General features: G+C 42.3%; 1 long non-coding RNA gene across 1 annotated transcript; it reads left to right on the forward strand.

Moving 5' to 3' along the window:
- The first annotated feature begins 36,984 nt into the window (after window positions 1-36,984).
- Window positions 36,985-46,572, forward strand: LOC146359464 (uncharacterized). Its single transcript, XR_014787269.1, has 3 exons — window positions 36,985-37,273; window positions 42,701-42,774; window positions 44,771-46,572. It is a non-coding gene; the product is annotated as an uncharacterized LOC146359464 (long non-coding RNA).
- The last annotated feature ends 22,451 nt before the right edge of the window (window positions 46,573-69,023 follow it).

Here is a 69,023-nt window from a genome sequence, read left to right on the forward strand (position 1 = left end):
ATAACTCCCTAGCCCCTGCACCCATCCTTCTGAAACTTCGCAGCTCTCTTGCCTAGGAATGTCTCTATGATTTCTGCTATTTTCATACCAAAAAAACATGGGGAAAGAAATAGGAAGAGAACCACCCTCACTGCATCTATCCTTCTGAAACTTTTTTTCAGAACATTGGTCCACAAGGAACAAAGGGGGATAAGCACATCCTCTTTAGGATACTGGTCCACAAGGAACATTAAAAAAAAAATCACAATTCAATAGGGTGAAAGAATAACTAAGGGTACAATCCTAAGCATGCTTAGACAGAGAAATAGTCCTCCAAGTCCCAGCATTCCCCAGTCAGTTGCAGAACTTTTTTTTGTCTAAACATGCATAGGATTGCACCCAAAGAGACAGACATAAAAGTAGATGGATAATTTCTCCCCCTCCCCCCTCCCCTCTCTCTCTAACATGCACACACGCATGCACACACACACACACATGCACGCACACACTTGCAGGGCAAAAGGAACTAAATCCAAATCATTTGATTTCTTTTTCTTAACTAGTAGAGGGTGAAATTGATTCACTACCCAATTCTGCACAAAGACAAACAGAGTAAAAAATACAGAATGACTGAGAAATAGAAGAGTATCTCAAAGAGAAAGATTTTGCAGGAAAAAGTATGAGAGAAAGATTGAGTTGACGTAGAAAGAATGAAATCATGAACAAATAAAACCTGAAACCAAGTGAACCCCCAACACACAAGAACCTGTCACTTCATTTCATACTCCCAAACTACTACACTGTACAATAGAGAAAGAAGAAGACAGCAACAATTTTATTGAAAGTCTCAATAGAAATGTATTCCTAGCCCAAAGCGCCGTGATTGGAGCTCCTGGCAAAATGTGCCCTAAGAGTAGAAGGTAGACCTGTCAGTGACTCAGCTGCACTCCCTCCCCCCCGCTCAGCATTTTACAGAAATGAAACGAAAAGACGCTGTTTGCATGAGACATAAAGTCTCCACATCTCTGAAACATGAGTCAGTAACAAAGCCTCGTTTGGCTCTGACTTCAGTTCTGGTGGCTTTAGAGGGAAGCCTGCTTCGCCTCAAGAAACACCAGAGCTGGAAAAAAGTGGTCTCAAGCCTGCTCGGACTTCAGGCTTCATTCAAATCTGATCGTTGTTGTTCAGTCGTTAAGTCGTGTCCGACTCTTCCTGACCCCATGGACCACAGCACGCCAGGCTTTCCTGTCCTCCGCTCTCTCCCGGAGTGTGCTCAGGTTCATATTCATTGCATCAGTGATGCTATCTAGCCATCTCATCCTCTGCTGTCCCCTTCTCCTTTTGCCTTCAATCTTTCCTAGCATCAGGGTCTTTTCCAGGGAGTTTTCTCTTCGCATTAGGTGGCCAAAATATTTGAGCTTCAGCTTCAGTATCTGACCTTCCAATGAACAGTCAGGGTTGATTTCCTTTAGGATTGACTCAAATCTGATACACAGCTCTAATATAAAGCATGGTACAGTCGATATTTACAGTTATTACTGTTACACAGAGGTATTTCCCAAGGGAAAAGAAAGCAAATCTAAAACAGATGATGGGCTTAGACAGTATCACTTGCCAAGGTCAGAGTGTGGCTACAGGTTTAGTTTTCATTCTATGACATGTCCAGCTGTGGTTCAACTAAACACTCTTTTGCTGTTAGAAGCCTTAAGTCACTTTCTTGGCTGGTCTGGAGTTCTTGTCCTCACAATATGATCCCATTTACAAGAATTCCTCAGAAATGCAGCAGATGATCAGTGTAGCAAAACTCCAGCCAGCTTCTGGGTCTCATTTAATCCTTGGCTGAATCCAACATTTAAATAGAGGAAATACACCATAATCAACATTTCCTGACTGAACAGTTAGATATTTTTATCTGCAGCTACAAAAGTCCAACCCATTCTGGACTTGAATTTCTTCTTAACTGCAATGGAGAAAAAAAAATAGGGCTATGCACCCAATGTGAGAAGATAAAGAGACTGTCTCATTTAAAAACAACAACAACAGTTTTTCACACACACGCACACGCGCGCACACACACACGTAATGCCTCAATGCTAGATCCAATGTTTATTAAGTGAAGTCAATAGAACTGGAAGCCTGAATGTCAAGGTTACTTCTTACGATACTTTCCCCCCTGCCAGCTAATGTATGGTTGCCAAGTTGCAACCTGGACAATTTTTATACTAGTGTAAAATTGGTGTGTTTTCAGTGTGGATTGTCCTTGAGAGGTACGAAGGATGATTGTCTGTGGCAATTATTTCTACTAATGCCTTTAATACTACGGTAGTTTTCATTAGGTCATGATCTTTTCAGTACAGATAATGGGTTGCATTCAATTATGGCTTTGCTCTAACAGAAAGCAGTTCTGCTCGTGCAAGGTGAAACACCTTATTTTTTCCAGTCACCTACTCCACTGCAGCCCTTGCACCCCTCTGAAAAGCTGCTCCTGAGAGCTGGGGAACCTACTGTATGGGACAGTATGGAACATGGTGCAGAGAGCTGCAATAGATAGGGGGGATTGATGAAAATTGGGAGCCCCACCTGTTGTGGGTGGAAGCATTTCCCACTAGCAGAAAGCTACCATTGAACAGAACCCAATATTTCTAATATATCATCTGTTATTTCCTGGTCACCAACATTCAGCCAATGAGGCAGTGGAATACCACTCTGCTGATGCCACCACCTAAATGCATGTGGTTGTATTTCTAATTTATAAAAACATTGCCCATTGTAAAAAATAATAATAATAAATTCGGCCATCTGTTCTTCTTTGTTCCCAGAGTCAAGGTCACATTCCCAAGGTGTGGTCTGATGACACGTGATGCAGCTACCTTGCTGAAGCTAAGCAGGTCTGGGTCTAATCAGTTCTTGGATGGGAGATTGCCTGAGAACCTCATATATGCTATCTTGAGCTCCATGGAAGAAAGGAGGGCTGTATATAAATAACCAAAAAAAATGATGTCTGAAATAAGTAGGGATGTCAGAGAATTCCGCGACGGATCTCGGTGAGGCCGAATGCCAGTGCATTCGGCCCCCCAAAATCCGTTGCGGAACGAAGCCCCCCCAACCAACGAAAGGCACGCGGGACGAAGTCCCCGCCACCCCAACCCCACGAAAGGCGCACGAAATGGAGCACTTACCTGCTCCCGTCCATGCTGCTTTGCAAATGGCGGCCGTCCTGCGGCCGCCATTCGCTTCCTCCTCTTCATAGCCGTGATGGTCTACGTAAATACTTACATAGCCTATCATGGCTAACACAGGGACGCCATTTGCGTCCCTGCGGAGGCCGTGATAGGCTACATATGTATTTACGTAGCCTATCACGGTGTGTGGGGGGGAACCCAGCATACACAAATGGCGGCAGCTACCGCCATTTGCGTACGCTGGGGTTTTTCCCCTCAATACAGGGATGCAAATGGCGGTGGCTACAACAGCCGCCATTTACGTCCCTGCAGGGCTGCCCAGCGGCCAGATGTCTGGCTGTGGGCAGCCAGAGCCAGCCAGCGGCTCCACGGCTTGGCTGCGGAGTGGAGCCGGCCAGACAGGATTCTGGGGGGGAGGACTGGATTGCCTCCCCCCCATTGAGGATTCCGGGGGGAGTGACAGAGCGCCTCCCCCCACCGTAGATTGCCCGGCACGGAGCCAGGTAGGTGTTTTGTACATCCCTAGAAATAAGTTAACTATGAAGCAGGTCATTCAGATCTTTACTGTACTGTTTTATTTCGTTTTTTTATATTATATTGCATTGTATGCATTGTTATGTAAACTGCTTGGAAATCCTGTGACACAGCTTAAATAAATAATAAATAGTTGATCCCCAATTTTTGTTAGCATGACCTCATATGAATGATCAACCAGTGGTTATATGTGCATCATTAGACATATACCAATAATTGCAGGGTGAGGGAGTTTAAAACACAAAGACCTGGTTCACACGTAACAACCCCCCATCTGTTAAACAACCCATGGGCAGGGGTGTCCGCAGGAATTTTTCTGAGGGGAAGGGCAAAGCTGCACACTGTTGTGTGATTGCAATTCACACACAAGCATGCACAGCTACAATACACCTGCACATTTTCCTTGTGTGTCTGCACATGCTTTGTTGCTTAGAGTCATATATTCCATGACATTTAGAAGCCTACACAAACTGGCAGAAAATCCTGGGAATTTGACAGCACTAATGCAGAAGGGTATTTTAGTCCAGTTTCACACAAAAGACATCATGAACTCCAAGTAAACTTTATTTGGAAAAAGGGATATAAAAAAACTAAGAACAAAAGAGGGGAAAATAGATGCAAAAATACAGAATGCAATTTCTTAAGAATGTCATATTTAATATTTTATGATATCACTGTCCTTATAATAGAATTCTAAGAGCTGGAACAGCTCTTGGAAATCATCTAGTCCAGTCCCTGTCTCAATGCAAGCTCTGCACTGCAGGGTGCAGCAACATTACATTTATTCCCTCTGGAACTGCACATTTTGGGTGTGGTTGCACATTTTGTATATGTAAAAAAAAAGTAGGTGTGCTAGTTCCTGAGATAAAAATCTAAAATCCACAGTTGGGCAATACCTTTATTAGGGCCTACCAAAATTCCACAAAATTGTGCAAGCTTTTGAGTTCTCCAGAACTCTTCATCAGGCTAGATGGTACAAAAAGCAGTGGATGGGGGAACTTAGTCCCAAAATTTGGCCAGGTGCTATAGCCATGAGGTCTGCAGTTTAGATAGGCCTAGTCTCAGAATAAAGTTTTTAAGTCTGAATGAATTTGTCAGTGGTAGAGATGGAGCCAGAGGAAGATATTCTACCACCTGAAGAGACACTTTGCACTGATGGTTCCATCCTCTTCAGCCACTAGGTAATACTCACTATTTGAATTGACTTTTTTTCCCTAAAGCACCATCTAAAATTAATCTCTGGTGTTAATATGAGGACTGTCATATTTTTCTGCACTTCAGTTTATATCATCTCAGGAACCTGTGTGTTTTATCAAAAACAAGAAGCAGATTAGTTATAGGCATCCTTTGTGTTCTCAGAAATGGAGATCAGACATTGGTTCTTCTTCCCAAGATGCAGGTGTAACCTGATACCTGCCACACCTACCACTGACTCATTCATTCAGACTGCAAATCTCCATTTTGAATGACACTGGGTCTATCTGAACTGCAGATCATGGCCATAACACCTGGCCAAATTTGTGGACTTTATTTTTTTGCCCCAGGAAGGATTTCTTGCAGAATCTACTTTATTTTTCAGTAGAACCCTGAGATCCACCAATTGGAGCCTGATGCAGAAGATATATAACCATAATTAAAGAATTCTGAGCCCAGGCACTTGGATTGAACTGAACTGAACAGAGCACACAAAAAATCCGCTCATGGTTACCCCGGGCTTTCATCATTTCAGTATAATTCAGGGTACGGAAAATTCACTTTGTTGTTGCTATTGCTAAACAATTCATTGTCAGAAATCCTTGCTAATCTACTACAAATTGCCCAAATGCCTACCGATCTACATCTACTTTCTGCTCACTCCTGTTCTGGAGAACTTCAAAGCTTGCCCGATTTTGCGGAATTAATACAAGTATTGCCCTACTGTGGATTTTGTATATGCTTGCACATTTAAAAAAAGGGGGAGGGCCTGAAAGCACCATAGAACAGGTTGCCCATTTCTGATAGATCTGGTGATTGAGCAAGCGACAAAGCCTGGGTGCCAGGTCTACTTTGAGAAATGTGTATACTGGCTCTACTTCAGTCATTTCTTAATAGGTAGACCTCATGTCCAGGCAATGTCTTTCCACCTACAGCTCAATCCCTCAATTCTTTTCTTTGCTCCCTTCAATCCTGTAATGGCCCTTGGGCCAAGGGCCATTACAAGCATGACGTGCATGTGTAATATGGGGGTGGGGGGACCTGTTCAACTTGTAGCCCGTTCCTAGGCTCTGCTCTGCAGGCAGCAAACATCAGGTCCCTTTACAGCAGGGTTGTTTATTACTACAGTACATGGGAAAACACTAACTTCTGAGGAGCTATATGGCATACTGTCTCAGCTCCAAGAAGCTCTGCACTAAAATAAGAGGGGGACAGGCCCCACTCAGGCTCTTGCAAGAACTAAAACTTGTTCATTCTCTTATATGCACACACACAGAGAGACATCCCAGTAACCCTTCGGAGACCTTAATAAATTGCACTGCTGCATCAATCAACTTCATAGCCCCCATGCCTGAATTTCTCTAAAATAACCAACACATCAGGAGAGAGGATAACAACACTGCATAGTCATACACTATGCTACCTACCCACCCTGTCTCCAGTAAAACTGGAATAATGGGAATAACAGCACTGGGCTAATTCGCAGGACTGGCCTATCCCACACTCTCTCAGCCAAAGCCCTGACTCCTGTAATGTAGATATAATAATGGTGAACTTATCTGCATGCATCGTAAGGTATCTACATACTCAGAAAAAAAATTAATAAAACCTCAGAAAGATGCTTGCTCCTACCTTTTCTTTTGGGGTAGCCACACTATTGTCTAGTCTGAGCTATACTATAAGCCTGGATTTCTGAACTGCCTTTTGCCTCATTTCTCAGGTTCTATAAGGTCTAGACTAGCTTTTTTTAAATGAAAGCTGGGAATCTGGAGATTATGGCTCATCTGAGGGGTGCAAATTCCCCCCTGACCTCTTCCTGCGGATGCCCAGGCCCATGGGTTGTTGTGCACAAGCAGGGTTAACCACTGAGTTATTTAGCCCTTAAACAACCCAGCAATCCAGGTTTGGACATCATGCTAAGCAACCTACAAAGGAGCTGACTGTAGGTTGCTGAGTAAAAGTGGAAATGGGATGTGTGCTAGAGGCAGTGCGCCCACACTCTCTCGCATGTTCCCAAGTTAATTGACCCATGGGCTGTTCGACCCATGGGCTGTCTTTACATGTGAACTGCCCCAAGAAGAAAGTAGGAAGGGATTAAATGGGTGAGATTCCTGAATCCAGTTTTATGGCTGAAAAATACCCTTCACTTACTTACAGTCACCTAACTCAATCTAATGGAAACAATAGCAACAGGTACCTGCACCATATTCATTAATTTGATAATTTGAGATCATTGGAAGGCAAGTCTTTAAGATATGGGAAAGAATATTATGATCAGAGGGGCCACCAAGTTTGAGGGGACCATGGGCAAAATGCTTTTGGGGGAGAGGCTCCCCATGGCCAGCCTCTCCTTGCTGCCTGCCATATCCCCTCAAAGGCAGCATTGGGTTGGATCAGCTTGCTGCTACTCAATTACCAAAGGAAAAATACTTTAAAATGCCACACTTTCCTTTGGCAGTGGGTCAGTAGAAGGAGGAGCAGCTGCCACAGCCATCACCATAGTGGCCCACAGGGCCACTTATCTCAGGGGGTTGTTTGGGGACCCACCCAAATTGCAGGACCCAGACCTGTGCCCCATGATCCAGCCCTTGGGGCGCCACTGATTATGATGCTTCTGTCATTGGCTTGTTTTGATTAAAAACCTCTTTCGTTGAGCAGTTGTGCACACACATTGCTGGAATTAACATTCTCACTCAAATTTGATAGTCCCCTTTATACTGAATATGTATTCTCAGAAATATGTATGTAAGTGCTCATGCTGGCCACTCCATTTCCCAGTAACTGGCATAATTCACAGTCACTTTATTGTAGAAAATAATGTCTTGCTTCCACCTCCTTTTATCTGACTTCTTGCTGGCCTTCCATTAAAGTTGCTTGGAAACTGCCTAGAGAACAGTCAGCTGGTTCTCTTGATTGATATCTTCCTTTTGTGTCTTCTTTGCCATGCTCTCTTTTATTTTATTCCTTTGCAAAAGCTTTTTAAACGGAAAGAAGATGAAAAGCAGCCTCACAACAATGCCCCAACATTTGTTCTGCATTAAAAGGAATGACAAAATCAGCCTCTGCCGATCTCCACATTTGACAGGAATATAAAAGAGTCGAAAGAGATTCTCCGAATAACAAACTAAGTAGATTTTAGCATGTATGTTTTTATTAAGTGCACCAAAGGTTCTTCTCTCCTCTGCCTCCCACCACTTCCCAAGTAATTTAAATCTGTAATATAGATTATGTATTCTTATTTAGATATGCTGACGTTACTGTATAGACAGGAGATAACTATAGGTGGTTTGTGGGTCACATAGAGCTTCCCTAGTCTGGTGATAGAGCATCAGAGAACAAGGGTGGGCATGCAATCTACTTTACAGGGGACAGTCCTCTATTTGACGGCATCCTCTATTTGAAGGCCTGGCCAATTCAAGTCTGATACAATGATAAAGAACCATAAGAAGGGATAGCGACAGGGACCTGCACGATGCCCATCAACCGTTAGCACTTGGAGAGCAGACTGACACATGTCACCTGATCACACCTGATGGTGAGGTTTGTTGTATTTCTATTTAAATTATAGTAATTATTTTTAAATTTGCATCCATCTATATACTGTAAATTAGCTCAAGCAAATTTTATGCAATCTTTTATCTCTTTTGTCCTATTTTTGCGGGGGCGGGGGGGGGGAGCATAAGTGACCAACCTACAGAGCACTGCAATTTTTATAGGTATGACTACTATGGAAAATGAGAACTGCAAAGCAACATGGCAAGCATCATTGGCAGGCTTCATATAGCAGTTTTCTTGAGTTAGTCAGAGTCCCATGGGTTTTCTTTCTCATAGAGATCCATCCTAAATATATTGGCCCCATTTAGGGGAGCAGAAGGAGACTTCCCCATCCACTCCCATCTTTCAGCCCACATTGGATAAATATTTAGGAGCACTGGATTAACACAATGAGTGAGGAATTTTATGGAAAATTAAATGGCCAAATTACTTTGCTTAAAAACAAGGGGTGACTGTTTGACCTATGTTGATATCATTGCTGTCAGTGGTATAACAAGTAACTCCAAGAATTGCTCTTACAATTCAGGGGTTTCTTCTTCTTCTTCTTCTTCTTCTTCTTCTTCTTCTTCTTCTTCTTCTTCTTCTTCTTCTTCTTCTGCAATTTAGTTCAGATATACCGAAGAGTAGCCCTTGAAACCTTGCTGAGAATCTTGCTCTCCAATAGAATTCTCAGTGCCTACTTCCCCTCTTTAAATCTGAAATGACAGTTGTCTCAAGGGTTCAATGGAGATTTGGACTCAAGATTCATAAAAGGCAAACGAAGGAGGGCAGCCACGATGGTGAGGGGTCCGGAAACCAAGTCCTATGAGGAATGGTCGAAACAGCTGGGTATGCATCTTGTATTACAGATCCTGCACTGAATTGTATCGCAGATCCTGCAAACTAAGACTTGTTTGACTCAATAGTACAGATCTAAGAATCCACAGTTCATAATAGTTCTTATATTCTGATTTTGGGGGGATGGATGGATTCTGATCTTCAGTAAACCTTCAGACTTCAGAGGCTTGCTTAAGTTCTGTTGCACAATTATTCTGCTTATTCTCATTTGGGATCTGGACCTCTGCCTAGACCACATGCAGTGGCAACACCTCAAGGAATATTCTTAAATACAGGCCATAGCTGGTGATATAAGATAGTCCTTGAAATATAATTGCTTACAGTGTGTTCTTGGAATGACAAGTATTGTTCATTCATGGTATGTACACACGGCCAATATTGGCCATGGAACGAGTCCAGTTCAGGTTGATCATGAAAATTTTGCCCATAAATTACATGGTTTCCACAAACTCTGTTCCAAGGCTCCCTGGATTTTCTGCACTCCTGCTAATCCACAGCTCCTGCTTGTCTTGAGCTCCTAAATTCCATTGTTCCCATTCCCTGGACCTTCTTACCACACCTCCCCCTCCTAACTTTCAAATGGACTTTTGGAACTTTGATATTTATTTCCTGCCTCAACCTGGGCCCTCATAAGCTGATTCTTTGATACACAGTTTCTCAGTGCTATTTCACTCAGGGATTCATTTTATGGTGATATACAACTTACTTCAATTTAAGCCGAAATTTTGCAACAAGAAGCTCATGATCTGAGCCACAGTCAGCTCCAGGTCTTGTTTTTACTGACTGTATAGAGCTTCTCCATCTTTGGCTGCAAAGGACATAATCAATCTGATTTCGATATTGACCATCTGGTGATGTCCATGTGTAGAGTCGCCTCTTGTGCTGTTGGAAAAGAGTGTTTGCTATGATCAGCGTGTTCTCTTGGCAAAACTCTATTAGCTTTTGTCCTGCTTCATTTTGTACACCAAGGCCATGCCTGCCTGTTATCCTGGTGATTTCTTGACTTCCTACTTTAGCATTCCAATTAGGGATGTACGAAAATCACTTACCTTTCAGGGATTATGCTGATGGTGCAGGGGGAGGCATTCTGTCCCTCCCCCCGGAATCCTTGCTGGGGAGGGAGGCACTCCGTTCCTCCCCCCTCCCCCCCCCGGAATCCTGGCCGGCTGGCTGTGCTCCGCAGCAATTCTGCGGAGCCGCCGGCCGGCTCCGCCAGCAGCCGGACATCCGGCCGCTGGCTAGCAGGGACGCAAATGGCAGCGGCCGTAGCCGCCGCTGTTTGCATCCCTGCAGTCAGCCGTGATAGGCTACGTAAATCTTTACGTAGCCTATCACGGCTGATTAAAAAAAAACAAAAAACCCGCGCATATGCAAATGGCGGCACCCATGGGTGCCGCCATTTGCGTTCCTTAGTTTGGCACATCTTAGTCTACGTAAACATTTACGTAGACTAAGACGGCAAAAATAAGGGGAACGCAAATAGCGTAACGTCTACGCTATTTGCGTTCCCCTTATTTTCACCGTCTTAGTCTACATAAATGTTTACGTAGACTAAGACGTGCCAAAATAAGGAACGCAAATGGCGGCGCCCATGGGCGCCGCCATTTGCGTACACACGGGTTTTTGTGGTTTTTTTTAATTAGCCGTGATAGGCTACGTAAACATTTACGTAGCCTATCACGGTGTTTTTTTAAAATTTAGCCGTGATAGGCTTCATAAATCTTTACGTAGCCTATCACCTTTTTTTTCTTTTTTTTTAACTTGGAAATGGTGGCGGCGGCAGCTGGTCTGAAGACCGGCTGCTGCAGCTGCCGAACCGCCGCCACAGCCGCCGCTGGAGCTGCCGCCACCACCAGGAAGATCCACCCCAGGTAAGTCCCATCCCAGGGGGGTGGTGGGGGGGTGACAGGCCGTTCCGCCACCGATTTCAGGGGGCCGAATGCGCTGGCATTCGGCCTCCCCGAGATCCATGGCAAAACTTTCGTACATCCCTAATTCCAATCCCCTATGATGAAAAGGACATCTTTTTTTGGTGTTAGTTCTAGAAGGTGTTGTAGGTCTTCATAGAACCGATCAACTTCAGCTTCTTCGGCCTCAGTGGTTGGGGCATAGACTTGAATTACTGTGATGATGAATGGTTTGCCTTGGATTCGTACTGAGATCATTCTATCGTTTTTGAGATTGTACCCCAGTACTGCTTTTCCCACCCTTTTATTGACTATGAGTGCTACTCCATTTCTTCTAAGGGATTCTTGCCCACAGTAGTAGATATAATGGTCACCTGAATTAAATTCGCCCATGTCTGTCCATTTTAGTTCGCTGATTCCCAAGATGTCGATGTCATCTCATGTTTGACCACCTCCAGCTTACCTTGATTCATTGATCTGACATTCCAGGTTCCTAAATAATATTGTTCTTTACAGCATTGGATTTTCTTTTCACCACCAGACACATCCACAGCTGAGTGTCCTTTCGGCTTTGGCCCAGCCGCTTCACTCTTTCTGGTGCTACTTGGAAATTCCCTCTGCTCTTCCCCAGTAGTATATTGGACACCTTCCGACCTGAGAGGCTCATCTTCCAGCGTCATATCTTTTAGCCTTGTGATATGTTCCATGGGGTTTTCTTGGCAAGAATACTGGAGTGGGTTGCCATTTCCTTCTCCAGTGGACCACAGTGGACATGACTGGCTACGAAGGTGGTGCCGACGAGAGAGATTTGGATTCTGGGACCACGGGCTATACTTCCTGGAAGATGGGCTGTTGGCTAGGGATGGGTTGCACCTCACAAAGGCTGGGAAGAATGTGTTTGGCCACAGCATGAAGAACTTCATCAGGAGGGCTTTAAACTGAATCCTACGGGGAAGGGAGATGTAATGTTGGGGGTAACAATGGACGTAGGCGCATGCACTGCAATGGAGAGAACAGCGCTGATAGCGCCCAATAATAGTCTTCAGACACATGTAAGAAGAAAGCCAGACTATGAAGCACATGGTCTTCGATGTCTATATACTAATGCCCAGAGTATGGGAAACAAACAGAACGAACTTGAACTCTTAATACAGGAGGGAAATTATGACTTGATAGGTATAACTGAGACTTGGTGGGATGACTCTCATGACTGGAATACAGCAGTTGAAGGATATAACTTGTTCAAAAAGAACAGGAGGAACAGAAAGGGAGGCGGGGTTGCACTGTATGTGAAAAATACATATCTCTGCACAGAAATACAGGAGGAGGAGCTTGGTAGCCCCATCGAGAGCATCTGGGTTGAAATAAATGGAGCAAAGAATAAAAGGAACCTGGTGGTCGGAGTCTACTACCGGCCACCCAATCAAGGAGAAGCCAAGGATGAAACTTTTGAAAAGCAAATAGCCAATGTTTTAAGGAAGCATGATGTAGTAGTAATGGGGGACTTCAATTTCCCCGATATTTGTTGGGAGACAAATTCTGCAAAACATGGCCCCTCCAGGAAATTCCTGACTTGTGTGGCGGATAACTTCCTCCTACAGAAAGTAGAGGAAGGAACTAGAGGATCGGCTATCCTTGACTTGATCCTAACCAACAGAGATGACTTAGTGGATAAAGTAGCACTTACAGGAACTCTGGGGGAAAGCGACCATGTTGTACTTGAGTTCTTGGTTCTAAGGGAAGCAAAAGCCGAGTGTACTCAAACGCGTACCCTGGATTTTAGGAAAGCTGATTTTAATAAACTCAGAACAATGATCAGTAAGGTCCCATGGCAAACAATGCTAGCGAGAAAAGGAGTCCAAGATGGGTGGGAACTTTTAAAAAAGGAAATTCTCAAGGCACAATCACAAACAATTCCAACAAGAAGAAAAGGTGGAAGACAACAGAAGAAGCCAATGTGGCTTCACAAAAAGCTTAGGGATGACCTGAAAACAAAAAAGGACACATATAGGAAGTGGAAAGAAGTTCAAGTAACAAAGGAAGAGTACAGGCAGGTAGCACAGAATTGCAGGGATGGCGTCAGGAAGGCTAAAGCGGAGAACGAGGTGAGGTTAGCGAGGGATGCTAAAAACAACAAAAAGGCTTTCTTCAGCTACGTGCATAGTAAAAGGCAGAGGAAAGAAATGGTTGTTCAGCTATTAAATAAGGATGGCAAAATGATAACAGATGACAAAAAAAAGGCAGAGGTGCTCAATTCCTACTTTGGCTCAGTCTTCTCCCAAAAGAGGGTCTATGACCCCCCTGGCAAAGGCGAAGTACAGGCTGAAGGGGCAGGATTGCAGCTTGAGATCGACAGGCATATGGTCAAGGAACACCTCATTACTTTGAATGAGTTCAAATCTCCAGGGCCAGATGAACTGCATCCTAGAGTAATAAAGGAACTGGCAGAAGAACTCTCAGAACCGCTGTCTATTCTCTTTGAGAAATCATGGAGGACCAGGGAAGTGCCAGATGACTGGAGGAGGGCTAACGTTGTCCCTATCTTCAAAAAGGGTAAAAAGGAGGAACCTGGGAACTACAGACCAGTCAGTCTGACATCAATCCCTGGGAAAATTCTGGAGCAGATCATAAAGCAATCCATCTGGAAGCACCTTGACAACAATGCCGTGATTACTCGAAGCCAACATGGATTTGTCAAAAACAAGTCCTGCCAGACAAATCTGATCTCATTTTTTGATCAAGTCACCTCCCTTGTAGACCGTGGGAATGCTGTAGACATCATATACCTCGACTTCAGCAAAGCTTTCGACAAAGTGCCCCATGATATCCTGATGAGCAAACTTGCTCGAAGTGGGCTAGATGAAACAACGATCATGTGGATCCACAGTTGGCTACAGAATCGGACTCAAAGAGTGCTTATCAATGGGACCTTCTCAAGCTGGGAGAGGTAACGAGTGGGGTACCTCAGTCCTGGGCCCAGTGCTGTTCAACATTTTTATTAATGACTTGGAGGAGGAGGTGCAGGGAATGCTGATCACATTTGCAGATGACACAAAATTGGGAGGGATAGCTAATACTTTGGAAGACAGAAACAAAATTCAAAGTGATCTGGATAGACTGGAGTGCTGGGCAGAAAACAACAGAATGGCATTTAATAGGGACAAATGCCAAGTTCTGCACCTAGGAAAAAGAAACCAAATGCACAGTTACAAGATGGGGGATACGTGGCTCAACCATACTACGAGCGAGAAGGATCTTGGAATTGTCGTCGATCACAAGCTGAATATGAGCCAACAATGTGATGTGGCTGCAAAAAAGGCAAATGCTATTTTGGGCTGCATTAATAGAAGCATCGCTTCCAAATCCCGGGAAGTACTAGTTCCCCTCTACTCAGCACTGGTTAGGCCTCATCTGGACTACTGTGTCCAGTTCTGGGCACCACACTTTAAGAAGGATGCAGACAAGCTGGAGAGGGTTCAAAGGAGGGCAACAAAGATGATCAGGGGACTGGAAACAAAGCCCTATGAAGAGAGACTGAAAGAACTGGGCATGTTTAGCCTTGAGAAGAGAAGACTGAGGGGAGATATGATAGCACTCTTCAAGTACTTGAAAGGTTGTCACAGAGAAGAAGGCCAGGATCTCTTCTTGATCATCCCAGAGTGCAGGACACGGAATAATGGGCTCAAGTTACAGGAAGCCAGATTCCGGCTGAACATCAGGAAAAACTTCCTGAGTGTCAGAGCAATACGGCAATGGAACCAATTACCTGGGGAGGTGGTGGGCTCTCCCACACTGGAGGCCTTTAAGACGAGGCTGGACAGCCATTTGTCAGGGATGCTCTGACTTGGATTCCTGCATTGAGCAGGGGGTTGGACTCGATGGCCTTGTAGGCCCCTTCCAACCCTACTATTCTATGATTCTATGATTTTGTCAGAACTCTCCGCCATGACCTGTCCGTCTTGGATGGCCCTGCACGGCATAGCTTATGGCTTCACTGAGTTACGCAAGCCCCTTCGCCACAACAAGGCAGTGATCCATGGGGTCACAAAGAGTCGGACATGACTTAACAACTGAACAACAACAACAACTTACTTCTTCAAATCAAATCCGCTAATCAAGGCCCAGCCAGCAGTGACTTTTTCAAAGGTACCTTTTATAAGCTTCTATCATTTAAAAAACAAAATCTGATGGGTAATGTTTAAAGTCAGTCCATGTATTCATAGATAATTGCTACAGACATCTCTGCACCTGTGAGTATTGTCAAGTTCATTTCCAGGTCAGATGCATCTTCATTGTTTTTCTGAAGTAAATGGAGCTCAAAGGTCTGTACAGTCCATGTGTCTTTCATGCTCATTTATTTGCTTGCATGATGCCCTTTGAATTCCAAATTTAGGTATCCCTCCTAATTAATGGCTATTTCAGACTAGTTTCAAAGGCCACTGGATTTTGATTAACTAGCAAATGAAGAGGGACTCATTTTCCTGCTCTGGGCACATAGTTTTCAGTCTCCTTAGCAGTTAATTGAATGGGTGAATAATAGCATGCACACACTAACAGGCAGCTCAGAAGGAAGGGTGCTTGGTTGGCCACTAAGAGAACCTCACTGACATCAAATGTGTGTATTGTGATCCAGAAAGGACAGAAACCACATCACTGTTCTCTACCTCATCCAGACCTGCCATTTCCTGTGCAGCTGCTACCAGGAAAGCAATGTATGCCGGCTTTCTTTGTGATGAATACTGAATACTTCACCTTGCTCTTCCCCATACGCTCTCTTGATTACAGGAGGCACAATAGGAAATGGAGAGGGTAGCTCATTGTTTCCACCTAAAAACAAGTAAACCCATTTGTTGCCTTTCACTGAATCCAGTACAATTCTCTCCTGAGGGCAGTGGAATTGCTTCAATAGAATGATTGGCAAAAATTAGTAGAAGAATATGTCAACATTAATTTCCATGGATGAACACTTCTTTAAAAATCCCTTTTAGATTTAGCACCAGTAAACCTGTAATAATAAATAAATAAATTGGGAATAAAAATTCCAGAGACTTGAAATAAGTTCCCTTACACAGCACCATTTTATAAGTCATGGACATGCTAACTCTAACAGAACCATATTGGCAGAGTGAACTGGGTAATTCTTCGTTCAAGAACAAAATCTGGTATACGTTTACTTTTAAAACATTTTTTAAAACATTTAATTTTTAATGGCACATTTCTTGCTTTTTCATTTTTTGAAAGAAGCAGTAAAATGTACAAGTAGTTATTGTTACAGGTAGCATCACAAAGAGGTAGCCCAAGTCTTCTAGCAATGCGAGATCATGTAACATTCATGTATAAACAGCTGGTGAATATGTGCTATCAAGACTAGCATTGTAGTTGCCACATGGCGGCCATTTTAAATAGTTTGCATAACATGGCAAAAAGCACCCAGTTCATAGGCTGACTCCAACTCTCATGATTCCTGACCATTGGCCATGCTGGTTGGGACTGATGGGCGCTGAAGTCCAGAACATCTTGAGGGTACCTGGTTGGGGAAAGATGCTTTAATCATGTGAAGTATTTGTTCCCCCCTACTCAGCACTGGTTAGGCCTCATCTGGAGTACTGTGTCCAGTTCTGGGCATCACACTTTAAGAAGGATGCAGACAAACTGGAGAGGGTTCAGAGGAAGGCAAGAAGATGATCAGGGAACTGGAAACAAAGCCCTATGATGAGAGACTGGAAGAACGGGCAAGTTTACCCTTGAGAAGAGAAGACTGAGGGGAGATATGATAGCACTCTTCAAGTACTTGAATGGTTGTCACAAAGAGGAAGGCCAAGATCTCCTCTATCATCCTAGAGTGCAGGACATGGAATAATGGGCTCAAGTTACAGAAGCCAGATTCCGGATGAACATCAGGAAAAACTTCCCGACTGTTAGAGCAATATGACAATGGAACCAATTACCTAGGAAAGGTGGTGGGCTCTCCCACACTGGAGGCATTCAAGATGAAGCTGGACAGCCATCTGTCAGGGATGCTTTGACTTGGATTTCTGCACTGTGCAGTGGGTTGGACTTGATGGTCTTATAGGCCCCTTCCAACCTACTATTCTATGATTCTATGATATCTACCTTTCATAAAAGAGAAAATGTATATATTATCACTGTATCTAATATAAGACAAAACACATTGTACTGTGAAAACTAAAAAACAAATCCTGCTACCACATCTACTGGGACATCATTTGCTCAATGGTAAAAAAAAATGTGTTTTCAGGGCTAGATCTTTACTAGTGCTTTTTATCAGTATTGAAGTGCACTGATAAGTGTTGGGGCACATTAAGCATCCTGTACACCACTTTTCTAGCATTATTTCCAGCTTTTTATTCTGTATTATCCAAAATACCTCAACAGATGACAGTGTGTGTGCTACAAGGTATAAATGTGCAAGAGGGATATAGCATCACTATGGTGGGATTGTGTCGATATGGCATGAGGTGTAGATCTGGCCCTGGGTTGCAGAATTAGGAAGAAGGATTGTCTATACATTGCAGAATGTGGAGTGATGAGAAGAATTTGGAATTACAAATTCACACACATCGTTCAGTGTCTCAAAAATTCATTGATATTGAAAGATTGGTGATATGCAACCTCCCTCTCCAACAAACACCATGTTGTTGTTTTTATTTCTTAGGTGGTCAAGTGAAGCTGTTATAACAAGTGAGTGACAAGCTCCCTGTAACCGGCCCCACTCAACAGTCTGGCCACAGCATTTTGGACCAGCTGAAGTTTCTGAACACTTTTCAAAGGCAACCCCAAGTAACTTCACTATAGTAGTCCAAACAGGATGTAACTAAGCCTCCTGGGCAGACCATATTAATTGGCGCCCTTCCCCTACAGAGGCTGTGAGTCCTACTGAATCTAAACCCCACCAGACAGTGATCTGTCCATGACAACAGAACTATACGAAGTTCCTCCACCCCTAGGTAATCATCATCCCACTCAAGACAGAAAACTAGATCCAAAGTGTGCCCTGCTGAATGAGTGGGACCATATACCAGTTGGGACAGACCCAACTGCCATGGAGGCCATGAAATCCTGAGTCACTCCTGATAGGTCAGCCTCAGCATGCTATGTTGAAGTCCTCTAGCACAACAAGACATGGGGACTCCAGCAACACCCCTAAGACCACCCTGGCTACTTTAGGAAGATAGATTGTTGGGCAGTGGGCTGGGTGGTATACCAGCAGAATTGGTATCCTTTCTCAAACAGCCACCTTTAGACACACACAATCAGAACTGGAAGGCTGTGAGATGGAGCAATTGGTCAGCTCCCCATCCTCCAGGTCATCTGTGCTGCTACATGGTGAATGCAGGCAGGCAAAGCTAGGAGAGGTTCACACACATACACACATGCATGCATTTTGTCAGGTCTCCATAATACAAACCAACTTGGCACACTGTTGTTTTCCCATTCACCAACCTGGCATTCAGCAGCAGTGCTTCAAAAGAGGACTGTTACCAAGGCCATTCAGGCCCTCTGAACTGGGAGCCATTCCAGAAAGAACCAACACCCTGTTGGGCTTCCTTCCCTGATAATGACCCATCTGCCTTCCCCTGAAATGCCTCCCACTGCCCTCTGTTGTTACACTGGCTGCTTCCCTCCATATCTCTGCACCTTTTCAAAACACATCTCTCCCACTACCAGGCAAAGGCTGTGCAGCTCTGTCAACTGATAAACATGTACAATACAGACAGGTAGTCTTTTTAAAGCTGTGATATTTATTTATTTGCTGTAATAAATTTGCTAGGCACTTCAAGGAGAAAGTCGCTCGTATTCGCTCAGAACTTGACGCCACAGTTATCGCAGAGTCTGGGGCGGTGTCCAGTGCTCCATCTGGTTCTGTTTCCTGCGATCAGTTTCAGTTGTTGCAGCCTGATGATGTGGACAAGATGCTTGAATCAGTCCGGCCCACCACATGTAAGCTTGACCCTTGCCCATCTTGGCTTATACAATCCAGCAGGGGTGGATTGGCTGGGTGGGTCCAGGGAGTGGTAAATGCTTTGCTCTGTCAGGGGGTGGTTCCTGCTGCCTTGAAAGAGGCTGTAGTGTACCCTCTCCTGAGGACGCCCTCCCTGGACCCAGAGGTGTGTGAGAACTATCTCCCCATTGCCAGTTTCCCCTTTGGGGCCAAGGTGCTTGAGTGTGTGGTGGCTGGGCAGCTTCAGACATTATCGGAGGAAACTAATTATCTGGACCCATTTCAGTCTGGTTTCAGGCCAGAGCACTGAAATGGCCTTGGTTGTTCTGACTGACAACCTACTCCAGGTGAAAGACAGGAGGAGTGCTACCCTGTTGATCTTCCTGGATCTCTCAGCGGCTTTTGACACCATTGATCATATTGCCTTACTGGGTTGGCTCTGCAGGATGGGAGTTGGGGGCACTGTGCTACAGTGGTTCCACTCCTACTTGCAGGGCTGATAACACAGAGTGGTATTGGGGGAATCCTGTTCTACCCCATGGCTATTATTCTATCACCCATTCTGTTCAACATCTATATGAAGTCATTGGTAGAGGTCATTAGGAGTTTTGGGGTGGGGCGGGTGTCACCAGTATGCCGATGATACTCAGCTCTATTTCTCCTTGTCACTGGAGTTGGCTGAGGCAGTGAAGGTGCTGGACCAGTGCCTGGAGGCTATAATGGATGAGGGCCAATAAATTGAAGCTAAAACCTGACAAGACAGAAGCTCTGTGGATTGGTAGTTCCCGAGTCCAGGAATTGGGTAAGCGACCTGTCCTGGACAGGGTTGCACTCCCCCTGAAGGAGCAGGTGAATAGCTTGGGAGTACTCCTAGATCCATCCCTGTCACTGGGGCCCCAGGTGGACTCTGTGGCCCAGAGTACTTAGGGCCAGCTTCAACTGATCCGCCAGCTACACCCTTTCCTGGACAGGGATAACCTAGCCACAGTAGTACAAGTGCTGGTAACTTCCTGATTAGACTATTGCAATGCCCTTTATGTGGGGCTGCCCTTGAAGACAACTCGGAAGTTGCAGCTAGTGCAAAATGCAGCAGCTAGACTGCTGACCAGAACACCTCATAAAAACCATATAATACCAGTTTTAAAGGAATTGCACTGGCTGCCAATACACTTCCAGTTGGAACTCAAGGTTTTGGTGATGACATTTAAAACCATTTAAAGGTTTTGGTGATGACATTAAACCTCTAAGTGGTTTGAGACCTCGATATTTGAGGAAGTGCCTCTCCCTATATATGTCTGCCCAAGAACTGAGATCTGTTGGAGGGGCCTTCCTCTGTGTCCCACCAGTACGAGACATACACTATGGTGGGGCGTGGTAGAGGGCCATCTCTGTTGTGGCACCCCAGTTGTGGAATGCCCCCCCCCCCCCGGAGGCCTGATTGGTGCAGACATTGTTCTCATTTCAGGACCAAGTAAAAACATGGCTTTTTACCAAAGCCTTTGAGGGATAAATGTATTCCCTAGCACATTGTTTCAACTGTTTTATTGTTTTAGATTTTAACTGGTATTAGTCTGTGTAATAGTTTAATATGTTTTTAGGTGTTTAAATTATTTAGTGTTTTATACTTTTTAAATTGATTTTATCAGTATGCTGCCCTGAGATCTTAATGATATAAGGCGGGATAGAAATGTTTTAAATAAATAAATGCTATAAATAACCAGAATGCATTACTTCCATCCTCCCCTCTCTCTGACAAGCCAGGCAGACCTCACCCTTGTTCATCCTGAAAATAGCGACTCCCTTTGGTGTGCCACTTCAGTAGTGACCCTGCTGTTATTGAGCTTTTTACGCCTCAGCTCTAGGAAGCTGATGCAAGCTGGTGTAACTTGGCAAGAAGTTCCCGCTGGAAAGGGCTTGACAAGCTTGGGTCTCTATAGGACAGGGATGGAGAACCTTTGGCTCCCCTCCTGCCCCCAAGCTTCTACTATCAGTGATCAGAGATAAGAGGATATTTAAAGGGATTTGAGCTGTTCTTTCTTTGCAGCATGATAGCTGTTGCACTGGGCTTACTCTTGAGTAGACCTGCATAGAATTGAGTTGTGCTTTCCATGCCTGAAAGCTGTTGCAGTGATGCTTACTCCTGACTAGACTTGTATAGAATTGAGCTGTGTTTTGTATGCTTGGTGGAAAAATGTATAAATTGATAAGAATTACATCTGGTCCTGTCCGCTTTGCCTTCTCTGTCCTTAGCCCCATTTCACTGTTAGAATGCAGCCCCCAAATTGGAATTAGGCTTCCCAAGTTGGAATTAGGCTTCTGGACCAAAAAAGATTGATCTTTTTTGCTCTTGGAGATAAACCTGAATTGATGGGACACTTGAACTGCTGGGACTGAAAAGTAAGAACATATGTTTGTGGGGTGATTGTGAGGAGCTTTTTTTTTCCTGGTCTGTGTAATAAAAAGTGAAAACACACACATTGAAGATGGTCTTTCCTTCGAACAATAAGCAGCAATTTTGGTTCATTAAACTATCAGTTATCACATGCTTCCTTCACTGTCTCAAAAATGTACTGATATTTAGGGTCTGGCAACATGTACATTCATTTACATGTAATCAATGAGTTAGTCAATAAGAGGGCAGGTGATAAATAACTACAATTAACAACCCTACTGTTGAGTCAAGAAGTGGAAAAAGAATGCCTTTTAACTTCATGGAGAATTAAGCCTTTAGAGGTCACCTCCATGTTTCCTTTAGCAAGGAAAAGGTGGAGAGGAACAATGTACTAGGAAGTATAAGGTAGCAGCATTAGCATTAGGAAGAAGGATTGTCTATACATTGTGAACTGAACACCTTTGGGGTTTGGAATGTGCTAGGTCAGTATAAACAAGCCTTTCTACAGAATTGGCTGAGAACAGCCAAAATGACTTCAAAAGATACCAGGTTTGATCTCAGCATGCTTAAAGCAATTCAACAACCCTTGAAAAGGGATGAAAAGTGTGTGTGTTTTTTAATAAAAAATTTAAAAATGTAAAGCATTTTAAATGCTTTTGTGTCAACACTAGCTCCAGGGAAAGTGTTGACAAGAAACTAGCTGAATATGGTGGCTTAACTACTTTTAGGAAGATAGCACACAGGATTTGTGGTCATTCAGTTGCTTAAAAAAATAGAATCCTTTTATTCTCTTAGATATTTATATCTATTTGTTGATTAGGGATAATGTTTCTAAACTTAATCTAGGGACAGTAGTTTATAGGAGGTTATGAACATGGATCCCTTTTGCAATGATGGAGTTGTGTTTGGTTGATTATCGGCTAATTGTATTCAGACAATGAATCTGTACACTGTACAGTGTGTATCAGTGACACTGTACTGCAGAAATTTAAGAGTAAGCCCTCAAGTTTGAGTTACACACGATTTTTTTTAAGCCAATCAGGGGATTAGATTTTTGGTGGGTTTGTTGACCATTCTTGAAAGAAGATAGATTTGTGTTTTTAGTGAATCAGTAGTAGTTATTTGAGGACAGGAATTGTCTTCATGTCCTGCTTGTAGGCTTCCCACACACATCTGGTCTATATAGATAGTTAGTCCAATCATGCAGCAGTCTAGCATTTGAACTCTTTACCTCCAGCCACAACATAGCACACTGAAAACTGACAAGCTCCATAGCAAATTAAAAGCAACTAATGACTTTTAGGGGGGCTCCCAATTCTAACCAAAGCTATATTTCCAGGGTTTCAGGTAGGGTTTTTACCTGGAGATACCAAAGACTGAACCTGTGTCCGTCTGCATGCAAAGCATGTGCTCTACCATTGAGCTATGGCTATGAACATTTGTATTTTAGAGACCAGAATATTCTGTACAGCACAAAACCATAAATCTAAAAAAAAGGATCTTAAATTATATTGAAAGGTTTATTGAAGCCAATGGCATGATATTCTAACTTTTTGTTAAATAAGCAATATCTTCAATACTTTGTGTACAGCATTTGGTCACAGAAATGTCTTTCTGGACATGTCCTTTTCTACCAACATAGCCCTTTATTGTTACATTATTCTGATCTGACTAAAGTAGCTGTGGAGGCCATTAGTGTCGTGTGAAAGATGACGCCTCATTTTCCCTGAGGCAATGTCAGCTTGACCTTTCATTTAAGAGCACATCACTTTAGTCTACTCAAGGCTAGCACTAATCCTTGTTGAGCTGGTGTTGTGTTGAGAAATGGTCACTTGGACCAGACCTTATATTTTGGGAGTTTCCTTTCCTTGTGGATTGTAAACAAAGGCCATTACCCAACAGAAAGATAGTTTGTGGTAAATTATTTTCCTTGAGCCTTTTCTTTAAAAGTGCCACAGAGCTCTTAATAAACAGGAGGCAGCACATTTTTTAAAGAAGGAAAGATACAAAGTTTTCTATTACATAGACAAAGGAGAAATGGTTGCACTTGGTCTTTTGTATTTTGTAATTTCTATTAAGAATAAGGACTGTGGCACTTCAACGATTCTTTAGGTAATCACTACCATTTTTGAAGGTAAATCTAGATTCGATTTGATTTAAAAATTTTATACCATCCCTCAATTAAAAATGTTCAGGACCGTTTCCAATATATTATAAAACAATAAAAAAAACACTTGCCTACAGTCAAACACAGCATTTAAACAATCACACCAGCTCCAAAGAAGTTCTGAGAGTTTGGGTAGGCTGATGTGGAAGAAGACATTTCCTTAGGTAGCTGGGTCTTAAGCTATATAAGGCTTAAGAAAGTACCATCACTTTGAATTGTGCTCAAAAACAGAAAGCTAGTGGGGTTCTTCATGCACTAGAGAGATTGTTCCAAATGCCCAGTCCCAGTTAGTAGCCTAGTGGCTGTGTTAGGAAGTAATCACAATTCCCAGGCAGTCTTCATTTTATTGCACACAGAAATGGATTTACCCTTAGCCTCCCCAAGTTGGTGCCTTCCAGGGCGTTGAACCACATGTTGGCTGGGGAATGCTCAGAGTTGTAGTCCAACACATCTGGAGGGCACCAGGTGTCAAGATTCCTTTAGCACCCACTTTACTTCAAGCCCAAACGTACACACAGACAAGAGGCTGAGACTGAGAGGCTTCCGTCTATAGCTTTTAATCCATTACTTCACAGGGTCATACAGATGCAAATTCCCAGAGACTCCCCTGTTTACAAAGGAATGCCTTCAAGGGATTCAAATGGGATTTACAAGAGTTACCCCCTGTTTGAAGAGGGAGGCTGTCTGGCTAGCCTAACTTAAGGGGGGGAGGTCCCTCCCTTCTCATGAGGCTTCTAAGCGCACCTTTTCAAGCAAAGCCAGTCAGGTAGACCATCTAAGTTCTACCCCTGCCTTCTTTCTCTTTGCTCTGCGTCTGCGTCTAGCATCTATTAGGTCATCTTCCCCAAACCCCACCTCCTCCTGTTTGCTGCCTCTCACAGGGGGTGGGGGTGGGGAGGGACCCTCATGCTCAGCCATCTGGACGTTTGTAACCTGAGAAGCAGGCATACTCATATCTGGACTAGCCTGGGAAAACACCTCCTCCATATCTGACAGTTCTCCTTCAGAATCTGAACTGCTATCCAAATCCCTGTGCTCAGAAATACTCCTGACACTAGGTTGGGCAATGCTGCCTTACATATTTCTCAATCAGCACATATGGGATCCCTTTTGTACGTAGGGATGTTGGAGAATTCCGCCATGGACTTCCAGTGAGGCTGGATTCTTTAGATTTCCCCCTGGAATCCATGGTGAAAGGGCCTTGCCCCCCCCCCCCGCAATCACCCCCTGAAATGGACCTACCTGGTGGCGGATGCGGTGGCGGCTCCAGGTCGTCTTCCAGGCTGCTGTGGCCGCAAATGGCGGCCATCGTGGCAGCCGCCATTTGCATCCCTGCTGTAGCCGTGATAGGCTATGTAAATATTTACATAGCCCATTACGGCCTAGCGTAGGGACGCAAATGGCGTCCCCTACGCAGGACACCATTTGCGTCCGCAGCAGCCCAGCAGCAGATGGTGGCCCTGCTGTGGATCGGCCCGGCTGGCAGCTCTGTGGACTGGCCGGGGAGCGGAGCTGGCCAGGCAGGATTCCGGGGGGGAGGACCGGATCACCTCCCCCCCATTGAGGATTCCGGGGGGAGGACCGGATCGCCTCTCCCCCCCCACAGAACCCAGCGGAGCCAGGTAAGTGGGGTTTCCTACACCCCTATTTAGAATCATAGAATCATAGAATAGTAGGGTTGGAAGGGGCCTACAAGGCCATCGAGTCCAACCCCCTGCTCAATGCAGGAATCCAATACCATTTGTATGGCAGCACCCTGTTATCAAATGAGATTATATAATTTAAGGATGTATTTGAAATCTTTTAATCTTAACTATTTCTGGAAATGTTCTACATGTTCCAATATATTGACATAATTGAATGTCTCAGATCAGCAAGCACAGGCAGCTTGGGAGGCTGCAGAACAACAGAGAGATTTGTAATAGAAAGAAAACACACAGAGCACATCTCACAGCGATCAAGTAAGCTCAAAAGTAAGATATAAAATGCCCTGAGAATGAGCCAAAAAAAAGGAGAGAAGCCTCCTTCATGGGGAAAGAAAACTTTCAGGAAATTGGAGTAAATATTTTGGAACAGCACTAGCTCCACCTCTTCCCTGGAGTTGGACAAGGAAGCCTCTCACCTGCTACAGGGCTTCCAGGGAAGTAGCGATATTACAAGCATCTACAATAAACCCTCAGAAATGTAATATTTGGAAGCCCCTGGGGAAGGGGTTTTACCCTTAAAAGCAGTCTAAGAATCATTTTAAATAAATATAAAGGTGTGGAACCCTGAAGAATGACAACTAGAGCTGACCCAACATTCCTTGGAAGGCATTTCTGTCAGAAATTTTCTGAGATTTTTCTTTTCTTTCTCCCCTAGAAATAAAAGGCCACTCTGGAGAATTTTCTCCCAATATTATTCACCATTTTTTGGTGAGGAGACCCTTCCCTCCCCCCTCCCCTCCCCACTATGCCCCAGAATAACACTAGGTATGGGGTATTGTGGAGGATGCAAAATGCAAGCCAGGCTGCCACACAGTTGATGCTGTTGCCACTTGCACTGCAGTGCAAAAAAACCCCAAAACCCTTAGGAAAAAAGAAAGTAGCTGTGCTACAACCCCTGCCAAATGAGAGCCCCACCTGTGAGAAACTGTTGGAGAATTTCTCCTTCCCCTGGAGAAATTCACTGAAATACCCCCCTCCCCGTTTCTCTGCCCACAGATAGGGTGGAGAATTTTGAAAAAGTGTTTGCGCGCAGCTCTAAGTGTGCGTGTGTGTGTGTGGGAGGATGTCTAATGCTTTCTCATGAGTGCCTGTGCATATACAGATACCCCCATAGGACTCAACAGAATTCTGTTTTTCCATTTCTTCCCTTGGTGCATGCTGGTTGTACAAAGGTAGTCTGTAGAACATGAGATCTCTGCACACCTCCCATATCACCATTCAATCCTCCCCATCCCAGTTCTGAGCTCTGGAGCCATTGCGTTGCCTGCATTTATGCCTGTACACACGCACACGCGCGCACACGCATGCGCACACACGCGCACACACAGGGGGAAGGGGAAAGATAAGGCTGAAATGAAGTCTATGGACTATGAAGTCCATGTGCAGGCACTGCCCCCATGCAAGCAAGGTTTGTATCCACTGTGTGTGTGTGCAGATCAGTCCATCATAGTCCAATGTCAAGGTTTACAGATCACTAAAGCAAAAGAAAACCATACAATTTACAACAATCAGAATTACAATCCCAATAAAACTAATGACAATCTAATACAATTTGAAAAGTTCAGTAGCTTCAATAACTAATAAGGCTACTCCAGCAGCCTTGCCTCATCCCATAGGCTCTTTGAAATGACATGGGTTTATATGCATAACAAAAGGACATAAGGGAGGTACAATGCTGTGCTTTCTCAGGAAGATCATTCCATAACTTTGGGGCAAGTGTGGGGAAAACTCTGGTTTGCTTTAGTAATATTTCTTACCTTTAGTAATATTTCTCACTGTGGGACCTGGGACTTTTAGCAGCATGTTCCCTATGGGAAGGAAGAGGGTTGCATGAGATATGTGGTTCCAGTGCTCAGGCCACCTTTTAGTATGGAATACATCACTTGTGAATGTTCTTAATGCATAATAATAGAGACATTTTAAAACTTGAATGCATATTCTAACGAAAGGCTGGAGATAGATGTTTTTCAAAGTCCTGATGGTGATATGAGGGAGCCCTTATTGCCCATGGGGTGACCATTCATCCTCCCACTAACTGTTTTTGCAAAAAGGTTGTGCAGCATTTATAGTGTTTGGGTGGGACGACCATAAAACCTGTTTTCAAAGTCAACAGAAATAATGTGTGCATATATCGAGGGCAATGATGCTTCTGCTATACCATCAACTCCCTTAAAAATGATCAGCTGTCTCCAGCCTAGATTTTACATGCAAATTATACATGTGGGAAATGCATCTTGTGCAAATAACCAGCGCCTTGCAGAATGACCTAGTGCTTTATTTTTAAAGTCTGCTTATGTCAATGCTTTCTGTCCTGTGACCATGTTAGCCGCCATTATTCCACGGTGAGGTCAGTCTTTTTCTTTGCTCAGCCTGCCTGCCAGTTTCTTAACACCTGCCTTGAAAGTGACAGCTCTATGGGTGTCCTCATAAATTACGAATCATGTGCCCCTGTCCTGATGCCTTGGGACAGGCACAAAGTTAGAAACTGTCCTGTAACTTTAGAACTGTGGCTTCTGGATGGGACAGCTGAGAAGAAAACAGAGAGACAAATCAGCAGGGGGCTAGCTAAGTATGCCCCAGGCTGCCAGCTTGGGATGAGCGGACAGTTGGTAACACAAGTTGAGAACTAAGTGTGTTATGTATGTATATATAGACTGTTATTACATTGTAAAACATTATGGAAATATGGCCTCCTTCTCCACAATTCACACTGGAGCTACAAGAAGTCAGCCTCAGGATTCCAAGATAGGAAGAATATAAAGCATTCAAACTCAGAGGCCAGACTGCCCTTATTTTGGTATGGGGAGCATCAGCATGGCTGCCTCTAATTCTCAGAGTCATTCATCCAATGCTGTTCCACATACCTGAAATGGACCAGTGCAAGGCAGGCATAGGCAGTACTAGCTTTGGCACCAAGCACAGAGGTTAAGGGAGAAAGGAATGCTCAGTGAAGAAGAGTTCAGCCTTTTCAGACAGCGAACTGCCTCAAATCTTATCCTGCAACCTGGGATCCCATCCATTTTTATTTTTATCATGTGTGTCCTTCTTTTTCATGCTCTGTCCATCACAGGGTCAGATCACACGCACACTAGCCATATGATTCTCTTCCCATGGTTGAGACATGGGAGTGTAGGTTGCCCTCCACTATGGACATAGCATAATGTGTGCAGAGGCTCATGTGCAGGACCAGTTCCAGGTGTCTGTCGCTGCTGGTTTTGAAGGAGAAGAAGCAGGCACATTGGACTTCATCACATATGGGCCTCTTCATGGAGTGCCAGCATCACACATAGTATTGTGTCTGATGTAGAGGTGCTCAGTCCTCCATATTTCAAAGAAGACTGTTTGGATAAGCAGGTGGACCTATGCTGTATCTATGGGGGGGGGGGCTTTGCTCCATTTTTCTTCTATTTCTTCTATTGTCCTTTCTCTTCCCCCTCCCCATCTTTCCCATTTTCTTAAAAACATGTAAACAATGAAAAGAAAATGGCGCTGGTGTGACCAACTCTTGGTCAGGCAGTGACCAGTTGTGAGTCATGAGAAATTATTTGAAGATCAACAAACTATAGAATTCAGCCAGTAGCACAGGATGCTGACTTGTACCTGGACAAGTTTTTATTGAGGCTAAAGAGAGATTATCTTTGTTACATTTATACAATGTCACATTTTAAATGGGGCTAATAAAATGGCAGAAATATAGCTCACTATCCCTTTCCCAATGAGCTTCTTAAAGTTTCAACTTCTAAGCTTCTTCATTATGATGTTGACTTGTATCTGTCAACAGTTCATGAGCATAATGTCCCCATTTTGACACATAGATCATCTTTATGATACAACTATTTTTGGCATTCAATGTGAACCTGAAAGTTCCATCTCCTCACTGTGAGTTACTCTAAATTTTCATATCTCTAAAAGCTTAACTGCCATCAACATTCTATAAGTCTTGGAAGCTCACAGGTCCTTCTTAAGCCATTGTGTGTGTGTGTGTGTGTGTAGTTAATTTAAAAATGTATATACTTCTGCACACCTAGCAAGTCCCCTAATTACCACTACCTTATTTTTGGTGGCCGTATTTCGCTTCCACTTAACTACCCAAGTATGCCACTGGAGGGAATGTTGAATTGGCGTACTCCATATTTTCTCAGTCCAGATGGATTTTTGGCTTCTTCACACATGATGTTATCTATTTGTCTACTGACAGTAAAATAAAACATAATTTCAGGATTGTTTTCTCCACAAGATGTGGTCCTGTCAGGAATCACATATAATTCTGGAGTTTCTAGGCTATATTGTGGTGATACCATTTCTGTCTCTTAGCCCTCTGAATTGTCTTGCATTGTGTATAGCTCAATGGATGCCGAGTGCCACTGAAGCTCGAACCAGTAACCTTCATATCTGCACTTGCTGAGTCACCCAACGCTGAAGATTAGAAGCGTCCCTGGGTTATGATGTGCTCTCAAGCTCAGTGTTACTCCATTCCCCCTCAATCCCAGGCCGACCACTGGTTTCACTGGGTCTCACAGGGCTATAAAGGCTTCTAAGTAAGGTTGAAACTTTGCCTGAGCAAAAAAAGTCTTATTGGTTTGATTGATTTCAGGTCCTCAGGCTCTGGTCACAGGGAATAGTGCCTCCTGCTTTCCTCTCGAGGCTGCCTAAAGCTCAGCATTTGACAATGGAGAAAATGTCTCGAGGGTCAGTAACAAGAGCTCTTGTACCTGAGAAGTGCTGTCTGCCCCACCCCCCTGTGCCTCCCCGTTGTCAATCTTGAGGCCCATGAGGTGTGGAGAACGTGTCACGATAACAAAAACTTGTTGGTAGGCCATATGGTGGTAGGGACTGAGAAACTGTCTTACCATCCTTCACTTCCTCCTCAAAGTTGCTGTCCCATATGACTAACTGAGGACCAAACTTTACTAGGTCCATGCAGGGTGTAGCATGAGAAAAAGTCCACATGAGGAGAGGGAAAAGTAATAGAGGAGTACATTTTAAAGAACAAACTAGAAAAAAAGCATTAGCCACCCAAATTTTGGAAGAAAGTTAGCAGATAGTTTTCAGGATGAAGGATTTAGGGTTGTACAATCAATAGAGTTTGCAATTGTTTTTCCAGGTCTTGTTCGGGCCCTGGAGAAATAATCTACACTTTTGAGTTTTACTATAGGTGCTTCCATACAATGCATTTAGTTCATTCTCTTTTTACAGAGCATCCACACAATGTAGTAATCAAATAACTGTACTCCTATGTTTTCTTGGTAGATCTTCCATCTTTTCTCAGACTGTGGAAAATACAACTTTTGGCAGGAAAAGAACAGTAGTGCAAATCTCTGCAGGTGTGGATCACTCTTAGCAGTACTCATCTTTTCAAGAGGCGTGGTTTCAGCATGTATCAGGCTGCCATTCAGTGCACCTTCATTATAACCTTTCCTGTGGCCACCATTTTATCATCCTGATGTTTCTTAATCGATTTTTAAATTAGCACTAAAACACTTTTCTGGCTATATATATTTTTTAAACCATTGGTTACCCACAAACACAGTTCATGGAGAAAAATCAAATCTAACAAAAGGTTTAACTTAACTAACTGCAGTTATTGAAACATTCAAACTGTGGCATCTTTTATCTTTACAAAATTTCCCTAAATACAATGTTCTTGGTGTAAACTCCAGGGTGGCCACTGTAATGTCCTGCTTCAGGTCCATCGACAACCTGAATCTTGAGGTTTGCCAATGAGTGCACATGACTCATGGCAACGTAGATCCCTTCATGATTTGTTTACAGGCCGTATGCTACTGCCATATCATTGTACTTTGGCCTGCACCTCTGTTTATAAAGGTGTACAGAGACTTTTAAATGTTATTTTGTTAAATGTAACAGCTAGAGACTTAATTTCTGAGAAATAACTAAACTTCGACTGGCTTACTTTTAACTATAGATATCTCTTAATCCCTTCATGATTCTTTACAGGCCATACTGGCATATCATTGTACTTTGGCCCGCACCTCTGTTTATAAAGGTATAAAGAGACATTTTTGGTATTCATATTTCATTTTGCTCCAGTTTTCAATTAATTATGTTTGTTTAATTATACTTCACTTTTTATATTAAAAATAAAACTTTATAGTACATTTTTATAGAAGGTAGCCTAATTCTTAAAAAAAAGCTTTATGGACATAAACTCCCAGCTTTGAATTACAGTGAAAACTGTTATTATTCGTGGAATCTGCATGTCAAGAGCTTTCCAATGAAGCATGTTTCATGAGAATTGGTCAACAGGAAGGCAATCAAAAAGGGATGACCAACTAACTCATGACTTTGAATTATATATATAAGATATTGAAATATATGTGCAATAGCACTCAAATAAAATATCAGTATAGTGCTAATTAAATAATTGATTTAAAAATCTGCACTGCCTTCGGTCACCACCATTTACGAAATTAAGAAATGTGTGTGTGTGGGGGGTTCTAATTAAATACTTCCAATCCACACTTCTGATCCAAAAAAACATTAAGCGCTTTGTGTGGCCAATACTTGGCAATCCCACTTGAATGAATAAGCACTTTAGACACACCCACACATACACAGAAAGAGAGCTTGAGGAAAGACAAGTTTTTTAAATGGCCACTTGTCCATCCATGGCAGCTATAGCTAAAAGTAGTTAAGTGCAATACAGAAACCAGAAGAGAGCCATGCCAAGTAGCCCTGCTCCCTGACATCACATACACCATGCAGCTCTGCTCTCAGGCATCTGCACATACAGCACAGATATCTGCAGTGGGGAGGACTTAAACTTATGGTCTATTATACTACACAACTGGTGTCTGTCTCTTTCTTGTTATTGCATAGTTATGGATGAAGGATTCAGAGCAGCCCTAAATTATCCTTACTTTGCAAATGAAGAAAAAAGCCATTTTCACTGGCATTACATCACATTTCACTGTTATTTTATCTCTGTAAAATAGAGTAAAATACTTTATTTCATAAAATCAAAATTCAGCAAGTATTATTTTGTCATCACGCAGTATCTTAAAAACTATTATTACATCATGATTACCACTGAAGAAGCCATTTCCCACGTGTTCCCAACCTTCCTTCAGTTTTAGCACCAGTTGTTTGCTTTATGTTTTAGATTTGGGTATGGCCTTTCCCCCAAAACCTTTATGGTGGCGAATGTAACAATTTCACACAACTACACTCCTAGTTCTTCCCACTCCCCTCCCTCTCAGTTGGGGCTTGCCTTGCTTCAGTACTCTAAATCTTCCATCTGTCAAAGTTCATGAAAACAGCAGATATGGTTACAGCATAAATTTAAAAAGAGATAGTTTGTAAAGGAAAATCTAGCCTTTCCTAGTAGCCATTTCATTAGACAAGACAAGAATGACAAGACAAGAACAAGCAGGACAGCTGTGAGCAATTTACAGCATGTCATGCCCAGAGTAAGACTGTCCTTGTGAATGATGAGCCAATTAAGGTTGGGAAAAATCCCCAATAAACTTGCTTCTGTAATATTCTGTTAAAGAGGCCATTAATCCAATTAGATGTAATAGGCTTAGGTAGCTCTCCTCTTTCATACCTACCAATATGTCTTGTCCTAATGAATGACTTGTGTCCCAAACTGACCACATGTTAGTTCTGGCAAAGATCATATGAAAACATTGATCCAAAGCTTTTGGAGCTGTGCAGAACACTTCAGTGATTAGAAATCCTTACTTTAGATATTGATGCACATACTCATTGACATGAGGCTCCATGAGGAGAAGATGGAGGAAGATGGATAAAGCCTGTAAATTCAAGGGATTTGGCGGACTACCGTATCAAAGCTGTCAAGAGGTCCAAAAGAAATGAATTTTAGGGAGGGCAGGGAAAATCCAACCTCTTTTGTATCAGGACAAATAACAGCCCTGAAATGATCTTGCCAATTCTGCTGTTGTTGATTGGTTTTAACACCAATGGTTGATTAATCATATTGTAAGTTTTTAACTTTCTGTAAACCATGTGGAAGGAACATTTTTGGATTACAAAGTGGGATATTAATAGAACTAGGAATATGAATAAAATGGCTCTGCTTCACTGTTCTAAAGAAAGATCCTGTTTCGGTACCATAACCCTCACTAACGAGACTCTCTCCATAGTAAAGTGAAGAACTTTAACAGGAAACTGCAGAAAAGGCATTTTATCCTTATTAGGCCTGTATAAAACCACAGTACTATACACACTTAGCTGGAAATACTCTCAGTTGAACTTAATTCTGAGTAATCGTGCTGAGAGTTGTACTGCAACCCCTAAAGACTGTAGAAATGATGTATTTTGCACATATTTCTTTGGGAAACTATTTCCCACTACTGGACCAGCTCCTTTTCAGCCCTCTGGGTGGCCAAGAAAACAATAAATTTGATCCTTGCAGAGTGGCAGCTTTAGAATCTCATTACTGGGAGTAAAACACAGAATCAAATTGACCAAATCCTTTAGGAATTCCACAATGCAGCAGTTTTTCTTAATCTCCGCTCCATAACATTTTCATTATTGTGTAGTTACATTAATGTATTGCACTCCCCCACCTCCAAACATTTTCATTTCACTACATATGGGCACACAAGACCTTTTCCTTCTCATCAAATTCCTTCTTCTGGTAGAAAAAATGAAAAATGTCTCCCTTGGGTATGTTATAACATACTTCAGTAGGATTTTTACTCTGCCTCCAGTCCAACAGTCCTACTTAACAGGAATATGCAAGGAAACTTGAGTTAGAGAAAGATATTAACAGCAGTCTTGATCAAATGTAGCTTGGGTTTAACCGTTCAGACATATCAATATTCCAGAATAATATAGTAATATTGAAAGTCATGCAGAAACTTTTTGCACTCAGAATTGATCCATCCATAAGAACTCATTGGATGACTTGGGTTCCTAAAAAAACAGTGGGTTAACACTCAATTTGGGGCACAAAGTCAATTTTTATCACTGTAAAACATAGTCGTTGTACCGTGAAAGCTAGAAGGTCCAAAGTTCAAGCTGGATATCAAATTTTATGGCAGTTTTTGAAGTTTAAAGTGCATAGCCCATGATTTGCATTTACATTTTGAAAGTAAGTTTTTGTTATTATGTTAATGCCCATTTTCATGGCAAGTGACCCATAACTGGTGACTTCTATATAGGTCAGCCTAGCAACGACAAGGTGTATTCACAATGAGCCACTCATACGGGCCATTTCAGTACTGGATGATATATTCAGAACAGTTCCCTTTGCTTTATTGAACATGATTGCCTCTTCAGATCATTAGCAATAAAAATAAAAGATCCTGAATCTCATGGTGGGTTTCAGCAGCAGTTCTTGACCTCCATTTCTTTATCACTTCTTGTTACAGATATCATAATCAATGTGTGAACATACCCTGACTACTTTTTCACACATGGTATCTTATAGGGGAGCAGGTGCAGCATTAAGAGAGGGTGGTAGTGCTCTCTCGCTCTCGTTCTCACATGTACATATACATATACACAAAGAGTCTATGTAACTGCTGCAGATTTTGGTTTAGATACCTTTCTAGTTTGACCATTAGTACTATAATAATAAAAAAGTAAATGGCTGTGTATTAGATATGCATGCTAATGGCACAAATCTCTCTGACTAAAAAAAATAAGGATGAGGGTAGGCTGAGTGTTTGACTTACTTATATATTGCTGTAGGTATTATGAGGTAAAAAGAAAGACCCACAACAAATGTCTTTAAGATACAGTGAGAGAGAGAGAGAGAGAGAGAGAGAGAGATTTCTGATTTAATCCTGAATGTATCGAAAAGTGGGCTTTTAGGCCTTGTTATTCTAGACTGTGGCTCAGATTTCTATGTACTGAAGGTTGCTCTTCTCCGTGCTCTGAGAGGGTTTTTTTGGCAGCAGGGTGAGGGGGAGTGTTAACTTATTTTTTATTATAAAATTTCAACAAAAGAAAAATATGGCTACATAGATTTCAATATATCAATTTCAATGCATACATATGAAAATACAGGCTTCTAAGAGCTATACATAAACTTCAACAAAAGCAGATCAAATATCCAAAATAAATATCCATTCATAGATATACACCACCCATTCAAATATTGAAAGCATTTTAAGGTCTTCAGTCATTGCATTATAGGAGGTGAGCATTAATCCTTCCAATGTTGTAATATCACTCTTTTAGCTGTCAGAAGGACATGGAGAATCCATTTGCGCTGACCATGTGTTAACTTCCAGGAAGCAGGTAAATAATTTTAAAAAGCATGTATATCAGTAAATATTAAGGAGTGTTCCAATACAAAACTTATCCATATAATGACCTCCTCCTCAAAAGGGGCAACTACTGGCCATTGCCAAACATATGCTTGAAAAAAGCATTAGCTGCATTATACCTACAACACTTAGCCGACTTAGACAAACCCTTATTAAAGAGATGTTGCAGCATCCAATAGACACAAAACAAAAGTTTTTGCTGAATAAGACGCATCCTGAGATTCAGACACATCATATACAGATGCCAAGGCAGCAATCCATTGGTTAGGCAAAATGGAACAATCCAGTTCCCTATTCCATTCTTGCTTAAGACCCTGTATATCATATTTATTCACCAAGAATAAGAATTTATAGACATGAATTGTAGGCTGATTTGCCTGGCCAGCCTCAATAAGTGCTTCCAATAACGATGGAAACACTGAAGCTGTAAAAGCGGCAGATACTAACAAATGTTGCAATTGCAGTTATTGCCGTTCAGCCACAGCTGGCAAATCATATTTAGTCCACAAAATAGAGAATGCCAAAAACTTGCCATTAGCGCCCACCAGTTGATTCAAGGTAAAAATTGCCTGATCCATCCATGTCCACCACAAAGACATTTTCTTTCTTATTTTTAAATCTGGATTTCCCCATAGCATCAATTTAGCATGAGAAAATGGATCAAAATATAATTGATTTAAAAGCAAATAAAAAAGAGAGCAGCATATGTTTTCTACTCTGCTATTATAAGGAACTGTTCCGAATAAACCTCTTTCACTGCTACCCAATAGACAAGTATTTCTAGTAGACACACCAGTAGTAGCAAACTTTAGACTGCAATGCACAGCTCTCACTTTACTTGCACTTAAATAAGTTTTGTCCCATCAGGGTCAGTAAGTTAGAATGACATGAAGTACCATGTGGATAAAACCATTTAGCTTCTTTTCTCCCCTTAAATTGAGATTTCTGGAAAGTCAAGCCTGAGAGGACTGAATGGAACTGATACCTCTCCATGGAGACCTTATAGGCTCATATTTCTGAACCCTGTCTGCCTCCATTAGTTCCAGTTGCTAGAAGTTTTTAGTGAATTAAAAGTTACACTGGGCCTTCTCCCCACATTCCAGATCCAGAACTCCCACCTGTATGCAGCATTGGTCCTGCTGTATTAAGATGAAAAGCAATTTACTTTGAGGGAAAACCTATGTACAAATAGTGAACTCTTTAGCCCTATGCAGGCATTACTCGCATGAAAGGAAAACGTACCGATAAGGGGCTGTGAAGCCCTGCATTTAGCCCCGCCTCTGAGAGCATGCAGCTCCTCTCAGGCTCTGCACAATTTAGAACCCTGGAAAATCAAGGGCCTAAATCACATGGGGAACGTCCACAGATGGAAAAGGATGCACACTGCATAAATTATTCCTCAACGCAGGAAGGGCTGGGAGGGGCTGTGTGACCTCTGAGGCATGGCTAAATGCATGACCCTGCAGCTTGTGTTGCTTTTTCATATGAGTAATGCCTGCACAGAGCTATTTTCAGAGTGTGGATACTTACGTAGCCAATATGACACCATCCGCACACAAGGAGGAGGTATCAGGAGGTTCAGAAAACAGCCAAAGGTTTGCAGAAATACCAAAAGTAAACTTTGGGGGGTGGGAACCTAGGGGAAGGGTGGGGGAACCAAACCAGACTTGCCCAACCTGACATACTCCAGATGCATTGGACTACAACTTCCAGCATGATGGGAGTTATAGTCAAACACATCTGGAGGGTGCCGGGTTACAGAAGGCAGCCTAATGGGGGCTGAGCATGTTCAAGGACCAAGGAATGCTGGCTGACTGTTTTATTTGGGGGCTGAATACTAATGGGGAAGAGGAAAATGGAGTATCCTTGAAAAGGACATGGCTGGCTGGCACCTTGAGCAGGAGCCCTCCACTGCAACATTTTGTCACAGGTCCAGGTTGTATTTACTAATTCTGAAGACAATTTCTGAAGACTAATTCTAAAGGCTTGACAAAAGTTTGTGGTTTGTAAAAAAAAATAAAAAATCCAAAATGCATCTGTCAGTTCTGCGAAACAAATGTGACCTGAAAGCTATTCAGCAATTTAAAAATAGGAATATTATCTTCCAATGGTTGTAAAATGGAGTTAATGGTCTAGTCACTCTGTAGCTTTTGAAGCACAGGGTATAATTTAATGCATCTTCAGTTCTATGCCCTGTCTTTTGACATCTAATAATAATTGACCATTTAGGATAAATGAAACAGAATTAAATTTCCCAAATTTAAGCACCTCTTTGGTTAACATTTTAATAAAACCACTTGGCCAAGAGTCCTCTTTCTCTGCTTGAGCAAAAAGGAATCCTGACAGTCTAGTAGCAGCTAGCATTTAATTTAGCTAATAAAAAAGTTATGTAGAGCTGTTAGTTAGGCAGCGAAGTTTATAATGTTTGGCAGCGAACAAGCAGCTCATGGGATTGGTAACTGGATATGAAACCTTTTGCCTATAAGTCACTGGTTCAAATGAGCTCCAGGTCATTAGTTGTCAAAAGTTGCTCCAACACACAATGACAATTTAGACAGCTGTTCCAAAATATAAGTATGCACAAAAGATCCACTATTTGTCTTGTTTTAGATTGGGGGGTTCTCAAATCCTCCATGCTATCAGTTTAACCTATGGTTACCACTACTTTTTTAAAAAATGGGTGGAGTGTGTATGTCATTTATAGCAGCACAATAAGTAGAAGAACAAGAGAGCCAGTGTAGTGCAGTGCAGCATAGTGGTTAGAGTGGACTTATGAGACCTGGGTTTTAGTCGCCCTTTGGCAATGAAGTTCACTTGGTGACTTTGGGCCAGTCACTGTCTCTCAGCCTAGCCTACCTCACAGAGCTGTTGTGACGATAAAATGGGGAGGAGGGGGACCCTGGGCTCTTTGGAGGAAATGTAACAAATTATATGTATGTATGTATGTATGTGAGAATAGCAGCACATTCCACGAAGTTCAACTTTTTTTTTTAATAACAGCTGACTGGGAAAGGCCAGGGCAGGGGGGGGAAAAACCATTGTTACTGGCCAGTCTAGGTCCAGGATTGTTCTGGCTTCTGAGGAGCTTATGCAGGCCCAACTCATACAAACCTCTACTACTAAAATGACACTGTTTCTTCCAATTCGCTCACATGGCCGGTGTGACATGAGCCTCCCTCTGGTCTGTCTGCTTCCACTTCGGGACAGCTGTTCTCGCTGTCCCACAAGCTTCAGCCCCTAAATTCACCAGGTAAAAGAGACACCCAATATTCCTAATTGGTTCCCTTTATCGAACCAGGAGAAGTACACAGGTAATATGAACACTATTGGTGGTGCAGAAAGATGAACAAGACACAGGATTTCATAATTTAAAAACCACATTTATTTAATACAAGAGATGTTATATCTTGTAACTAATCACTCAGTTCTTGGTCTTACCCCACCTACTCTACACCTTCTAACTCCTGTTCTTTCAATCCCACTTTAGAGCTTCATCAAACTCTAAAGCCCTATCTAACCAACTGTTTGTCCCTGCCTTTTATAATCTCTCTCTCTCTCTCTCTCTCTCTCTCTCTCTCTCTCTCTCACACACACACACACTCACACACACACACACCTCCCAACTTTCACTCGCTACCAAATCCTCAACCCTAACTTGCCTGGGTTCTATTTAACACAGCAAACACATATAAATTCCACATGGCAAACATTGTGATTTTGTCACAGCTGGCTTATGCTGAACCCTTATGGCCTTGCCTCTTAAAGAGGCAGTAAGCAATAAAATCAACATGTTTTTTTCTCAGCATGGAGAGGCAGGGATAGGAAGTTTCACCTGCTGATTTATTTCTGTTATGCAGCTGTCTGTGTAGCAGTCTAGTGACACTAGGTCCTCCTACCCAGCAACAAAATGATTGCCACCAACTGGGGGTTAGAGGGTATAGTGGAACAGAGAGTCATCTCTTGTTGGCACTGGTTGGAAAATAAAAGTTTTAGCCTTGTTAAGAGACAGACCAAAATTGAGTGGGGAGAATATAGGGCTAAATGAGGTCTTTCAGTGCTTCTCCAACTGTAACAATGCCCTGCCTCCTATTTTCAGAATGGTGGCTCTATTTGTAACCTAGAGGCTAAGAGCCTGAGCTGTGAACCAGGAATCCTCGTCATTCCTTACTCATGCTGTTTAGAGGTTCTTTAGTCGACGTTGTGACCCTCCAATTTTGCTTCTGTGTCTAAATAGCATTTTGTGCGAGTTTTTTTTTTTAGAGTAGGGTAAATGTGGCATTTAATTGCGAAAGCAAAAGAATGTGCAATTTCCTTTTGCGTATTTGCGCTGTTCCGCTATACCACAGTGCCACCTAGAGGTTATGTAGCAGAAAAGCAGATATGGAAACACTCCTTGTGTCATGCTCGGATCTCAATTCTACCATGAAACTGAAAGTGTACACAGCCAATTAACAGCGGATTAACAGTCTCTTGTAGAAAACCTCTAGATGGCCCTAGGTGACCCATTCTCTCTCAGCCTCAATCCCACCTTCTGCAAGATCTGGGATAATAACACTGAGTTATCTTACAGGGTAGTTGTAAGTAAGGATTGCACCTAGATAATGCATCTGAAGGGCTTTGAATATTTAGAAGTGCCATACAAGTGTTGGTGGTGATGATGTCCTTTAAGCTATGACCACATAAAAATTTCCCATACTCTCTATAAAGCACTTAATGCAAAGAGGAAACAATAGTATGAGGCATAAATGCTTACCCTTCCTCTCTTTCTCCACACACCCCTGTGGGCTACATCATCCTGGTACTGTCCCTGATTCTCTATATCAGCTATGGGATTAATACAGTGGTGCATAGGTACCAATGTACCATGCACCGTAGGGTGACCAGATCACACCAAAAGGTCACATGACACATACACAACATCATGCCTTTAGAGGAAACAATGACCAGGTTGTTTTTAGGTCAAGTAAAAAGAAATTGAGGATCCTGGCTGTCATTTTTATTTTTGCATGATTGGCTAATGATAATCATGTAAGAAGCTGAGGCAGTCCATGTTGTATCCAGTCCTCTGTTCCTGTTTAGTGCTTCACCTTCACTTTTGTGTGTGAGACAGAAAGTTTGTACATCATGAAAGGGGTAGAAGCATTCCCAAGGCTGGTCTGAAAAGAAGTCCTGTGCTGTCACACTTCTCAACTATGTCGTAACTCCTCCTTCATGATTACAACCTGCCTGTCTGCCTGCTTCCTGGGAAGTACTGTAGCTCAGTGGCAGAGCACCTGCTTTGCATGCGGATGGTCCCAGTCCCAGGCATCTCCAGGTATGGCTAGGGAAGATCCCTGCCTGAAACCCTGGAGAGCTGCTGCCAGTGAGTATCGATAGTACTGGACTAGATGGACAAATTCTGATTCGGTATAAGGCAGCTTCCTATGTTCTTTTCTTCCTACTTTTTGGCTCAGTTTGCTACACTGGACCTATACACACATTAACCCAGTAGCTAATTTCTTGTGCTTATGTTTTTCCCCCTGATTACATAATGAACCTAAGCCCCTAACCATAATACCTGTCTCTACAGGTATGTCTTTCCTTCACTCCCATATCCTAGCACACTGCATCATATTTATTGGGTTATATATGGACACAATTGTGCAAATTCAGTGTTATTTGAAGGGTGAGAAGGAACTGAATCCACAATTCCATAAAGCAGAAGTGCGTATGTACATATGATAAATGTGAAGAGATCAGTGTCAGGACATGGAGGGACAAAAGTGACGTAAAATGGAACACTGGCCATCATGTTGTTGAATCTACAGAAGAGAATCAAATTAATCTGACAATAATTAAAGAAAGGGGGAAAAGCACAATTCACTTTCCTCACATATATCCAGTCCACAAAGGAAAGAAATGAGCATGAAGAGGAGATGGAGTTTGAGCTGAATTCTATGGAACTTTTTGAAGTGTCAGAAGTGAGGAACAGTTCAATTCTCATTTTAGTCTATTAAAACTCATGTTGTCAAATGGTCTTGTACACATTTCCAGCCACCAGTAATGTGTTATGTGCAGGCCCTCTGTTTTTCTCTAAAAATGAAAGAGGTTAGTATTAGAAGAAATAATTCATCCAGCCACCCTAGGCCTCCAACTGGCCCGTTTTCCTGCTGCAGGCTTAAATGCATGGTGAATTAAGCTGAACGTTCCCAAGATTCCCCACAACATAACAGCCATGCTTTAGAGAGTTTCTACAGCTTGTTATGAGGGATGCCATGCATAATTACTGGAGGGTGTATTTTCACTTAGTCTGGTGGCTTGGCACACTTGGTCAGTAAGCGGAAGCCCAGTTAGAAAAGAAAGGGTTTTTGTTGTTCATGCTCAGAATGGTGGAAATAATCAATCAATTAATACCACCGATGCCTGCCATCTTGTTAAAAGACAAGATACCAAGAAGCAATGCTAAACTCTAGCCTGCTCTGCTATGAGCACTTGGAATTATTTTATAGTGAAACATGACAAGTATGCAAATCATGAGGGTCCCCTTTTATGTTTACATTTGTGCATTTTTTTCCCACCCCCTTCAGCTATTTCTGACGAGAGGCAGATTAGTGGAGCTGTCTATAATTTGATCTCATTGACTGAAGTGCATTTGGATACTTCTTGCCCTAGTCCCAAGATCCAATCAACACAGCAGACCTCGCACTATATACCTATATGGTATTTTAAGTGCTGGTAAATATTTTCAAGAGGAAAATTGCCGCTAAAAATAAGCATGAGAGCATTACAGCGATCACAGCAATAATGCCCGGATGAAAGGGTTAGTTGGTGACATGTGACATGTTCAATTACTTATTTGGATCCCTTAAGCAGTTCAGTTAGGCTATTATAAACAGCTACAGATTCCATTACATAACTTTAAAACAATGTCCCTCCTTTTGTGCATGACTTGTGGGCCCAGGTTTTTTAACTGCTTGTGTAGTTAGTCCTCTCCTATTCTTCTGGTTAAAAACCATTTCTGTGTTGTTGTTTTTCCTTTGCAGTGTTTTCAGATCTGAATGCTGAGCCATGTGAGCAAATTCTTCCATCTCTGTGAAGTTCCAGAGGATCCTTCCAGGTAAAGGATCATAACTTAACATTATCTCACTGAACTGGTAAAGAGCCACTGCTTAAGAAGACGGTGCTGGGATCACTGCGGTACATAGTGTGTGCAGGGCGGGGGGACTGCTATAATAACTTCGAACTATGTGGTGGTGCTAAGAATGCAACGGGAAGGTGAAACTCCTATAAAGAAATCTCAGTGGAATCCTGTTCTTGAAATCTTTCTGAAGGGCAGAATCCAGTGCCACATGAGCAGAAGTCTGCTCATGCAATGGGACCTTTTCCTCCACTTCTTCTTTCTGCTGCCCCTGCACCCCACCCCCAATCTGCTCCAGAGGGTTCTCCCAATCTTCCAGGGCAGATTTTGAGAGCACACTGTGGGCTACAGGGGAGAGGTGGAATCACTCCACTCCCAATTCCATTGATGGAAGCAGCTCCACTGTCCATTGAACTAGATCCTGCTCGAACTTTCCCCATGCTTCCTTTGTCCCACTTGCTGTGGACTTTGTCCCTGGAACATCACAATAGAATAGAATAGAATCCTGGACTTGATCCTCCTAGAATTCGATCCAGCTGACCCTGCTCCATCCAAACTACCTATGCCCTAACTATTTCAATATTATCATCTAATCTGCAGCATGTACTACACTATTGCTGCAAAGCTAATGGTTAATAGCCATAGTTCTGTGTCCCTTAACAATGCGTAAATGAAATTTGAGCTTTCTAAAAATCATTTGCAAGATCATAAGGCGTTCAACTGCAAGTTCATAAGGTGTTCATCTAATGAAGGTATCTCGCTTTCTACATTTTATCCATTTTATCTTGGTGGTCATCAGGATTTTGCAGTTACCATACTGCAATATACCAGGTGCACAAATGAAGACCTTCCCCAGCACTCATCAAATGAAACATTGAAATGGGTGGGATGCTTTGCTTCCTCTGAAAGCAGCACAAGAACTTCTCCAGCACCTAATAAAATAACTCTTTAAAAAAGGAAGCAGAAAGACAGATCAACAAGCCAATGCCAAGTTGTACTACTCACTCAGATTTATAATCCCATTAACGCATTTGGGACTACACTGGCTAAAATCCAAGTGCTTCAGCATAACTGATTGGGCTCTGAGTGTAAGAAATTACATTCACACTAGTTCAGTGACTAGTTACACATTGAGTCACAGGAAAGGCATACTCATGTTTAGAAGGCCCTAGATTTTTGCAAAACCGTTGGCACTTCTCTGGTATTATTGGTGTCATGTCATGGAAAGCTCTGGTTTACTTCTTCAGTAATCATTTTGTTATGGAGAACTGGTCATGGGGGAAGCAAAAATGGAACAAAATATAACACTACATAAATGTGGCTAGAGAAAGTAGAGAAAGTATGAACATATGTGATTTCATGAAGAGGAAATGCAACTAGGTAGTCGAGTTTAAAGAAAACTCAGGAATGCATCTACAGCTTTGCAGATACTTAAACAAGTGTTAGAAACACAATGGCTGTATCAAGTGCTGGACAAAGTACAATAGTATTTTACATGGATCACAAGATATCTGATTCACATGGCCATTTTTAATGTTGTAATTACATTGCAGCCATAGAGTTGACTGGACAGGGGGGTATTTTATCTTCGGGCCTGTCCTAGTGTCTAGATCAGCCTTTCCCAACCTCCAGATGTTCTGGACTACAACTCCCACCAGCCCTAGCCTGCATGGCCATGGGTCAGGGATGATGGGATTTGTAGTGAATATCTGACCAGTGGCCAGGCTGTCTGGGGCTGATAGGAGTTGTACTTCAGAACATCTGGAGAGCACCAGTTTGGGGAAGGCTGGTCTAGGTGGCAATTCATGGTTTCAACACAGCTGCTGGAATAGTCACCTGACTGGTCGCCATGCTACAAAACAAGTCCATTCAAGAAAGCTTAAGCCCCTTGCAAAAAAGGGAATTGTATGAACTAGTTATAAAGTATACACACTACAGTGAAAAAGCAATAATAAGGAGGAATTCACACTTGCAGATTCATCACTTGATGACTGCAGCCTCGGCTGGTGGCTCCCATGTGTGACACAGACATCACGGATGAAACACCACATGAAAGAAGTTTCATATTATCTGACATCATCCCAACAACAACACTTTTCAAAAGAGGCATTCACATGGTCAGTTGCAAGCCACTGGATGTTGAGGAATCAAATGATGTCAATCAGGACTGGACCATCCATTACAGCCACTGTATGAAAACCACATGGCAGCTGTTATTACATGGTAAGCTGTAGTGCAGGGTCCACAAAGTGCAGCTTGTGTGCCACCCCAGAAGGCCTGTCTGGATCCCCCCCAGGGCTCCAAGAAAAAAAAGGGAAACACACTTTAGGAATGGGCCCTATGGTTCCTGCAGAGCTCAAAGGCTCCTGCCTGCTTCCTATGACACTCTAGGAATGAGACTTATATGGCAAGATCCTGTTCTTAGAGCATTTTTCCCCTGGTTTTTTTCTGAAAAAGATCTAGGTAACAAGAGTGGGGGTTGTCAGGATCCTTCATCAAGAGAGTGGATTAGAGGAAGGAGAAGAAGAGCTGGGTGGTTTGACACCTGAGATTTCTGGAAGGAGTATTGGTTTTATTTGATCAAAGCAGGTGCCAGGCCTCTGAAATGCTCTGAGAGAGCGAGAGAGAGAGCTGTATGTGAATGTGCGTGCATGAATGTATCTGTGCATGCATGTGCACACACACGTGTTGCTTCCTCCACACTGGCAGATACCATATGTGGCCCTCAGGGCTAAAAAGGTTGTACATCCCTGCCATCTGTCAATGGATCGCTCAATTGCATTTATATCACATTTGTATCTCCCTGAGCTCTAGGCAGTATAGATGGAGTGTAAAATAGCCATCATGTGAAGCTTGCACATCATGGCTGAAATGTGTATACCAGCCTTCAGTCCTAATTAGGTGATAGGATAAATTCACCCACAGAAGTAACCAACAAAGCTGGATAAAGATTTATTTTAATCAACAGTAGGTGGATAGCAAGGAAACTAGCAAAACAGGCCTGAGCAAAGATAGCTAGGCAAGTCGTGTCCTTTCAGAAGACAACCTTCAGTGGTTTGATCTTCAATGTGACATTTGTTAACATAGTCCAACACAAGATGGCATCGGAGCTGATGAGAAAATAATTTTATTTATAGCAGACATCCTTTAATATGCCAAAGTAATAGCTCGGGTATTGAACTGTGATCTTGATTCTCGAGTCTTAAGTGAATGTTACTAGGATGTCATATGCCTGTAAGGTTCCTATGGAATGTCCACATATTACTGCCAGCTACCATGCTCTTTCTGTAACCAGAAGCATATACTAGAGGGATCAAGTTGTAGTAGATAGTTGGTTGTGTCAGATTCTTTGCTATAAAGAGCAAAGTGAATTTTGTTTTTTGTCTGAAATTTCATTTAGATAATAGGTATCTAACTCTTTTTGAAAGCCATCAACTAGGTTCTGGAACTCCTTTCCAAGGTTGGCCATCTCAGTTTCTCAATGATGACCATCCAGAAGCTGGTAAAGGCCATTCGTTTTAGGAAGGCATTTGGTATGTGATTTTAATTTGCTGTTTTTAATCTGTCTCCATTTTCTGAATATTTTAAATATTTTGATTGCTGTTGCATTGTTATTTTCTACTGAAGTTTTCATGTGTTAATGTTGAGTGTTTATGTTGTAAATGGAAATCATGTTTTAAAATTGTTAAATGTTTGTGGGCAGAAGGTTGTTACTATTTATGCAGGATTTAAAATAAATAAATAATATGAAGATTCTTCTCAGAACATTACCCAGTTAAAGGGAGTTGTGTTTGATTTGGGACAAGTAGAAAAATGATATAATGAGGGACTTGCAGCCCAGGATTGGTAAAGAGATGGTGAGAGAAGACCTAGGTACTTTAAATGAGTTCAAGTCTCCAGTGTAAGATGAATTACATCCCAGGGTGCTGAAAGAGCTTGCAGGCATTATTTTAGAGCTGCTGGCTTTAATCTTTGAGAATTCTTGGGAGAATAGACGAGGTGCTGGAAATCTGGAGATGGGCACTTGTTATACCCATGTTCAAAAAGTAAGGAAAGGCAGATCCAGGGAGCTACAGACCAGTCATCCTGACGTCAATACCAGGCACAATTCTAGAATAGATTATTAAGTGGCCGGATTGTGAGCACCTAGGAAACAATGCATTGAGTCAACATGGGTTTGCCAGGAATAAGTCATGCCAGACCAACCTTATCTCTCTTTTTTTTTTTTTTGATAGAGTTACTAGTCCGCTAGATCATGGCAATGCTGTGGATATAGTATATCTTGATTTCAGCAAAGCATTCAACAAGGTTTCCTATGATATCCTTGTTGACAAGAGGGCAAAATGTGGATTGGAGGCTACTACAGTTAGATGGATTCACAGCTGGTTGAGCAACCATACCCAGTGAGTGCTCATTAATTATTCTGCTTTGACCTAGAAGGAGGTCTCAAGTGGAGTCCTGCAGGGCTTGGTCCTATAATGATGTATACATGACTTGGATGAGGATGCAGAGTGAATGCTGATCCAGTTTGCAGATGACACAGAGCTGGGAGGGATAGCAAACACCATAGGAAACAGAATCAGGGTTTAAAAGGATCTTGTCAGGCTGGAACACTGGGCTGAAACTAACTAAAATTCAACAGAGACAAATGCAAAATCTTATATTTGGGTAAAAAAAACCAAACACCAACCCAAAGGCATGAGTATAGGTTGGGGGAGACCTGGCCTGGCAACAGTATATGTGAAAAGGATCTGGGTGTCTTAGTGGATCACAACCTCAATATGACCCACCAGTATGATGCAGCCACTAAAAAAAGCTAGCAGTTTTCAGAGGAACCGCCATGCTAGTTTGTTGGAGCAAAAAACCCAAAGAATCTTGTTGCACCTTAAAGGCTAACAAATTTATTCTACCATAGCCTACCTTTCATTAACACTGTCCATGAGTGTATATAACACTTTATTTAAAAATCTAGTCCAGTCTTAGGCTGAAGTAACAGAAGACCATGTCCAGGTCACAGGAAGTAATAGTTTCACTGTATTCTGCACTGGTCAGGCCACATTTGTGGTATTGGGCACCACATTTTAAGAAGGATATTGATGAACTGAACTATATTCAGAGAAGGCCAATCAGACTGATGAGAGGTCTGGAAACCAAGTCCTACAAGTAACAGTGGAAAGAGCTGGGTATGTTTAGCCTGGAGAAAAGAAGATTAAGGGAAGACATGATAGAGGTCTTCAAAAATCTGAAAAGCTGACATGCAGTTGATGGAGTAGACCTGTTCTCTGTTGCTCCAGAGGACAGGACTATAACCAGTGGGTGCAAATGGCAGGGAGGTAGATTTCAGCTAAACATTAGGAGAATCTTCCTAATAATAAGTGCTGTTTGACAGTGGAACAGACTGCCTCGGGAGGTGATGTGTCCTTTTTTTGCTGGAGATATTTTAGTAGAAGCCGGAGAGCTGTTTGTCAGAGATACTGTAGCTGCATCTTTTACTGATCAGGGGGTTGGACTAAATGACCTCCAAGGTCTCTTCCAAATCTGTTTCTATTATTACAAAGTAGGAGACAGTTCAAAGGGAAACCATTTCAGAAAGACCATATCCCATGATGGGATGAGAAAAAAGCTAAAATATCATTGTTTTGTTTAGAGAGGGTTGTCTTCAGCCAAATCATTTCAATGGATAGTGTTCCATTTTAAGAGAAAGATGTTCTTGAAAGCATAACATTCGCTTATGAGATGTGTTCATCTCAGAAATCTGAGTAACGGTAGAAGAGGTGGGAGAGTGTATGCAACACTTTATAATGATATGAATATTGTGTTTCATGCATGTGTGCAAGGATGTATATAGTCTTTAGTATGCTACGAGAGACTTTGTGTGCATTTAGAATATATGTATTCTGTTGCAAATTCACTTTCATAAAATTATGACCTTTCTTGGCAATAGCAGCCCACCTCTCCTTTTGCATCAGCAGCTGCTCCAGAAGTACTGGCTTGTTTATTGCCTGTGCATGCAAAAGTATTCCTCGAAGTTCATACCAAAACACAAAGGAATCTTTAATGTTAGAATCAGCATCAGGGAGGGTCCTGTGCTGTCTGTTGGCCTTTTACCCTGTTTGTTCACTCGGAGCTAGTTCTACTACGTTTTTCTTCCTCCATCTTGAACAGACTTCAAGCCCTACAGATTAATCTTGTTTGCCTCCCTGTCATACACCTTGTTTCCAAGTATGGTCACTATGAGAGAGCTGTCACTTGGAGACTTTGTGTAAAATTGATGGCAGACAGGGAAGGGCAAAAAGACAGGACAGATGGCTCTGTCACCACCACCACTACCGGCTCAATGCTATGAAAGAAGTTCTGTGTCTCCGCAAATGCCACTCTCTTCCATATACTCACTCTCTCCTTAGTCCAATTGCCTCACCAACAGCTGTCTATTTTTAAAAAGACTTGTTTTATTTTGTTCTTTAAAAAAGAAAAGAAAAAGCAAAGTTAAGAGATCAATGTTTAAGCTGCCAAGTAATCCCTTCACTAGATTCAATCCATGTGAATAGGGCCTTAACAGGCTTTGGCTAAAGAAGGCAAGTCCCTAGGCACCAAAGCTCTACCACCTCCCCTGGCAGTCTCCCCAAACACCTTCCTCAGATCTTTTAAATGTATTTCTCTAACCTGAGCTGTAGTGGCCACAGTATTCATTGTCTACAAGCCGATCTGGATGGCCTTGTTTATTTATTTAGTGTGCTTTTAAACTTCCCCGATAACTGAAGTTTTCTGGATGGTGTACAAGACATTAAAATACAAAAAAGAAAACTTTACTACAATGAATAAAAACAGTGCAGAGTAAAAACCAAGATAAAAACCAGCAGCAAACAATAAAACCATCCTAGCACATAAAAGCAAATTAAAACCATCAGCAAAATAAAGCACTTTAAAACAGTACTTAAAATGCCTGGGAGAATACAAAGGTCTTTGTCTGGTGATGGAACATTGGCACCAGGTGAGCCTCTCTGGGGAGGACATTACACATCTGGGGTGGCACCACTGAAAAGGCCTTCCCTCTTGCAGCCACCCGCTTTGCCTCATTTGGTGGGGGCACCTAGAGAAGGGCCTCAGAAAATGATCTTAATGTCTGGGTAGGAAATTGTTCTGCTCACGTCCTATTTTAAACATCCCGAAGGACAGGAGCCTCTGCTACTCCAGTCGCATCAGGGATTCAAGCCTACAGGTGAGTTGAGTTGTTGCTAGGTCCAAAATGTGGTGTTTGAAATTATTTTTAATTGGTGGAACTATGAGTCATGCCAGGGGACCAGAACAATGACTTCAGGCTTTAGGCTGCGAGCCTATACTCCAGGGGTAAGAAGCCTGATGCCTTCCAGATGCCTTGGACTGTAACTCTCATCAGCCTCAGCCAGCATGGCCAGTGGTTGGGGATTATGGGAGTTCTAAACTATCTGGAAGGCACTAGGTTGCCTATCTCCTGCGATGCACACTTACCTGGGAGTTGACATGCAATACTATATTCAATACCTCTGAATACAGACATGCATTGGATTGCAGTATTAGTCAGTTAGGGTCCAGTCCTATGCATGTTTAGAAAGAAAAAAGTCCTACAACAAGAAAGTCCTACAACCAGACAGAAAAAAGTCCTACAACTCCCAGCATGCCCCAGTCAGCCATGCTGGTTATAGGACTTTTTTTTTCTGTACAAACATGCATAGGATTGCACCCTTCATTGGTTAGATCATCCTTCTCTGGCCTGCATGGCCACTGACCAGATTAAAAAATAAGAACAACTAAAAATGTGCTTCCAATAAATCAAGCTGTGGATTTTAATAATTATTCATAATTTTTGATACAAATATGAACAAAAGCTGCAGATGGCAAGCCCCTTTTTAGGAGAGAGAAATGCCTCTTCTGAGAAGATGCCTATTGTGTGATACATCCCTGCCATCATTTAAATAATAATTTTTAAAAGCCTTTTTCCTTTAGGATGATTTTTTCCCCTCATATGCACATTTATGTGGATTTAATTGATTGATTAACCATTAATCAAATAACATTGCAATCCTATGCATTTCTGTTTGGAATCAAATCCTATTGTTTGAGTTCCACGAGACTTACTCCGAAATTAAGTGTGTATAAGATTGCAGCTTAAGACTCATATAATCAATCATCTAAGATTTCTTCAACCATGCAACAGACCTAATAAGAACCAGGGGCAAGCATCAGACCATTTGGAAGTGGAGAGTCTCCCTATATCAGTTTTAGAGACAGGTTTTGTTCTGCTTTCCATATACTTTTCCAGCAGAGAAAGGGGATAGTTAACCCTGAACTATCAGGACCAAACACTTAACATCCATCACTGGAGGATTCGCATATTGTGAGGGTTTCATGCCACTAAAATGCCACTAAAAAAAAGTGGAATTTCACTATAATGAATGCCATGATTTGAAGTCTTACCCATGCACCCCCATGTGGTCTAATGCAGATACAACGACAAAGGAAATGCAACTCTGGAAAACAGTGACATTTCCTGCACTTGAATCTTGACTTTCCCTTGAACTGAATTTCAATGGCAATATAATTCTACTAGAGAAAAGCTGCACTGAATTAAGATGCTCTGTTCCTTGATTATTTTCTGGTCATCCTCCAGATCAAAACAGCTGAAACCTAAAGAAGGAATCCAGTAGCAGCAGTTCAGTTAGACAAATGGGATGGACTGATAGCATCTCTATTATTTTACTAGTCTTGCATCTGCCTTTGCTTTCGCTGCGAAAAGCCGAGTGCTAAGTACTAGTTGTAAGGCAGAAGCAATTTAGCTTATCACTTGAATTAAGCTGTGTGAAATTTACACGTGTTCAGTTTATGCGCAATAGCAGGTGGGAAGATATTGCTAAAGGGCTATGCTTTGCCTTTATGACAGGTCAAAACCTAAACAGCCAAGGAAATCATGTTGAGGCATCAAATTATACAATCTGGACATTTAAAAGCCAGTTCACATGGCTACTGTGCACATGGCCACCCACTGCTTTATTTTGCTTATGTGTCTTTGATTGGACAATGCTGGTGGCCCACCTGTCACTTGAAACCTTCATCATAAACACAGATGACAATCCTGAAGAAAGACTACTGCTAACCTTTCTAAAATGGCTGGAGCACTAGCATGTTCAAGTGAAATGTATGCTTGAGACAGACACTTCAGACAAGCAGAGGGGTAGCTGTGTTAGTCTCTTACAGCAGAAACAACAAAGAGTCTTGTAAGACCTCAACAGTTGACATATTCGTTACAGAAACAAAATGCACAGGTATAAGTTGGGGATACCTGGCTTGGCAATAGTATGTGTGAAATCTTGAAATTGTAGTCGATCACAAGCGGAATATGAGCCAGCAGGGTGATGTGGCTGCAAAAAAAAAAAAGGCAAATGCGTTTTTAGGTTACATCAATACTCTCAAATAGTATAGTTTCAAAATCATGGGAAGTAATAATTTTACTCTACTCTGCACTGGTCAGACCTTGCCTCAAATACTGTGTCCCATTCTGGACATCACACTTTAAGAAGGATTCAGATAAAATGAATGAGTTCAGAGAAGGGCAACCTAGATGATCAGGGGAGTAGAAACTAAGTCCTATGAAGAAAGATTGAAGGAACTGGGTATGTTTAACCTGTAGAAGAGAAGACTCAGGGGGGACATGACAGCACTTTTCAAGTACATAAAGGGTTGTCACACAGAAGAGGGCCACAACCTGTTCTAGGACATGAAATAACAGGCTTAAGTTACAGGAAGGCAGATTTCAGTTGAACATCAGGAAAAACTTCCTAATGGTCAGAGCAGTCAGACAATGGAACCAACTCCTTAGCGAGGTGGTAGGCTCTAAATCACTGGAGGTATTCAAGCAGAGACTGGACAGCTATCTGTCAGGGATGCTTTAAACTGGATTCCTGCCCTGAGTAGGGGATTGGAATTGATGGCCTAAATGGCCCCTTCCAACTCCAGGATTCTATGAAATGAGCGCATATATATATATATATATATATATACACATATATATACACACACACACTCAGAAATAACCACAGTATCAATAAGAAAATACAAAATAAAATAGCTGTACAGCTTCATATAAAATGATACAAATAAACCAACCTAATACAACAGCTTAAAACTAAACAGGACAGAAAATAAAGGTGGTTAAATTATTGGCTTATAGCCAACGTTGCACAAGCGGAATTCAACTCACACAAAGGGACTTACTTGTTCTCTCCTTCCACTTGCAGACCCCCCATGTGGCCCCATATTTGCTCTGGAGGGTGGATGTGGGGGGCTGCATGGGGGAGAGGAAATCCGTTCCGCCAGAGGTCTCCCTTCAGTTGGTGGAATGGGACCATTGGATACATTCATGGTGTTTATTTTGTTATGGTATGTTATGGATGTCGTAGTTTGGGGGGTGGGGAGGCTCTTGGATCCAGCATTGCCACTCGAGGCACAGGTGGATTCAGTGGCACAGAGCACCTTTTATCAGCTTAGGCTGATATACCAACTACAGTCTTATCTGGACAGAGGAAGCCTAGCTACAGGTCTCCATGCTCTATAACCTCTCATCTGGATTAGCAATGCATTCATACATGGGGCTGCCTTTGAAAATGGTCCAGAAACTTCCAAAATAAGGCAGTGCAATTGTTAATAGGGACTGGCCAACATGATCATATTATGCCAGTACTTTGCCATCTGCACTGGCTGACAGTCCATTTCCGGGCCTGATTCAAAGTGCTAGCATTAACATTCAAAGCCCTAAACAGCTTGGGGCCAGGTTACCTGGAGGATCATCTCCTCCCATATACATGTGCCTGGGCCCTAAGGTCAACTGCAGTGGTTCTTCTCCAGGAGTCCCCACCAAAGGAAGTGAGGAGGGTAGCTACTAAGAAGATGGCCCTTTCTGCTGTGGCACCCCAGCTGTGGAATGAATTTCCCAGAGAAGCTTGCCTGGTGCCTACACTGTGCTCTTTTCAGCACTAGGTGAAGACCTTTTTATTTTCCCAGGCATTATAGTTTTTCAGTTTCTGTTTTAAGTCCAGTACATATTTTAAATATTTGCACTACAGCTAAGTTCTCTTTGGTTATTATTTTAATTTAAATACTGTAGTTTTAAACTTTTAAATTTTTATATTGTATCTTATCATCTTGTATTTTATGGTTATAATTGTTGTGAACCACCTAGAGAGCTCTGGCTATTGGGTGGTGTAGAAATGGAATAAATAAATAAATAAATAAATAGATTTTGTTTTATTTTGGAGCAATTGAGTAATGATACCTTGTTTGTATTTTTTCAGGTACCACATATGTTACAAGAATTTTAAATTTCTGTGTTTATGATTTTACAATAGATTATTAGAGAGGTCACTTCTTTTTAAATTGATGTAGCTTTTTTCCTCTGAAGATCTTTTGAGATTGAAATACATTCAGGCTATTTATATTTCTTCATTGATATGTATCATATTCTTGTGCTATCAGGTTCATCAATGTTATTTACTGATTACTGCTAAGACATTTGGCTGACTTGGTCATTTATATCCCATAGATACTTTTTTCCCCCTAACTTTTTTGGGTCTCTTTTGGTTAAGGCAAGACCACTTTTCGTCTACTTGGAAAAATGAATCCCACATGAATCGAACTGCTGTAGACAAGGTCCAAAAGCCACCGCTGAACTGTAATTAGGGTGGTCACTGACACATCGCCAAGAAAAAGAGAACAAAACAGGACGCCATTTTGCAGAACATTTGCATATGCTAATTTATATGTATAGACACACATTTAGAGCCAATTGCTATAAATTAAAATACAATATATCTCACGACAGTGGGGAAGACTGTGGCAGGGTGACCGCCAGTGTGCCTGCCCAGTCTGCTGTGGAGATGTTAACTGTTGATGGCAACTTCAAGGCCCCTGCTCTCCCTTCTTACGGCGCTTTACCGTTAAACTGGATTTGGACTGCACAGCCCTTCAAACAAAAGTCACTTTCAATTAGAATACTGCGCTTTGATAGCCCGTCAAATAGAGGACTGTCTGCTGTAAAGTAAGACACAACCACTTTAATGGTAATCTCTTCAAATGGGGGTGAAACAGACAGTAGTCTGCTCTCTGTCTTGATACAATTCAGTTGCATTGATTCCACTGTGGAAACAAATTAGCCAAAAGTATCCCCAGCCCCAAAGCAGTCAACTCCTCAGAAAGGTTCAAGCAGCATTCTTCAGCACCCCAAACATTGAGCCTGCGTGGTCCTCAGACAGTTTAACTGTCAGCCTGTCCAAAATCCCATAATCTTACCTCCTTTCCCTAAGGTTGAATGATATGTAAACGTAATATATTTTATGTTATGATGTTTGATTATGAGGCATTTTATAGGTGCCATTGAATCTTATGTAAAGAGAGACTGCTCCAGGCTAGCAGTCATTATTTAAAAGTCCTGTTCATTAAATTACTCATTCATCCATTTTGACATTTGTTTTATTACTTACATTGTTCATTTTCTCCATTTTAACCCTTTTTTGCCACCACGTCAAGTGGCAATGGCACCAGACCTAATTTCACCAGTCATTCTGGGCAGCCACCATTTTATTTTCCCATTGTGCCTGGAATATAGTGTTATTCTGGGAGAGGGAAAGTCGTAACCACCACAAAAAAATGGCAGCTCCCACTGGCAGTCAGTGCAATATCTGGGGCATTCTGGGAAAATAAGAAGGCAGTCATCATGTCAGGCTGAAGAAATGAGCTTTGCTATTCCTGCCCCAACTAGGAAAAGGGAATCGCTCACCCCTAAATGGTACAAAATGTAGCAATAGGTGCAAATACAAGTAGTGAAGCACATAATCATTTGTACCTATTTATTTCTGAATTTATTCATTTCAAAAGGAATGTATTCATTTCAAACAATTCAGTTCAATTTTTCATTCATTCTGAATGAAATATTCAGAATGTATATTGAGTCTACACATATTGCAAGGTTGATTTATGGGATCCCATAATGTAATCATCCAATTTCAGGATGAGTGAAAATATCTAAGGACAGCTCATAAAGAAACATAACTTTCCACTGATATATTAATCATATTCCCACTTGAATTTTGTAACAGGAGGCTGTCATGTTTATGCCTGCAAATTCTTCCTCCTCCCCTTTCTAAACTCCTGTTCTGTGTACTGGAGGAAGATACTTACTATCTTGTTTTATCAATGATATTTTGATATTTGAACAGGCTTTCTGCTTTGTTGAGTATTACTGTATCAAAGTTTTTTCATGCCATAACAATGTCATGTTAAATAAAATAGGTTTAGTAAAGCAACATTTCTGGAAGGTGTTAAATAGTTTTTAATAGACAGCACCTCTTTTAGACAGTGATGTTTATATAAGATGGATGGAAAGAGCAAAGCAAATTTCTTTATGGTGACAATAGGAAAAACTGAAACATGCTTTCCTAGAAATCCTTTAAAAGGCTGAAGAAAGTGAGACAAATTTGGCTGGCAGGAAAAAATGTGGACAGGATCCAAAGACTTTTTTTAGAAAAATATTTTCTTTCTCCTTAGATTCTTCTTCTTATGAAGCTGCTGAAAAAAGGTATATGTTAATTAAATTGTTGTTTGATTTATATTTTTGAAATTGCTGAGAAACCTCTGTGAACAGAATGATATATTTCAGACAGACAGACAGACAGATGTATTTCAGGATGTATATAAGTTAGTGGCAGAGCTCACCTTGGCAGAAAACAGCGCTGCACCTGCTAACACCCTATCTGAAGAGGACAGGCTTTGCCTCAGTTATCCATGCACTAGTGACATCCAGGCTGGACTACTGTAATGTGCTGCACATGGGACTGCCTTTAAAGACAGTTTGAAAACTTCAGCTGATGCAGAATGCGGCCACCCAAGTGTTGGTGGGGGTGAGGTGATCAGATCATATAACACCTATACTGCGACAGCTGCACTGGATACCAGTGTGTTTCCAAGCTTAAAGTGCTGGTTTTGACCTTTAAAGCCTTAAACAGTTTGGGATGAAATTAGTTGAAGGACCAGCTTCACCCATATCAGGCTACCCACACTTTACGATCAGCAACAGAGGTCCTTCTCACCTGCCCACCTTTGATGACAGTTAGGTGGGCGACTACACAAGAGAAGGCCTTTTCTGCAGTGGCCCCAAATCTTTGGAATGCTTTGCCATCGAGGATCAGCCAGGCCCCATCATTGCAGGCTTCTATTTACTCTGGCCTTCACCTAATTATGTTTTATCAGACTGGGTTGTAGCTGCACTTGTGTTGTAGGTTATGTCTTATGCTGGTATTTCATTTCATTTCTTTTATTACATTTCTATTCCACCCAATAGCCGAAGCTCTCTAGGCAGTTTACAAAGGTTAAAACTTAAAAATACAATATTATACAAAGTATAAAAACTGTTTTCATACAAACTTCTGAACAGACACACACCCATCTAAGCAATTTTAAACTATCAACAATAAGGAAATCCAGGATATGATTTGTTGTTTTTTGGAATGTTTACTGTTTTTACTACTGCATCAGTTTTTATTATATGATTTTTTTTATTGTTGTATATGCCACCTTGAGAGGGCTCCTGCCCCAAAAGACAGCCTAGAAAGATTTTAAATAAAATAAAATAAACACAGGTCACAGCTTCCATACAAAGGAACAAAAAAGCCATCTACGCATTATGATAGCAAGCATGTCTGGGAGAAAGCTATTCTAGAATTTCTCTTCCACAGCACGCTTGTTCTAGGCCAAATTCAATGCTACACAGAGTTCTGTGTTACTCTCTCGAGCAATGAAAATTAGCTGCTTTGTGCTGTAAACATGAGCTGAAGAAGAGTAGGTGAGAAGAGAATGTTCACCAGGCTTCCCCAACTTGGTGCCCTCCAGATGTGTTGGACTACAACTCCCAGCATGCCCCAGCCAGTATGACTGGTGAGAGCATGCTGGGAGTTGTAGTCCAACACATCTGGAAAGCACCAAGTTGGGGAGGCTGGCTTAACCCATCCAGCTTGGGCCATGATTCATCTCAAAATCCCCCACCCCCACTTGCTGCTTTGTTCCACCCAGGAGAAAAGATACAAGTCCCCATATCTTTTCTTTCTGAGGTAGAAAGGCAGCTTGATGGGGTTCATTTGAAAGGACAAACATCTGTCAGGGAAAGGATTAAGCATCCTCATTTGAACTGCCGCTCTTCCATTCCTGATTACAGCCTTGCATAGCTGCTTTTTATTTAAAAAGAGCAGAGGAGAGGGAGGGTAGAGGCAGGAAAATGGCGCATATTCTGCAAACTGCTGCTCAATGCAACCGTTTCCTGTTGTTTCATGGTAAGGCCAGCTGTGATTCTCCTGCCATTGCTAGTTATATGGTGCCAGAAGAAGTGAAGTAAGTACATCCGATTTGCTGGGCTGCCACAGGGCATAGTTTCTAATCACCTTTGGAATTTCATGCAAATAATTTATGTGTTAGTTACATTTGTATCCCATCTTTGCACCAGATAGTGCTCAAAGGTGGCTAACTACAGCAATAAAAGTAAATACAAAGTAAAATACAAAATAACAATCAAAGACGGCATAAAAACAGTGCAGGTAAAACACATCAAGAGAAATAGTGGCCAGTTGAACAAATAGCAGGTACAGCAACCATAAACAAATCAACTTATAAAGCCAAAGGCCTATCTAAATAGAAACATCTTGGCCTGCTGGCAGAAGTCATCACACAACTGGAGCCAATAGTAGAAGTTGCTGACAAGATATGAAAAAGAAGGCCAAGTAGTTAGTTCCTAGACCTCCCACAAGGCTTCTGCCTGTGACAAATTCCCATGGAAATGGTATTGTGGCCAGTCCTATATAGGTGGGAATTGAATTCCTATACTAAACTATTCCATGGTAAGAAGGTACTCTTGGCTTCCAGCTTCCAATAGAGTCCTTCAAAATTATTTTTTATGTGCCAGGCTTTCTTATGTGATGAAAAAAGGCAGGGCTCCAAACATTGTGAGGGGGCATACTTTATGAGGGCCCGGAGATCTAGGGGTGCTCAGCCCAGACTGCAACCCCATTACCATGAAGGGGAAAATGGAGGCTCACTGGAGATCATGCTTCAGGATATTTATGGAAACTCACTTCCCCATATGTCTGTGTGTATTTATCTTGTGAGATTTGCTGGAGCCAATAGCGGCAGCAGAACAAATAACATACTTTTTTTCTTATTCTTATTTTTTGGTTGCTTTAACATATATACACATAAATTTGAATATATCCATAGCAACAAATACATATGAAATACATATATATGAAAATACAACCTGTTAGCAATTATATACAGGCTTCAACAAAAGTGGACCAGATATCCAAATAAGTATCCATTCGAAAGTAGCAAATAAGGTCCTCAATCCATTGCATTATAGGAGGTGAGTGTTTATCCTTCCAATGTTGTAATATCAGTCTTTTAGCAGTCAAGAGGGCACTGAGAATCCATTTATGCTGACCATTTTTTAATTTCCATGAAGCAGGAAAATAATTTAAAAGAACAGGAACATCAGCAAATATGATCCAGTACAAAAAGAAATTCTGTGTAATAACCTCCTCCTCCAAAGAAGCAACTACTGGACATTGTCAAAATATATGTTTAAAAGAAGCATTAGCTGTATTGAACTGCCAGCAATTAGCCACATTAGACAATCTCTTATTAAAGAGACATTGCAGTGTCCAATAGACATGAAACAAATGTTTTTGCTGAATAAGACTCAGCCTGCGATCCATAGACACGACAAGCAGAAGCCAAAGCAATGAACTACTGATTAGGCAGAATAGAATAATCCAATTCCCTATTCCGTTCCTGCTTAAAAGCCCGTATATCATATTTGTTCACCAATAACAACTATTTATAGACATGGATTGTGGGTCACTTTGCCTGATCAGCCTCAATAAGTGTTTCCAATAATGACGGAGACTCTGGTGCTGTAAAAGCAGCTGGGCCAAACCTAGATTCTAACAAATGCTGCAATTGCAAGTATTGCCATTCAGCCATAGCTGGCAAGTCATATTTGGCACACAGGATAGAAAATGACAAAAACTGGCACCCACCAGTCGATCCAAAATAAAGCTTGCCTTATCTCTTCATATCTACCACCAAAACATTTTTAACCAATTTTTAGATCTGGATTGCCACATAAAATCAATTCAGCATGAGAAAATGGGTCAAAGTGTAATTGATGTGAAATTATACGCCAGACATCTCCAACTGTAGAAACTGTGGGAAGAGCCCTATGCTTTCTTGTATGTCTAGAACCTAATGCCATCCATTTAAAGTGAGGAACCAGACCAGAAGATTCTAAAACTGACCAAGGTGGAATATCTGATGCAGACGGGAAAGTCCAAAATTCAGTATGAGTCAGCAGAGAAGCCCAGAGATATAAAGCAAAATCTGGAAATAAAATCCACCTTCTTTAATTGGAAGTTCCATTCTTTTCAGAGATAATCTTGGCCGAGAGGGATTCTCCACCCCCCGCCACCACATTTTTTCATGAAAAAAGCATTGATTTTGTAAAAGTATTTACCAAGTATAGCTAAGGTAAACCTACAAGCAACCTTCTGAACAGTGAGTTGCTGGCCCAGAGCTGCTTCAAGACATTTTGCTGCCTGAGGTGAAGGATGAGATGATGCCCTTTCCATTCCACCTACGGAAGCTGTCCGGACTGGCAGCTCGATCTTACTTCAGCACTGGTGACGGGACAGCATCCTCCACGTCATCAGAGGTCAGCAGGCTAGCTTGGGTGGGGCGGGGTGGGGTCAAGGGTCAGGGCAGGCTGTCTGAAACACACAGCTCTGTCCGCCAATGGAGGGAACTGGCCAGGAGGCTGCCACTGCTGCCTCCTCCATACACAAAGCAGCTGCCACCTGAGGCAACTGCCTCAATCTGCCTAAAGGTAGGACTATCTCAGGCCCCTCCCTAGAACAGAAAGTGTGTGTTTGTCCAGTTAAACTAGGACTTGCAGTTTGAGAGACAAAGAGAGAGATGTTTTCCTGTGTTACATACCCTCTCAAGAACTATCAGTCTCAGAACTTCTTGTGCATAAGCACAAGGGAGGAAAAACAGGTGTTAGGGACAAACAACCATAATAATCATGGACTTTGATCCCAGGGACTGTGGGAAGCTCTGCTGATGGAAGGATTTGCAAAATGTACGTGAGTAAATTCTAGTTCACATCTACACACTATGTCTAGATAAGAGGGGAGATCATTCATGGTTTTCGAATGAACAAGGCCAGAAAAATAAAGCTTGAAAGTGGATTGGTCAATTTATAAAATGTTTGTCGTTGTGCTGATCCATTAGAATTTTATGTATTATATTATTATATCATATCATATCATATCAACAAGAGAATACCCTTATGAAGATGAACCAAAAGTTTACAAAATAGTCAGCGAGCTCTGTAGGACTCTTCTTCAGGCTGGATGTTAGGTTAAACAAAAATAGCAAAAAGAAAGAAAAAGAAAGAAAGAAAGAAAGAAAGAAAGAAAGAAAAGGATACACGGGGGGAGGGGTGTCAGTGTGTTTTGGAGCATGGCAGAAAAGCCCTAGTGTGTGCTGTGGTATAGTTTCAGAAATCTAGAAAATCCCATTTCAAAATTAAAATAGAAACTTTTCTTTCATGACTCCTGAGATTGCAAGTATGTATGGGATAGAATTGTGGTATGTGCGTGGCAGTTTCTACTGTGTGCCCCCATGTTACAAGTTTCTACTGTGCTTTCCTCCAATGATGCTTGGGCCTTTCAAACAGGGCCATTCTTTGGTCTTTTGAACCCTCAGGCAAATACAAAAATGTTATTTCCCCAGTGATGCATGATAGTGGAAGATATATTCCTAGAACTCCCACCAGGAAGCCAGCCAGGGGTAAGGGGCAGGATTCCACAATGTGCCCAGATTTCCCACCAATGGTGCCAGGGTGCCCATCGGGAACAAAGCACCACTCTAATGCTGTTAATCAGCTGATATCAAATTTGCACAATGTACAACCTTTCCTGCTTTTCCTATTGACACCATTTGGCCCAGCAAGAGTAGAATATCCCCCTTGTTGAGTTAGGTGACAGGATATTGGAGGGCTACAAGACATTAGCATCCCCCAGCAAATGTTCAGAAATGCAATTTCTACCTCTGTGCTTCCTATCCAGCTTGTCATGTGGCATCTTTTGGGCCACTCTTCATGCATCCCAAATACACATGTAGTTTGCCATGTTTCCCATTGTCACAGCTGATAGGATTGTCTGATAGGGTTGCTGTCTTCACTATGTCTGTGCTTCATCCCTTGACCCAGGAGCACTGAGCTATACTTTTAATCTCCGTTAGCGCTGCTAACGGGATTATTATTATTATTATGATTATGATTATGCCTGCTGCATTGCCTTTTCCCCACCCCCTTGCATCAACAGAACTTCTGTTTTACCTTCACCTGCTGCCCCATGGAATACATTGGAAAAGGAAATGTCTCTTTGATGTGTTGTTGCAGCAAAGGTTCTGTACTCTACAAAGCCTACAGCTGCCTAGTTGTAAAGCTAACCTTGGCTACAATCCTCTGCGATTTGCTTTCAAAGCCATGGCAGTAGCTCTTAGTCAACACCCAGAACCAGTAATAAGAAACATCAGTAATGTCAGCCAAAAGAGATACGTGAGTAGCTGCTGTATATAGATGACATTTGTATCTCACATACAGTCAAAGATGCATGGCCAGATGAGGTCATTTGGTTCTGCAAGGACTCCACACAGGAAGGGGACTGGAACAATGGGGAGATCTTCACTAAAGCATGTGTTTATTTGAATTAATTGGAAAACAGATTTTCTACAAAGATATAAGGAGAAGAAATCCACATGGCAGCTGGCCAAAGTTGTAAAGTTGATGAGGGAATGGCTATGATTGAGTTGTGAGATAATCTGCCCCTGTTTAAGGAAGAATAGTGAGGTACCAAATAACCCCAGTATTGACACAGTGCAAGATTGATGTTGCATTCACAACCAATTGTGGTTGCACATCAGTGAACATTTGTTGTAACAAAAATAGCATAGCACTGAGCAGTTTGAGTAAGTTGGTAGCACACCAACATGCATCTGAAGTGCAACAGCTGATGGACCTTTCCTAGTACCAGTATGGTCTAACCCACCATCACTATCTCCTCATTCTACCACCAAAATTCTCTGTGCCAGTGGGTGAGTGGATAGCAGACTGTTCAAGGTAGGCACTCACATTCTGCTTTTCATGGGTGGGAAGTTCCACTACACTAGATGGAAGGATAGTTAAATGACCTCACCAGTCCAGTGAGGTGTCATAACAAAATAATGGCTCCAGGAACTGAGGTATTATGTTAAAAAATGTACTTTATTCAGTACAACACTACTGTCCAGTCCCATAAGTCTTGAACTAGAAGGCCTGCAGTTGTTGTTGTTGTTCAGTCGTTAAGTCGTGTCTGACTCTTCGTGACCTAATGGACCATAGCACACCAGGCCTTCCTGTCCTCCACTCTCTCCCGGAGTGTGCTCAAATTCATATACATTGCATCGGTGATGCTATCTAGCCATCTCATCCTCTGCCATCCCCTTCTCCTTTTGCCTTCAATCTTTCCCAGCATCAGGATCTTTTCCAGGGAGTTTTCTCTTTGCATTAGGTGGCCAAAATATTTCAGCTTCAGCTTCAATATCTGTCCTTCCAATGAGCAGTCAGGGTTGATTTCCTTTAGGATGGACTGATTTGACCTCCTTGCAGTTCAGGGGACTCGTAAGATTCTTCTCCAGCACCACAGTTGGAAAGCATCGATTCTTCGGCGCTCAGCCTTCCTTATAGTCCAGCTCTCACAGCCATACATTGCTACTGGGAAAACCATAGCTTTGATTATATGAATCTTTGTCGGCAAGGTGATGTCTCTGCTTCTTACTATGCTGTCTAGGTTTGCCATAGCTTTCCTCTCAAGGAGCAAGCGTCTTTGAATTTCATGGCTACAGTCACCGTCTGCAGTGATCTTGGAGCCCAAGAAAGTAAAATCTGTCACTGCTTCCATTTCTTCCCCTTCTAGATGCCAGGAAGTGATGGGGCCAGATGCCATGATCTTAGTTTTTTTAATGTGGAGTTTCAAACCAGCTTTTGCACTCTCCACTTTCACCCTCAAGAAGAGGCTCTTTAGATCCTCTTCGCATTCTGCCATTAGGGTGGTATCATCTGCATATCTGAGGTTGTTGATAATTCTCCCAGCAATCTTAATTCCGACCTGTGATTCATCCAACCCGGCGTTTCTCATGATGTACTCTGCATATAAATTAAATAAGCAGGGCGCCAATATACAGCCTTGTCGTACTCCTTTCCCAATTTTGAACCAATCGGTTGTTCCATGTCCGGTTCTTACTCTTGCTTCTTGTCCCTCGTACAGGTTTCTCAGGAGACAGGTAAGGTGGTCTGGAGTCCCATCTCTTTAAGAATTTGCCTCAGTTTGCTGTGATCCACACAATCAAAGGCTTTAGCATAGTCAATGAAGCAGAAATAGACATTTTTCTGGAATTCTCTTGCTTTCTCCATGATCCAGCGAATGTTGGCAATTTGATCTCTAATTCCTCTGCCTCTTCGAAACCCTGCTCGTACTTCCGGTAGTTCTCGGTTCACATACTGCTGAAGCCTAGCCTGTAGGATTTTGAGCATCACCTTGCTGGCATGGGAAGTGAGCACAATTGTACAGTAGTTTGAACACTCTTTGGCATTGCCCTTCTTTGGAATTGGAATGTAAACTGACCTTTTCCAGTCTTGTGGCCACTGTTGAGTGTTCCAAACTTGTTGGCATATTGGGTGCAGCACTTTAACAGCATCATCTTTTAGGATTTTAAATAACTCAGCTGGAATACTGTCATCTCCGCTAGCTTTGTTGTTACTAATGCTTCCTAAGGCCCACTTGACTTCACTCTCTAGGATGTCCAGCTCAAGTTCAGTGACCACACTTTCATGGCTATCAGGGACATTCAGATTTTTCCTGTATAGTTCTTCTGTGTATTCTTTCCACCTCTTCTTAATCTCATCTGCTTCTGTTAGGTCCCTGCCTTCTTTGTCCTTTATCATGCCTGTCTTTGCACAAAATGTTCCCTTGAGATCTCCGATTTTCTTGAAAAGATTTCTAGTCTTTCCCATTCTGTTGTTTTCCTCTATTTCTTTGCATTGTTCATTTAAGAAGGCCTTCTTTCCTCAGCTACTTGTAAAGCCTCATCAGACAGCCACTTTGCTTTCTTGCATTTCTTTTTCTTTGGGATGGATTTCGTTGCTGCCTCCTGAACAATGTTATGGACCTCTGTCCATAGTTCCTCAGGCACTCTGTCTCTCAGGTCTAATCCCTTAAATCTATTTGTCACCTCCACTGTATATTCATAAGGGATATGATTTAGGTCATACCTGAATGGTTTAGCGGTTTTCCCTACATTCTTCAACTTAAGCCGAAATGTTGCAACAAGAAGCTCATGATCTGAGCCACAGTCAGCTCCAGGTCTTGTTTTTACTGACTGTAAAGAGCTTCTCCATCTTTGGCTGCAAAGGACATAATCAATCTGATTTCAGTATTGACCATCTGGTGATGTCCATGTGTAGAGTTTCCTCTTGTGCCTGCAGATCAGGTACTACTTCCCTATTCATTGTGCTACAACAAGGGCTCCTGGTAGCCTGTTGTACCAAATGCCCCAGATGCCTGCAACATATCCAACTATGCCAGCCCTCAGAACAGAGTGCCTTACACTCATTGATGAAAATGGCAAGACTTCTCCAAAGCATTTTGATTATCAGAAGCCTACATAAAGCTTACACAGGTAACGGCTGACATGAAATAACACCTGTTGCCCTTCAGATGTTTTGGACTACAACTCCCATAGTCCATGACCACTGGCCATTCTGGCTGAGGCTAATGGAAGTTGTAGTCCAAATCATCTGAGGAGCACCAGGTTGTCTACCCCTGGAGGGATAGATGTCTCTCTATAAAACCCAGTTCCAAGCATTCCATTCCATTCTCTCAATACCCTGCCACACTCTAACATGATCAAGAGACAGATCCCAGGGCAGGACTGTGCAGGTAGCTGAATCTTCAAAGGCTTGGGTCGCCACAGGATGGAAGTCGTTTTTGCTCCCAACTAAATAGCTTCTTCAATGGCCCTCCTTTAGTTTCTCCCATACAGGTCAATGGTTGCCATTCTCCTGGCATAATCAATCACCTTAATGTGGAGAGTCACCCCATGAGGAATATTATTCAAGTGACCTGACCACATGAGGATTAGGATCACTGCATGCATAACATTGATCATGTCTCTGTGACTCAGCTCTCAAAGGCAAAGACACACTGAAGATAAGGGAGCATCCAACTAGGGAAGGAAGTCCACTCTCCTCGCATAGGGCAGCCTTCTCTGTTCCTGTCATCCAGGGCCAGTGTCACGAGTAGGAATGGTTGGACACCTGCCAAGGGACCACACTCCAGAAGGGGCCCACTGACAAGAGCCCCTGGAGTTCCTCTTTGCCATTGCAATCTGCTTGTTCACCTGCCTCTCATTCATCCCCAGACAACGGTAGTGGTGAGAAGGAGGAGCAGTACATGCTCTCTGCCTGTCAAACAAGCAAATGGTAGGATGAGAAAGAGGATGAGGACCAATAGCAGCTGGTGGCAATGGCAGTGAGAAGGCAGACTCACTGAGGGAAGGGGTTTACTGAGGGTGTCTTGCCCAAGGTTCTCTTAAAAACCTGGAGTCACAACTGCTGCCATCACTCCAGAACTTCAGTCTCCATTATTATAAAACCAGATAGCATATCAAAAGGGAGCCCAGGTAGATTTTTTTTATACTGCTGAATCACAGGAGTGAAAAGAGAAATTGTATGTAATGCTGACATCCACTCTTAAAGCCCCCTTGTTTCTTTTTTTGGTTTTCCAAATTGGCCTTCCCTTTGTTGGAGATAAGTGTGTGGTGTTGCAGCTTTGCTTGCCTAATTTTAACTTCTAACATGGTTTGCTAAACCACCAAGATCTAGATCCAGGCCAGAAATAGGAGGCCGAGGAATGATCATGTGCTCGGCAAGGAGCTGGGCTGCCTGCCAAAACACATTTGCGATGGATGGAATTTCTTGCCCCTGTGAAAATGCAGTGCTAAATCTCCCTCCGTCTGTCCTCCTCTTTATACACAAGTGGATCTCTCTAGCGCACTGAACTGTCATCTGAAACTAACAAGGAGGATGTGTCTCCCAGCAATCTGAGCTTCGGTCGAAAGTTCATGACTTACCCAGCCCTATGACAACTTGGACCACGATTTCTGGAATGATTAGAAAAATATTTCAGTGTAATTCACCTTGCTGTGTTATTTCACTAATAACTTCTAAAAATGCAAGGAATGCATCCTTAACATTCCTTTACATCCTCAGTGTATGAAGATGATACTTTTTCACAGTATGAATGGTCTCTTTGGTCTGGAGCTTCATGGATTCCCCCACCCCCATCCCCTGCACACATACACACATTTTGTGTGTGTATCATTTGTTTGTTTGTTTGTCTCTGTTTTTATAAGTTGCTAACTCCTGTTGGCCACTCCATCATGATACTAGCAGAACTTTACACTTTCTCATAAGGACTTCCTTGTCAACTTTTTCCATGTATTAGCTAGTTCAAGACCTAAACCAGAAGTAAAGCTTTGCACATGCTCTCTCTCTATTTTATGCTGTCATTAACCCATCAATAGTTTGTCATAGTATATTTTGATGCTGCACCTGATCTAGAGTCCTGAACCACACACAGAGCTCCAGAGTAAATGGTATTTTGCATTTCCTTCAGTGGAAAGAGCTGTTTTGCACACACAGACTTCTAATTACACAGAACTCCAAGTCAGTTAGAATAGGTAAGCCCCAGGAGAGTGCCATGTGTATGCTGGAGCCCTGTATGGGCAGCAAACTACTGGATCATGGCACTGTTGTAATTGCTACTGCAATGTTATGGTGATGGTGATGCACCATCACATTGTGCAAGACTGTGCTTTGAGCTTAAACAAGAAAAGTTGTAAGATTTCTGATCCACATGGCTCATCAGTCTCCTAAATAAACAGTGCCTCAAAATAGTACTATTTTTCAATTTACCTGCTAATAAGAGTGATGCCCAACTGAAACACTGATGCCCATTTCTCCTCCTTTCTTCCTCCATATCCCTAATTACTGTGGAGCATGTGGGGAGTGCAGTTTAAGCACACTTACATGGAAGCCAGTTTCATTCATGTCACATAACACAATCCAGCCAAAGTTAATCCTGTGCTGGTTTGGGGGAGTGGGAGTGTTCAGCAAGTGATTAACTTTGTCTGGATCCCAACCAGTATCTTTAAGACTGATATGCAGAGTGCAACCAGGGCCAGCCTATCATTAGGCAAAGTGAGACAACCACTTCAGTCAACACATTTTGGATGTTATGAAAGGGCAGCAAATATGTTATTGCTGTGTTTTTGCTGCAGGGGGTGGGGGAGGGGGAGGTTCCTATGGGATTTTATGTCTCATGTGCCAAAATAACTTGGCTGGCTTTGGGTGCTATGCACCTTGACTTGGGTGGGTGGGCGCCATTTGTTGCTCCGCATCAGGGAGCAAAATGTTTTGCAAAAGCCTGCAGTGTAGAAAAAACTAAACATAGCACCCGCTGGATGCAAAGCATAAACTGAGCAAGAATATCTGCATTTTCTTGTTCCGGGGGGGGGGGGGGGAGAAACAGAAGTGGTAGGAAGGATTGAAGGAGAATAAATAGTATCCTTTCGTATGGAATTAATGATACGTTATTGTGCATTCCTCCAATGTTATTGGAACACCATTAGATGCGCTTATAGGACAAGTCCTTCTCCTCCATGCAACAAAGTGTCAAACAGAAAGAGGGGAATGTGAGTTTCAGCAATGACTTCAGCCTTGTTTCCTGTGACAGTAATCTACCCTTCTTGTTGAAAGAAATGCGAAAGCTTGCCACTGCACTACAGGAATGTGTGGACTGTGTGGTGTTTGCATGGAACTGGAAGGTGACAGGCTGAAGTATGGCTTGGCAAGAGCATCTTGGAAAGGCTGTGGAAATACTGAAAGACGTGCATGTGTCTTTTTGGATGCAGGAGCCGGAGATTAACAAAGAGCATGGGGGAGAGGAAAGAGGAGAAAAGCATTCCTACAACTGGATTTCTCTCTCTCTCTCTCTCTC

Source organism: Heloderma suspectum, chromosome 1, assembly GCF_057233095.1.
Source record: "Heloderma suspectum isolate Gila_16-S chromosome 1, 16-S_ref, whole genome shotgun sequence".
In the NCBI taxonomy this organism is placed as follows: Eukaryota; Metazoa; Chordata; class Lepidosauria; order Squamata; family Helodermatidae; genus Heloderma; species Heloderma suspectum.